The sequence below is a fragment of the Chionomys nivalis genome, chromosome 11 (genome assembly GCF_950005125.1).
Source record: "Chionomys nivalis chromosome 11, mChiNiv1.1, whole genome shotgun sequence".
Classification (NCBI taxonomy): Eukaryota; Metazoa; Chordata; class Mammalia; order Rodentia; family Cricetidae; genus Chionomys; species Chionomys nivalis.
Window position 1 is genome coordinate 31,879,049 of NC_080096.1, and position 54,107 is coordinate 31,933,155.

General features: G+C 49.4%; 2 protein-coding genes across 5 annotated transcripts; both read left to right on the plus strand.

Annotated features, from left to right (window-relative positions):
- The first annotated feature begins 4,942 nt into the window (after nt 1-4,942).
- On the plus strand, nt 4,943-25,881 carry Tie1 (tyrosine kinase with immunoglobulin like and EGF like domains 1). Of its 2 annotated transcripts, XM_057785034.1 has the most exons (23): nt 4,943-5,077; nt 8,048-8,365; nt 8,447-8,557; nt 9,830-9,985; nt 10,130-10,261; nt 10,402-10,542; nt 10,735-10,863; nt 11,761-11,906; nt 12,157-12,301; nt 14,106-14,264; nt 14,433-14,570; nt 14,774-15,064; nt 15,472-15,762; nt 16,011-16,201; nt 18,627-18,837; nt 18,977-19,087; nt 19,301-19,491; nt 20,533-20,646; nt 20,747-20,817; nt 21,706-21,746; nt 21,826-21,922; nt 22,028-22,127; nt 23,673-25,881. In XM_057785034.1, exons 1-23 carry the CDS (start codon nt 5,020-5,022, stop codon nt 23,742-23,744), a joined length of 3,414 nt encoding a protein of 1,137 aa, XP_057641017.1. In that variant the 5' UTR covers nt 4,943-5,019; the 3' UTR covers nt 23,745-25,881. The 2 variants fall into 2 exon arrangements, 1 of the variants encoding a protein (XP_057641017.1); XR_009058007.1 differs by lacking the exons at nt 22,028-22,127; nt 23,673-25,881 and having other exon boundaries at nt 20,544-20,646; nt 21,826-21,900.
- Nucleotides 25,882-37,344: 11,463 nt separating this feature from the next.
- On the plus strand, nt 37,345-51,286 carry Mpl (MPL proto-oncogene, thrombopoietin receptor). Of its 3 annotated transcripts, none has more exons than XM_057784993.1 (12): nt 37,345-37,423; nt 37,594-37,726; nt 38,010-38,188; nt 38,724-39,022; nt 39,390-39,552; nt 39,776-39,902; nt 45,561-45,748; nt 45,946-46,088; nt 48,077-48,236; nt 48,442-48,538; nt 50,489-50,576; nt 51,035-51,286. In XM_057784993.1, the coding sequence occupies exons 1-12, from the start codon at nt 37,345-37,347 to the stop codon at nt 51,284-51,286; spliced, it is 1,908 nt and encodes a 635-aa protein (XP_057640976.1). The 3 variants fall into 3 exon arrangements, with proteins under 3 accessions (XP_057640976.1, XP_057640978.1, XP_057640979.1); XM_057784995.1 differs by having other exon boundaries at nt 38,904-39,022; XM_057784996.1 differs by lacking the exons at nt 48,077-48,236; nt 48,442-48,538; nt 51,035-51,286 and having other exon boundaries at nt 50,489-50,554.
- Nucleotides 51,287-54,107: the final 2,821 nt, after the last annotated feature.

A 54,107-nucleotide genomic window follows, 5' to 3' on the forward strand; every position in this document is an offset into this window, starting at 1 on the left:
GGGTCCAGGACAGAAGCTACACATCCAAAACCACAACCTTAGCATTTCTGGGAATGTCTGTCCTTCCTACCAGTATCTGCATTTTGAAATCAATCCGTAGGAATAGCATAACTCCATCCCGGGGGTTGAAAGTCTCGCTGTGTTGCTACAGACACTGGTACACGTCAGCAGGGCCCGTTGGACTTGCCCATACAGTCTCCTCACGCTATGCTGTAAGCATCTATGTAAAGATAGAGATGCTGTCTCCACGATTCCACTGCCCTACTACGTCACAGACACTTCACAACACAATAGAGACCCTCCAGGAGCAAGGTCACTGTGACTTCAGCCAGTTACCCCACAACCCTCTGACTATAACCCTGCTAGACAAACGCCACTCAAAATGCCATCTGTGGTCCTGCCCCAGTCGAGAACTTACAAAGATGGACTGAGAATAAGCTCCAAGAAGCTGGTGTAAAGATTTGACTTTGCTGCAAATTCAAATGCATGATCAGCAGAATCATACACAGCAAATGTGTAGGCCAGCCCAGGTATTTATGAATTCAAATCTGGCTGGATGTGGTAACACACATCTTTACCCCCAGCACTTAGAAGGCAGAGGCAGGTGGATCTCTGGGAGTTCAAGGCCAGTCTGATCTACAAGGTGATTTCTAGGACAGCTAGAGTTACACAGAGAAACCCTGTTTCCAAAGCTCAGGAGAACAGGACTGGGGCTCAAGTGAGTAGGTATTGGTCCCCTGAAGCCCCTCCCACTCTCAGGAGTTCTTTCTGGATTTTTCTTAATAACTATGTTTGTTCTATTTATAAATCAGTCAGTCAATCAATCAACCACAGGGCTAGAGACAGTTTTGTCACAACCCAGAATCAAAATCACTCACAGTGTGACTGGAAAGATGGTTCCGAAGTTGAGAGCACTGGCTGCATTTCCCAAGGACCCACGTTCAATTTCCAGCACATACGTGGCAGCTCACGTCTGTCTGTAACTACTATTCCAGGGGATCTGGGGCCCTCTTCTGGTACCTTCGATCTACCCACAGCACCCACACGAACCCAGTGTGTGTAACTCAAGCACAGTGAGAGTGGAGGTGACCAGAGTATGACTAGGGATTGCTGGCCACCAGCCTAGATTCTGTCTCCATAAGGGGGAGAGTGATAGAATATAGCAGGGCACCTCATACCAACTGACCTCTGGCTCAAGTGTATACCAGCACACAGACGCATGTGTATGCATGCACAGGCACACACACGCGCACACACACACACACGCATGCACGCACACACACGCACATACACGTGTACATAACACACACAAATAGATAACAAAGGAATTCACATAAGAAGTGATATGTAGCAGAATCTGCCTGTTCAGGATGCATGGTAGAACCACGGCTTGGTCAACGTAAACTGAGAACCTGTGTTAAACTGGTCAACCTTAAGAGGGTGTTTCTTACTTCCCCATTACCCAGTCATGGAGAAAAACAGTCCTCTCCAAGACAAACTTCAAAGTCCTGGCTTCCAGCACCCCCGCTCTGGTCTCATGCCTTCCTGGCTCTCCAGCTAGAACCGCCACGTACAGCCACACCATTAGTCTCTCCCTGGAAAAAGTCCACTTCTATTTCAGGCTGCCAAGCAGTGCTGGGTCCTGGAAGAGGGGGGACATCTCTTCCTGAAACTGTGGAAACAAATCCATCTTCAAGGAAGACCTCATCCCTGCAAGGAGAGTGAACCAAAAGACCCACGTCACTGTTCGGTCAGGAAGTCTGGCTGCTCGGGGTCCCTGCAACCCAGAAAAGCCCATACATCTCCACAATGACCTCAAAACTTCCCCAAAGTGTCTTTGTGCCCACAGCTTTTGGAATTTCCACAATTTGGGGAAGAACAGCTTTATTAGAAGTAAATTATCTGCCTGATGTGGAGTTGACCATCCATGCCTTATTTGGGGGAAATAATGTCTAGTTTCACTCTCTTGTTAACTTACATTCCTCCGGTGGCGGAGTTAACCTGGCAATATATAGAATGTCTGTTTATGTTCACATTATTTTGAGCTTCTAATTTTCCAGCGGCTGAAAATTTGAGCTATGCCTTGCGGTTTCAATGCTCCTATTGTAACAGCAGATGTATTCACAACCCACTCACCATTTGTTTGTGGGATGGTATTTCATTTGGCACTTGCTGTGGGTAAACTGATGGTGTTTAAGTCACTTTCGACATATGTAAAAATGTGTTTACACTTACAGGGCACTATTTTATAAAGCAAATGTTTGTATACAAACTCTGCAACATTTGCCTTTTGTTGATCTACAGACAATTGCGGCCGTGTTCTGTTTCCCAGCTGAAAATGGGGAGAACTAAAGGTCTGGAGCTTTGTGTGTGCTTAGGTCACAATTTCTTAAACCTGCCCATTCACAAAAGACACCTGTAATTATATATGTCATTTCCAAGAAGTGATTTCGGAGCTGGAGAGATGGCTCAGTGGTTAAGAGCACTGGTTCCCCTTCCAGAGGACCTGAGTTTGATTTTCCCAGTACCCACATAATGGCCTCAGCTGTCTGTCACTCCAGTCCCAGGGGCTTCTGACCACCTCTTCTGGTCTCTGCAGGCATTGTATACACATGGTGCGCAGACATGCATGCAGGCAAAACACCCATACACATAAAAATGAAAATTTAAAACACCAAAGTGTTCTTCGTACTTCTCCACAATAACATCAGGACCCCCAAAAGTTTCTCCAAAAGTAGGAGCAGGTTCCCCAAAAGCATACTGAGCCCACATTCTGCTGGGCAAGTGTATACTCCAACTTCTAGCTCATCCCAGATTCAAAGGTACCAAGATGGACTGGAGTTTAAGGCATCAACCATTCCTCCACTCTCACAGTCTGTCCAGAAAATCTGCTCAGCCTCAGGCTAGCAAAGGCTATGGATGCCTTCCTCCGTGCTTCCTCATGCTATTCTAGGAGTCAAGCCAATGTGGGGCTCTTCCCTACACCTTCAAAAAAGGTGTAAGCAGAGAAACAAACCTTCCCAGGGATCCAGCTTCCCCAGAAAAGTGTTTTTGTGCCTGCTGTATCAGAAAAGAAGATAGCCTTTAGCAGAACTGACGTAGGAACAAAGTCCCAGCCCCAGAGGGGGATGGGAGTGTGTGGGGGTGGAATATGTAGCATGTTTAAAACCTTCAAGTCTCCTGAGCTGGTATGAGCTCTCAACCCCATTCGTTCATTGTTAGAGGTGAGGAGGACCCAGAGCCCATGCTACCCCATAGCTTCTCCTGATCCACGGAAGCATCTCCCTGTGGGTGTTCTTTGGGGGTATATTCTATCTGAAAACTGGCGGTGGGGACATGGGCATTAAAATGCTGAGTCGGGTCTAAGAAATGCAGCAGTGGGGTCCTGGAAGACAGACCAAGGGGACTTCTCCCAGGTGTGGTCAGCCTCGAAGAGTAGATACGAGCTTATGGGATGTCTCGGCAGAAAAAGGCACCTGGCACCACGCCTGATGACCTAAATTCAGTCTCTGAGACCAAATGATAGAAGGAGAGAGGTGACTCCCACAAACTGTCCCCTGACTGGAGTATATGCACTACGGTATCCACACATACCTGTAATGCCAGGACTCAGGGAGAATCCTGAGTCTGAGGCCAACCTGGGCTACATAAAGAGTTCATGCCACTCTGGACTGTATAGTGAGTTCCACGCTAACCTGAACTACATAAGAAGACTATGTCTTCATTTTGGAACAAGAACAGGTAACTGTGTATTCCTGGGTAGATTTCTTCTCCCTCAGCATCCATGAACAGGCATGGTTAACTGTACAATGAATAAATAACAGCAGCAGGGGGCTGGAGAGATGGCTCAGTGGTTAAGAGCATTGACTGCTCTTCCAGAGGCTCCAGGTTCAATTCCCAGCACCCAATGGTAGCTTACAACTGTCTGTAACTCTTGTTCCAGGGATCCCATACTCTCACACTGATAGATGCAGGCAAACCACCAATGTACATAAAATGCAAATAAATTAAAAATAAATTTAAAAAACTGAATTTGCCATGTGGTAGTGGTGCACACCTTTAATCCCAGCACTCGGGAGGCAGAGGCTGTGAGTTCAAGGCCAGCCTGGTCTACAAGAGCTAGTTCCAGGACAGGCTCCAAAGTTACAGAGAAACCCTGTCTCGAAGAACCAAAAACAAACAAACAAAACAAAACAAATAACAGCAAGCAGACATTGAGCTGAATCCTACAGGCAACTGTGGATGAGGATCAGCCTCGCCATAGACATTACCTGTGTGTTGCCCTGTAAGCTTCAATGTGTCTCTCCTGAAGCAGCCAGCACTGAGACACCAATGACCAGACCAGGAGTTTCAGCCCTCGGGGCTCCCTAAGCTCCACAGGCCTCCATTTCCCCACCTGTAGGATGAGAAAGGCCATAAAATAGACTATGAGGGTCTTCATGCTCCTAATCCCTTCTGTGACCCTGTGACCTGCTCTCTGGGATCGGGGTAACTGTCTGTGTCCTAGAGCACATGCGTGAAGAGTCACGTGAACCTCAGTGTGTGTGTGTGTGTGTGTGTGTGCTGGGAGGAGGGGAGGCCCCAGAACAATGTCCTGCCTCCAAACCTCCTCAATAGGCGGAAACCACTGGCTTCCTCCCTTTCCTGTCTCCGGTGCTCCAGCAAAACAGATGGAAGGGACAGAGGGGATGGGAGAAACCAGTTCAATCATCCCCAGGTCTGTCCTTGTCATAACACACACACACACACATACCTCAAGTGGCCCCCTTCCAGGAACTTCCAAGACACACCCATCCCCAGACTTGTGGGGGCTGGGCTTGGGAGGACAATAGGGTGGGAAGCAGAATGAGACTTTCACCCCTCACCCCTGCCACCCTGCCACCCCTCCCACCCCAGCCATCATTTCCTCTTCCTCCCCAGCACCGAGGCACACTAAGCCTAACAGGCTGGGCACTCAGACCAACAGCAACTGACCCCAGGCCCAGCTGGCCTTGGCTGGCCCGGATCAGCCTCCAGAGTATGGTCTGGTGGGGGTCCCCTTTCCTACTCCCCGTTCTCTTTTTGGCCTCTCATGTTGGTAAGTCTGCCCTGGGTGCCTCCCCAACCCCTGATTTCCAGGTCTTAATCCCAGCCCTCCCCTAGAAACCCTAACATAGCATTGCGATGGACCTCATAATAGGGTGGCTGCCATGGGTTGGCGGAGGGGAAGCAGAGTTGTTGTCTAATGGTTGTAGCATTTCAGTTTGACGAGATGAAAGAAGTTCTGGAGTTGGGTGTGGTGGTGTGCTCCTTTAATCCCAGGCCTTGAGAGGCCAGGCTGGATTACATAGTGAAGTCCGTGTTAGTCACATAGTGAGACCCCTATCAAAAAGGAAAACAAAAGGAGCTGTGGAAATGGGTGGTGATATTTACACAATAATATGTGTGTATTTAGTAACACTGAATTCAATGTTTACAAATTGTTCTGAGGGTAAATGTATTTTAACAGTTTAAAAATAGGAGGGAAAAATAGACACTCCGTCACCCTCACCATCACTGTCATTATCATCATCATTTTGATCCATCAAAAAATGAGATCAGGGTGGGGAAAACTCAGGCAGGTGCTAGAAACTACTGCCTGTGCATGGGGGAGTGCAAAAGACCGCCACTGTTTGGGACCTTGGAAGTAACCCTTAGTCCATAATTCATTGACAGCTGGGCATGGTGGCTTCAGTCACAACACTCGGGAGGCGGAGGCAGGTGGGTCTCTGTGGGTCTGAGGACAGCCTGGTCTACATAGTGAGACCCTGTCTCAAAATAAATAATGATGGTAATAATAATAGTAATAAATCAAATGTGGCATTCTATTAGCAGAGTCTCTGGAGACTCCTAAACCTACTCAGTGGAAAGTAAATGATGCTGGCCTCCTGGTGGATGTTTGCTGTTTAAATGGAGTTGTGTGCAGAAGGCTTGGAGGAGGTTTCTGAAAATGGGTGACAGACTCTTTCGGTCTGCTGATTAGAGGAATAGAAGCAAGAATCTGCCTTTGAGTGATTCAGTCTAGTGGAGAGCACAGGCCAGGGACAAGGGCATAACAGAGACAGACACAGAGAACTTGAGGAGCACTGACAAGAGAGAGCCTGCTTGCTCTGCCTCCTGTAGCAGGCCAAGAAAACAGGAAGGATTTCTTTAAGAGGGGTAGCTGACAGAAGAGTAAGTGCAAGCTTGGGAGGCATGGAAGTCCATGGGAAAGAGGGCTCTGGAGGGAAAGCAACTGGGGGGGCTAGTGTGTGCCACAGAGATGCTCAGATTGTATGCATTACCCTGAAGGTACCTGAGAATCATGGGGGCATTGTAGGCAAATAAGTCACGGGGTGTTTTTGAGTCTTGGTGGCATCACTTTGGAGGAGCTGGAAAGGAAATTGTGGCTTCTGAAATGGTCCAAGTCAGTAAAGACAAGGGCTGACAACGATGGTACGGAAGATAGGGATGGCCAACAAGGTTTAGGAGGAAAGCTATAAGAGTATGTGCCAGATTAGGGGTTAAGCAACGAGGAGTTGAGACTTGGATAACCTGACTCTGCTGGTTTCTAACTGTATGACCTTGGGCAAGTCCTAAGCTTTTGTTTCCTGGTCATAAAATGGGAATAATAACACCCACCTCCCAGAACAGCCAGACCAGAAAGGAAGAGGATATCACTAAAGAGCCCGATGCATAATTGACATCCAATAAACATTAATTATTATGACACTGGGAATGAGATGACTCTGAAGTCAGTGTCTCAGGTAATGGGCGTTGCCTCTGAGTCAGGGAACTTGGGAAAGATGAGGTCTTAGGAAACACGACTGGAAATGCATTTGGAGCTGAAAGGCCACACCAGAGCTCCTGACTCAGAGGTGACAGTTAAAGCCATGGGTGTAGACGAACATGCTCATGGAAGCCTGAGAATAACTATCACAGCAAGGAAATCAACCTCGCTAGAGGCCGTGAGGATGCCACGGAGAAAGGGCATTTGGTACCTGCGAGGCCACCAGTAAATGCCGACTTCTTTTGCTAACAATAGACCGCCAAAGATATGCTGAGTGGCATTTAAATTAATTGCTGACTTGACAATTAACAGACAGGAAAGGGACAGGGAATGAGGGGCCTTGAGAGGGCTGGGGTCCCAGATCTGAGGCAGGCTAATTAGTTAGGCTCTTCTCCTTGGTCTTGATCACTGTGAGATGCAAATTCTACCATCCAATTCCACGGGCCCTGGGCAGCCGGCTCCCCACACGACTCCTTTCTCATTTCATGCTTTACTCGGGCTGTTTGCACGCAGGGTGGGCCTCTCCCCACCCCTGACCTTTCTCCTCCTGTTCCTCCTCACCATGTACCCTGCCTTAGTTTTTCAAAAGCCCTTCTGATGAAGACGGGCTCTCCATCCCCTCCTGTCATCCCCCTCCCCTCCCCCACGTGGGTTAGGTGTTCCTCCCGCTGCCCCAACACCTGCAACTGAGAGGGATATCTATGTCTAGCTTTCCAAGGTGGGACCTAGTCCCACCTGCATCCGTGTCCCTCTGGGCCAGGTGGGGCTAGCAACTTCATTTCTACCCCTAGCCTATACCTTCCATCCCAGTCAATCAGATAGCTCTCAATTGTTTAAGCGACAAGGAGGGTGTCTGCATGACTCTCCAGTTTGAGTGAGTCTTCTAACCTGCACCTCCGTGGTAGGTCAGGGACAAGTGGCTTAGGGATAGCCATGGTGGAGACGGTTCAGAAAGGAGCCAGGGCAGGGACTTGACAGGGACAAAGGAAAGGAGACTGTGAAAGCTCTGCTGTCGAGGGCCCCATCTGTCTGGGGTCAGAGAAGGATGTGCACCTTTGTTTATGTTTTAGGATGAAGAGCCGTGAGGGCAAAGGGTGAGCATGTGTGGAAGGGAAGGGAACAGGGTGGAAATCCTTAATGAAGTGAGGTTTTCAGAGGGCACAGTGAAACATTAGCACCAGGGTTATGGGTGGAGCTGCGGGCTTCCGGGACTGTTGAGTTGGCAGGGTCTATCATCGAGTCGCTGCTGTCCCGTCCCAGGTACAGCTGTGGACTTGACGCTGCTGGCCAACCTGCGCATCACGGACCCCCAGCATTTCTTCCTGACTTGCGTGTCCGGTGAGGGCGGGGCAGGGAGGGGCTCAGACGCCTGGGGCCCACCCCTGCTGCTGGAGAAGGATGACCGCATCGTGCGCACCTTCCCACCTGGGCAGCCCCTGTACTTGGCACGCAATGGCTCACACAAGGTCACGCTGCGTGGCTTCTCCAAGCCCTCGGATTTGGTAGGCGTCTTCTCCTGCGTGGGTGGCACTAGCACGCGGCGTACTCGAGTCCTCTATGTGCACAACAGCCCGGGGGGTGAGTCTGGCTTGCCAGGAGGTGGAGTGGCAGAGGGAGGGGCCGCTGTCCTGGATTGCTGACCTTACCTTTCATCCACAGCCCACCTGTTTCCAGACAAGGTCACACACACAGTGAACAAAGGTGACACAGCTGTGCTTTCTGCACGTGTGCACAAGGCAAAGCAGACGGATGTGATATGGAAAAACAATGGTGAGGGGGCATTTGGTTGTACAGGTAGAGCCATGGTTGTGACGCCCCAGGACCTCCATTGCCCTCCATATACCCAGCTCATCACTGTGATAGACCTGTCGTCCTCCAGGCCAGCCTCCAGAGTCCTCCCATTCACTCACCTCCTATACTAAAAGGGCCAGGAACCTGTGGCCAGCTACCTCTTAAACCCTATGTTAAGCCCTCATCTTTGACTCTCCCCTGGGAGTTAGCAGGTGCTGTCACACGGCCCGCCTAAGAAGAGCAGCGGTCCCCATGGGAAAGAAGACAGCTGATAACAAGTGCCCAGCACAGGCCAACGGAAGTCTAACCTCTCTCAAAGAAGTGCCAAGTTCAGATCCTTGATGCCCAAGGCAGGCATATGCTGGAGTCCACACAGATATATGGGTCTCAGCTCTGTTCCTGCCCACTATGCTGTCCCTATCCACTCCATGGAAGGACTCCCCTCCACTCCCTGAGTAGCTTCCAAAATGCCTGCCTCAGCCTCCTGATCTGCTGACTGACTCTTGGGTACTTGGCTCCTCAGGGAGAAGATCCTCTTCCTTGGAGGGAAGGCTTGACACCAGCAGGGAATGTAGAAGTGGACAGGAGACCCGAGTCTTGGCAGTCTGATTAGAGTTCTGAGCAGCAAGAGGGAGCCAGGCAGGGCTCGAACTCTTGCCTAACAGTATGGGTCCCAGAAGAAGAGGCTGGGAGAGAGCCCTGAAAGGCAGGAGAGACATTCTTGGAGGCAGGGCTGACAAGAGCAAAGGCAAGGAGGTCTGAAATACCAGATGATTCTAGAAGGCAAACAAGCATTTAGGAATTCAAGAAGATAAGGGGTCAGGCAGGGCATGATGAGGTATGGAGCTGGAAGGCTGAGCAAACTGGTGGAAGGAACTGCAAAGGGTTGGGGTCCAGCCTGGTGTGATGGACAGCTCCGAGAGCCTACAAGAGGAGTAGGGGATGGAAGAGTCTCTTATAAACGCATCTCACTGGCTGTCCAGGGGGAGGGTGGGTGGGCACATAGGGCTAGCACGGAAGCAGAGAGAGCCTAGAAAAGGCATGAGAAAATGGCCGAATTGTAAAATAAAGAGGTGGAAGAGGGAGGATGTTCTCCTGCTTCCTGGCTTGGATACCATATCTGGTATGCGCCTTTCCCCAAGTCAGATCAATGTGCACAAACCGCATTGGTGTGACCATGGCAGAGAGAGGTGACACCAGCCCCTCATGTGATGCTGAGGGCCCTGACCTGATTGTATGTCGTCCCGCCAGGATCCTACTTCCATACCCTAGATTGGCACGAGGCCCATGATGGGCGGTTTCAACTGCAGCTCCAAAATGTGCAGCCACCATCCAGTGGCATCTACAGTGCCACCTACCTAGAAGCCAGCCCCCTGGGCAGTGCCTTCTTTCGGCTCATCGTGCGGGGTGAGGAGCAGAAGACAGAGGCCCGGTGGTGGTGGGGGGGTTGTGAGTCTCAGAATCCATGAGGACCGCAGAGCTACCCTTAGTCCTCAGCAGCTGTGGACAGATAGGTGAAGGTCACCTACTGAAGAAAACATTTTCCTCCAGGCTGTGGGGCTGGACGCTGGGGGCCAGGGTGTGGCAAGGATTGCCCAGGCTGCCTGCACGGAGGTGTCTGTCATGACCATGATGGCGAATGTGTGTGCCCCCCAGGATTCACTGGTACCCGCTGTGAGCAGGGTAAGTAGGAGATCTGGGAGCTAGGCAGAAGAGGTTGCTTGACGGAGGAACGATTCTGAAACCATGGGGATGAAACTCGAGTATGAGGCCCTTCGGAGTCTGTATACTCTGCATGCAGACAGCACACACCTTATTTTCAGCCTGCAGAGAGGGTCGTTTTGGGCAGAGCTGCCAGGAACAGTGCCCAGGCACAGCAGGCTGCCGGGGTCTCACTTTCTGCCTCCCAGATCCCTACGGCTGTTCTTGTGGATCCGGCTGGAGGGGAAACCAGTGCCAGGAAGGTATGGACTAAGCTGCCTCCTATGGGCTTAAGTGTGCCAAATCCTTCACTATGGCCCTAACCTAAACATAAGTCCTCTAATGCCCTACCAGTGCTCCACCACCACCACACCAGCCTACTGGAGAGCTTGTGCCTCATCTGTACCCTGCTGGCCCTGACCTACCCATTTTAACTATACCTCCTCTATTCCTAGCTTGTGCCCCTGGTCGTTTTGGGGCTGATTGTCGCCTCCAGTGCCAGTGTCAAAATGGTGGCACTTGTGACCGGTTCAGCGGCTGTGTCTGCCCCTCTGGATGGCATGGAGTACATTGTGAAAAGTCAGGTATGTGCCACTGAACCCCTCAAGACAGGTGATCCTTCATCAAATGCATCTCTCTGCTCTTTCGTTGGTGGTGCCCAAGTCCTCCCCTCAGGGAGTTCAGGTGTGGTAGGTAGTTCACCATTCAGACACCCACATTGTGAAGGCTGGCAGCCTTGGGGGTGGGGGTGGGCACAGGATCTAGAAGAGACCCTGGTCCATGTGAGAGTCTTTGGGGGAGGAGTCAAGGTCTGCAATTGAATGTGAAAGACACAGGGAGATGTTTGGGGAAGAATGTGGAGAAAAGTCCAGGGAGTTGAGACCCCGCTGTGGACTGGGCCAACGAAGCCAGGGGCTAGGAAGAGTGTTCAGGTCAAGTGATGGGGCCTTTGAATAGAAGTCAAGGGTTGCTACTTAACGTGAGGACCTGAATAGCAACTGTTGAAGGGTAATAGTCAGACTTGTGTTTGAGGAAGAACCGCTCATTGTGGGTGGAGTCCAGAAGTCAAGGACCAGAAATGGAGGCATTGGCAGGTCTAATGGCTCATGCCTATAATCTTAGCACTCAGGAGGCTGAGACAAGAGAATTGCCTGGAGTTCAAGACCAGCCTATGCTACAAAGTGAGGTTATAGCATTTCAGCCTGAACCATTTGAGCTGGGCTGGTGATAAGGGGCCTACCTCTGGGTCTTAGAAGATCCTAGGAAATGTGATGGGAAAAATGGGGGAGGTGAACCCTACACCTGGCTGGATGTGGGGCACCAGGGCCTGAAGGAACCAAGCAGGACCTTACTGGTTTTAGTTTTAAGTGGCAGGGCAGACAGTGGGATCCTCTCTGAGATGCAGGGTATAGGACTTTGGTGGTCACATGGCTGCCTCGGGATTGGCATTCCTCCCTCTCTCTCCCTCTCTCTCCCTCTAGACCGGATCCCCCAGATCCTCAATGTGGCCACTGAACTGGAGTTCAACTTAGGGACAATGCCTCGGATCAACTGTGCGGCTGCAGGAAATCCCTTCCCAGTACGGGGCAGCATGGAGCTCCGCAAGCCAGATGGCACCATGCTCCTGGTCAGCCCCAGTCACCCCACCTACCATCAGCTCCCCCGTCTCACCAGCTTGATAGTTCATCCTTTGGGCCCCTAACCCCCTCAGAACTTGTAGGCTCGGCCCACAGGCCAGGCCATGGCTTAAATGGGGCAGGCTAACCGGTGAGGGGAAGTTACTGGGTCTATGTTCCAGCAATGGTCAATGCTGACTCCTATCTGTCTCGTGGAGCATACATTCTCTGCTCATAGGCTCCCTCTCTCGTCTCTCTTAGTCTACCAAGGCCATCGTGGAGCCAGACAGGACCACAGCTGAGTTTGAGGTGCCCCGTTTGACTCTTGGGGACAGCGGGTTCTGGGAATGCCGTGTATCCACGTCCGGAGGCCAAGATAGCCAGCGCTTCAAGGTCAATGTGAAAGGTTAGTGGTGTTCTAAGGCTCCAGAGGATGAATGGTACTCAGTATCAAGGCTTGAACCCAGCCTGGTCCCACCAGGTCCTACCTGGAAAAGCCTTCAGGAACTGGGGGTATCCTCCAGCCTCGCCCTGTCTCCTGCATATACATGTGCCATCTGCCACTGCACCCAGGGTCCCTTTAACTCCACCTCTGAAGTGCTGTTCCTTTCTTTACCGGACTCACCTCACATGGACACATGAGGACAGCAGACAGGCAAACCTGCTTGCCTCCTCAAAAGGGGTTCATGCACAGGAGTCTGTTGGGTGAATAAGGAGAGAATGACCAAGCGCTCACAGCAAAGCACAGTGCACCCTCTCCATAGTCCAGGCATTTCTTCACTTCATCACTATAAGCCTTACAGCCCAGTACCCCAGGCCCTGCTCTCCTTCTGCCCCCCCCACTGTCTGTTTTCATCTCTTGTCTCTCTCCTCTCGCTCCCTCTCCTCCTTTTCTTCTTCCCAATCCCTCACCATCTCCATCATACTACCCCATCTACCAGACCCCACTTTTCTCTTCTCATTCTTTTACCAGATCCAGGCTCCAGGCCTCCACTCGACTTGGATTCCAAGCCACTCTCTAGCACCTTAAGCAAGTTACAGCCCCTCTGCTCGTTTCTCGCTGTGTAACGGGGGCTAGGCTGCTTGGGAAGACTAAACCAGAAAATGCATTTAAGTAGCACAATGGTGGGCAGAAAGTATACTTGATATAAAGGACAAACGCCGTTATCTAAAATGGCATCTGCTGCCAAGGTGCCAATCCTTCTCTGGTAGTACCACTGTGTTCTGCAGACAGGACCCCTCTCCTGATGCCAGCCCTGCATGGTGGAGATCCATGAGGTGGGGCATCTTCTGCAAGGTTCTGATCCCAGAGCCAATGTGGAAGTTCATGTGTGTGTGATTCAAGGGTCCACTATATACCAGTCACTTAGCCTGAACTCTGATCTCCTGCCACAGGCACCAGGGATGCCTTAGGATCCAAACTGGACACTCATCTATCCCAGACCTGTACCTGCCCCTGACAAACTGTTGCCCCCTGACACTCCTTCACCTCACCATCCTGCATCTTCTACATTCCTCAGTCTCCCTCATTTACTCCTTCCTTCCTCTCCCTCTCCTTTCTTTGCTTTATGTTTTCTGGGAAAGCCAGTCTGAAAGAAGTCAAGGAACCTATTTGGGCATTAATGCAATAATCTAGAGAGAAAAACTGAAGCCAGAATCGGGGCAGCAGCTGGGGAGGAAACCAGGCAGAAACACAAATACTATTTTAGGGTAGATCTGATTGACTTAAGGCAGCCTTATCAGACAGAGCGAGCTCCAGGTCTCCTAGCTGTGTGTCCTTAGGCAAGTTGTATAATATTTCTGAGTCTCCGTTTCTTCACTCATGACCCGAGGGCTGCAGGAATGATCAGTTATACACAACAAGCGCCAAGTGTGGAGCAGGTGCTGCATCGCTGGCATGTTTTGTCATTAAAATAAATCAACAGACTGGTGGATGATGAAGGGAGGGAAGAGAGCACGTGACACCTAGGTGGTCCCCACCTTGCCTCCCAGCCTCTCTCTGCCCACTGTTGCAAGGATTCTTCTGAGACTCCTATGGTCTATGGTCAAGTCCCTATGGTCCAAGCGACCCAAAGACCAGGACTGTTTTCTCTGACCTTGGCCATCCCAGGCATAAGGTGAACTTGGTCTCCTCCACCAAACTAGATAATCTCCTGATCCCAGAGTGCTCCCTTCTTCCTGGACTCTGACTCCTCCCAGTTTTTTGGCAGTACCCCCAGTGCCTCTGACTGCTCCTCGGCTCCTGGCCAAGCAGAGCCGTCAGCTTGTGGTCTCTCCGTTGGTCTCCTTTGATGGGGATGGACCCATCTCCTCTGTCCGCCTGCACTATCGGCCTCAGGACAGCATGATTGACTGGTCCGCTATCGTGGGTGAGTGGGGGCTGAGTTAGGGGGTGGAGTGGTGTAATAGTGAGGGGATGGGGAGGAAAGAGAAAAGGAGGGAGGGGATGATACATAAAGAAGAGGAGGCTGAAGGGGAATGGCGGCTTCAAGACATGGTTGCGACCGAGCGATGTGTGTGGCACACCTCACCTGCAGTGGATCCCAGTGAGAATGTGACGTTAATGAACCTGAAGCCAAAGACAGGATACAGTGTTCGTGTGCAGCTGAGTCGGCCCGGGGAAGGAGGAGAGGGAGCCTGGGGGCCCCCTACCCTTATGACTACTGACTGTCCGGGTAAGAAGCCAAGAGGCTTCCCTTCCTATTCCCCCAGGGTTTACTGCCATGCCCACCAGAATATGTCTGTCTTGGTCCACCCCCAAAGAACCCTGCCTTTTCCAGTAGAGGTTGTCCCAGCCCTACCCACTGGGGATTATTATCCCGTTTAGTCCCCAAGGACCCATTGGATGATTCTGACCTCTCCTGACCTCTGGCCGTAGAGCCTTTGCTGCAGCCGTGGCTAGAAGGCTGGCATGTGGAGGGTCCTGACAGGCTACGAGTGAGCTGGTCCCTACCCTCGGTGCCACTGTTGGGTGATGGTTTCCTGCTACGCCTGTGGGACGGGGCCCGGGGACAGGAGAGGCGGGAGAACATCTCATCCCCCCAGGCCCGCACTGCCCTCCTGACTGGACTCACGCCTGGCAGCCACTACCAGCTGGATGTGCGGCTTTATCACTGCACCCTCCTGGGCCCTGCCTCACCCCCTGCGCATGTGCTTCTGCCCCCGAGCGGTAGGCCCACTGTGGGAATGATGGGCTAGGGCTAAGGGAGGTTACAACCCAGGATGCATGGGGAAGATAGAAGATACCAGGAAGACACGGTCACCAGGAGCATGTGGGGTGAGAATGTGTGAGGAAATTATGACTCATGTGAAGAAGAGGACTATGTGGCGGGAGGGGGGGGGGGCGGGGAGGGCGCTAAGCGACTGAGGACATGGGATGCAGGGTGACCAAGGGAAGAAGCAGCTTGGAGGTAGAGGGGACCTGGGGAAAGAGATGAGCACAGCCAGGGGAAGGTAGCTTGTGGCTCCTGTGCTGGGATCCACAGAGAAGAAAATGTGCTAGAGCAATCGCGTCTGGCCCTACAGCTAGACAGCCTCGTCCAATCTATCCCTTCCTTCCCACTCTTACCTCCCCAGGGCCTCCAGCTCCCCGGAACCTCCGTGCCCAGGCCCTCTCAGACTCTGAGATCCAGCTGACCTGGCAGCATCCTGAGGCTCCATCTGGCCCTATATCTAAGTACATTGTAGAGATTCAGGTGGCCGGGGGCTCAGGAGACCCCAAGTGGATGGATGTAGACAGGCCTGAGGAGACAAGCACCATCGTCCGTGGCCTCAATGCCAGCACGCGCTACCTCTTCCGGGTGCGGGCCAGTGTGCAGGGTCTCGGCGACTGGAGCAACACAGTAGAAGAGGCCACCCTGGGCAATGGTGAGAGAACGGGCCTGCAGGATCCCTAGGCATCAAGACTACTCTGCATGCGCCCCTCCACCTTCCCTCCAACTTGGAGCTAAGGATCACAAGCCCTGACTTTCCGACCTCAGAAACTGTTCTCGTTAACTCTAGTCGTCCATGACGACTCCTCACAGCGTGGTACCAGGCTCTCCGACCTCTCCCTCTGTGGGATCCCACGGTGGCCTCTGGATCCCCTGACCCAGTCTGTCCTTCATTATTTCTAGGGCTGCAGAGTGAGGGCCCAGTCCAAGAGAGCCGGGCGGCTGAAGAGGGCCTGGATAAGCAGCTGGTCCTGGCTGTGGTGGGCTCCATCTCTGCCACCTGCCTCACCATCCTGGCTGCGCTTTTAGCCCTGGTGTGCATCCGTCGAAGCTGTCTCCATCGGAGACGCACCTTCACCTACCAGTCAGGATCGGTCAGTGTCCCGTGCCCACATGATACCGCCTGTTGTGTGTGCTTGTACCCACATACATGTAAGCGCATATGGGCCTGCACATGCCTGCTCATGCCACAAGTTTAAAGCTACATTCAGTGACCCTCTAGGGTACAAAATAGAACGTTCTTTCATTTTGTTTTTCAAGACAGGATTTCTCTGTGTAACAGTCCTGGCTGTCCTGGAACTCACTCTGTAGTCCAGGCTGGCCTCAAACTCACTGAGACCACCTACCTCTGCCTCCCAAGTGCTGGAATTAAAAGTGTGGGGCACCAGCACCCAGCGCCCCCCCCCCGCTTTTTTAAGAACTGAATTCAGCTCATGAGCACGTTCATATTAGTGGTTGAATAATTAGCAGTCTCGGTTAAAAAGAAGACAGTTTGTCCATATTTCACCAGGTCTCATTCCAGGATTGGAAGCCACCATCTGGACTTGTCTTCTTTACTTATCTACTCCCTGTGGGTACTGTCAGCCTGGCTCACACAGCAATATCCTGGCCCACGCTGGCCTCCGTCCTTACTTGGGAGCCAGCTTGTATCTATATGCATATGTGGTTAGTGTCCTAAACCCTACTGACTGTGAGCTCTCATCCCAGCCTCCAGTCTTTTATCTTTCTTTTTATTTTTTTGAGACAGGGTCTCTCTATGGAGACTCGGCTGACCTCGAACTCACAGAGACAACCTGCCTCTGCCTCCTGAGTGCTGGGGTGAAAGGCGTGCACCACTATGCAAGGCCCAGGCTATATTCCTGGGAGCTCCAGGACCTCCTTTGAGAAACCGTTCACCCATGTTTACCCATACCCCTTGAAGGGCATCCGTGTGTGGCCATGCCCTCCACATAGCCAGCCTTTGACCCTCTAGAAGTGTGCATGGCCTGCAGCCTCACCTGCCCTCCTGGAGGAGAGAGGCTCACTCTTCAAACTCGTGCGGGATTTTAGTCCTCTTACAGGCCTTCAGGCCTACACAGACTGACACCTCTACCCTGTCTTGTTATGTCCACCCCCGGCGGTCCCAGCTCCTCTGAGAATGCCCCACTCATGTCACTCAGAATCAGAACTCTAGCCTTGACCTGTTCTGCACGGGTCCTTGCTATTTAGAGTCATTTAAAAGAAATTCAGAGTTAGCAAAAATGGCAGAAAGAAAAGAGAGGAAGAAACACCTCTCTCTCTCTCTCTCTCTCTCTCTCTCTCTCTCTCTGGCCAACTCTCATATAGAAAGTCCATTGTTCAACTCTGCTGTCTGCTGTGCCTTTAAAAATCCCACTGAGCGTCCAGAGAGTCAACTGGATTCCTTGTCTGAGCTGTGTTGACTTTGCCTCTGAGGCCAGTGCACACGGGAAGTCATCACTGCCATGGGAGGCGGGGAGAGGGGAGCAGGGCCAGGGGCTGAGGCAGGGCAGTAAGAAGGCAACCTTTAGCAGCCATACAATCATTACACATCTCAATATAGTTGTCTGTTCTGTGTGCCTGCACACAGATGCTCATGTTCATGCGTGTGCCGTATAGTGGTGCAGACGTGCATCCCATGTATGTGTGCCTGCGTCCCTGTGCTGGCACACCTTCAGGCCCTCGGGTGCATGTGTATCTCTGAATGGACGGATGCACCTGCATGTGACGCAGCCGCAGAATGTACATGTTTATTCTGATGTATGCCTCTGCTGCACACGCTCCATATGAATCCATGTGACCTGTGTCCCCAGTGCTTACCCGTCAAACTGGGCACCCGCTCACTTAGGAAGGCCACTGCATGGTCCATCTGGACCTTGCTTCAGGTTCTCATGCGACTCTTTACTCCTGTTCAGCTGCTGCCTTTTCCTGCCGTCACCCCTGCCCAGCATAGCCCTGCTTCATAGAGGAAGCTGGGTAGTCCTCTCTGTTACAGTCCTTGAGTAAGCCTGGGCTTAGAGCTGTGTCTAGACACCAAGTCGAGGGACAAAGATCATCTTTGCTTCTTCCGCTGTGAAGAAGAAAACCTGTCCACCTGCTCCCCAATGCTCAGGGCTTAGCACATAATAAAGACTCAAGAAATGCACCCATGGAGGCATAAGTAAATGAATAACTAAGACCTTGTAGGGTTTGCACAATAATGGGAAGCTTACTTTTCCCCATCACATCTCATTACAATTTTCCACTTAAATATTAGAATGTTTTTGGTCCATTGATCTATCCAGGATTTGGCAACTTACCCAAGCAAACCCCACACACTAGACCCCTAGGCTGATGCCACTGGATTTGTCTTTTTACACACCTGTGCACCCAAAACTCATCTGTGGCTCTGTCTCCTGTAATTCTGTGCGCTGTCTGTCTCTGTAGGTGTGACTCTGTCCATCTGTCTAATCACTAGACCCTCTCTCTGTGTGCCTCTCTGGTCCTCCTTTTAACCCCACATCTCCTGTGTGGACTGTGAAGGGCGAGGAGACAATCCTGCAGTTCAGCTCAGGAACCTTGACATTGACCCGGCGGCCAAAGCCACAGCCTGAGCCCCTGAGCTACCCTGTGCTGGAGTGGGAGGACATCACCTTCGAGGACCTCATTGGGGAGGGGAACTTCGGCCAAGTCATCCGGGCCATGATCAAGAAGGACGGGCTCAAGATGAATGCAGCCATCAAGATGCTAAAAGGTCCTTGGATGTGACTCCAGACCCCAGCCTCTTTCTCTTCCTATATCCCACAAATACCAGGCCTACCTAGCTCCCACCAGCATCTGACCCCCTCTCCGAGTTATCCATGGCAAAAGCTGACACTGATTTCTTTGTGCAGAGTATGCTTCTGAAAATGATCATCGCGACTTTGCAGGCGAATTGGAAGTCCTGTGCAAACTGGGACACCACCCCAATATCATCAACCTCTTGGGAGCCTGTGAGAACCGAGGTGAGCCCCTAATTCATGACCTGTTCCTTCCAGACCTCTTCTAGGCCATCACCTGTACCACATTAGTGGCTTGTGGGGATTCTTAGGTTCCCCATTCACCACAGAATTATCCTGCATCCTGCATCCTGCAGGCTGTCTCTTAAAATCGGGCACTGCTCATAACAACACATGGCCTGTATCTAAACTATCACCATGTGTCTCCTCACCTCCCAGGTTACTTGTATATTGCTATCGAATATGCCCCTTATGGAAACCTACTCGATTTCCTGAGAAAGAGCAGGGTCCTGGAGACTGATCCAGCATTTGCTCGAGAGCATGGAACAGCCTCCACCCTCAGCTCCCGGCAGCTGCTGCGCTTTGCCAGTGATGCAGCCAATGGCATGCAGTACCTGAGTGAGAAGCAGGTGTGTGCGAGAGCGGCGGGCAACAGTGGGAGGGCGGGGAGGCCTCTGCACAAACCTAGCCAGGTGGTCAAACAGCAGGCTCGAACAGTGAGGAGAAAGGACCCAGCGCCAGGCTCAGTGCCTGGTGCCAACTGACTGTCAATGATACGCAGAGGGAGACGAGGACAGGAGGTAGATGGGGAGAAGGTGTTAGATTTGGAGTCCCTGAGAGACATCCTGGGTGGAGGTGTTGAAGGGGCAAAGTGTAGATCCCAAACTCGTACTCAAGAGACGGGCCTGGGCTGGAGACTGTGGCGCTGCCATTTCAGCACGGCGACTCCAGCAGGGAGGGCATGGAAATTCACTGAAGAGGGTAAGGGTGGGCTCCCAAATGAGATGAGCCAGGGACAGCTGCCAGAGGGGCACTCCAGCCTGGGCAAAGGCATTTTACAGGCAGCAAAAATTGGAGTCTTTGAAAAAAGAGGGGCATCAGGGAGAGACTGAGGGACAAACATGTCTAAGGAGGATGGAGGACTAAGGGGAGGACCTGGCACATGAAGGCCACTATGGATTTTCATCAATAAGGGTGAAGGGACAAGACAATAGGGGAACTGGGACAGAAGGCGTTGAAAGAGGAAGGGTAGGATGGATAGTTCCTCGGATCCCAGCTCTTGGAAGACAGACGTGGGAGAATCAAGAGTTCAAGGCCAGCCTGGGCTACATAATAAGTACCAGACTAGCCAAGACTACATAGCAAGACTCTGTTGAAGTGAAGGGAGAGGGAGGAAGAAGAGAAAAAAAAAAGAACAGGAGAGGGAGGGGATGGAGGAGAGGGCAGTAAATCAATTACACCTGTCCCAGAAAGAGAGCTGTTATCTGGGCTTGATTGTGGCTGAAGTCAGGGGAAGGAATGAGTGAGAACCAGCACTGACTTTGCTCAGGCCCTTGTCAGCTGATCTGTGACTGAGGCATACGTGGGTGGGAAGCTGCCTGAGGCTCCTGCTGGCCCCATGCTCCGGGCCCCTCAGCTCTCTAGTCCCTGACTTCTGACATTGCCTGCAGTTCATCCACAGGGACCTGGCTGCCCGCAATGTGCTGGTTGGAGAGAACCTGGCCTCCAAGATTGCAGACTTTGGCCTCTCTCGGGGGGAGGAAGTCTATGTGAAGAAGACAATGGCAAGTCTCATTCCCACTTAGGGCCCAGGCCTGGGCCTGCCCTTCGAGTCCCTCAAATAGCCCTCCCTTCCATCCTGGCCTCTGATCCTTTCCCTCACAGGGCCGTCTCCCTGTGCGTTGGATGGCCATTGAATCTCTCAACTACAGCGTCTACACCACCAAGAGTGACGTGTGAGTATGGCAGGTGGGGAGAGGCAGAGGGCGTAAACCCCGAGGACACTCGGGCAGCACCTAGATGCACCTCAGCAATGTCTTGGGTTATCAAAGGCCTGACTCAGGTGTCAACAGTAGAACCCAGGCGTGCGACAATGAGTTCTGAGAATGCTTTGGGAGTTTCTGCCATCTTGGAGGGAAGCTCCGAGGCTTCCTAATACCTGGAGGGATTTTCATCTTGGAAGTGACTTCAGTGGCAGGACTGGGGTAGGAAGTATTTAGGATTTTCTTTGTGTAAGAGACCAAGGAATTCTTCAATAAGACCCAGAAAAACTGGGTAGTCACTAGGGGAACGAGGAAGAACACTCAAAGAGCAAGCCCATCTTCCTGTCTGAAGGGTAAAGTCATGGCCACCTGAGGCTTTTACCTGTGCGTGACCCTTCAGACCCCTCCGTGCCTCTCACACACAGGCATACGCTTCTGCACACATGCGCTCTCTCTCTCTCACACACACAAACACACATGCACACAGACAAGCATGTGCTCTCACACACCGGCACGCACTACACAGAGGTACGCAATATACACATGTGCGCTCTCTCACACACACACAGACAGGCATGTGCTCACACACACAGGCATACACGCACACACAGAGGTATGCACACACACACACTCTCTCTTCACACACACACACAGAAATACACCAAATGTTACTACAATTAGTTGAGTCTGAGGACCACGAGTTATGAATGGGCTTCAGTGGAATAGAGACAGCAACTGGCCAAGACCAGATACTAGCAGAGAAGCCACGTGCAGGACCTGGTATGGTTACATAGCTTGGTTACGGGGAGTTAGGCCATGTGTCTCCCACACGAGTCACTAAGTGCCCCCTTCTCATTTCAGCTGGTCCTTCGGGGTCCTCCTGTGGGAGATAGTGAGCCTTGGTAAGCCTACACCCAGTTCTCCAGAGCATCCCACCTTACCGTGGGGCCCCGGACTGAGGGAGTCTTGTACCCTCTGCAGGTGGCACGCCCTACTGTGGCATGACCTGTGCTGAACTCTACGAGAAGTTGCCTCAGGGCTACCGTATGGAGCAGCCTCGAAACTGTGACGATGAAGTGTGAGTTCTGGGACCTCAACTCTGAGCTGAGTGGCCTAGGCTTTGAATCTGTGAGCTGCCCCCAGTCAGTCCCTCACCTTACAGCACCCCCACTCCCATTCACAGGTACGAGCTGATGAGGCAGTGCTGGCGGGATCGTCCCTATGAGCGCCCCCCCTTTGCCCAGATCGCACTACAGTTGGGCCGCATGCTAGAAGCCAGGAAGGTAAGGGAATGGGCAAGGTGGGGATGGGCACTCTCCAAACTCACGTATGAGGCCACTATGTCCCCCACCCTCACACATTACCCAAACTCCCTCAGCTAGGGCTGTCACCACAGCTGATTGGATTTAGAATGCAGCCCATACCGGGTTTAGATACTAGGCCCACATGTATACTCTTTCCAGAACTGTTATTGCTTAGTCTCAACAGCAAATCCCTCCTCTAAATTCCAGATGGCTAGTCTGTCTCCCTCCAAGCCATCAGCCCATTCTCTCCCGGGACCCCTCTCCTCACCTGGTCCAGGGCCAGAGAAAATGCATGAATGGTCACCCAAAATGGAGGAGGGGCTGAATGATACAGGAAGGGCTAAATAAATAAGTGGAATTAGTGGGTGATACAATATTCATATGAATAAACATAACAATAACTGAGTCAAAGAGCCATGTGAATAGATGAATTATCAAACTAAAATGAAAGAAGAAATACTGCAAAATATGTAAATATGAAAACAGGGATTTTGTAGTTTTTTTTAGTTTTTTTTTTTTTTGGTGTTTTGTTTTGTTTAAAGACAGGGTTTCTCTGTTAATAATTCTACAGACCAGTCTGGTCTTGAACTCATAGAAATCCTCCTGCCTCTGCCTCCTGATTAAAAGTGGGATTAAAAGTGTGTGCCACCACCCAAGAAAATAATGAATTGATTAAATAACTACCTTAAGAAGGAAGGAAGCTGGGTATCTGTGATATGTGTCTATGTCCCCCAGCTCTTGAGAGATTTAGTCAGGAGGACTGAATTCAAAGTCAGCCTGGGCTACATAAGAAGACTCTTGTCTCTCAAGCCGGGCAGTGGTGGCACACGCCTTTAATCCCAGCACTGGGGGTAGAGTGAGGGGGACGCAGAGGCAGGCGGATCTCTGTGAGTTCAAGGCCTACAAGAGCTAGTTCCAGGACAGGCTCCAAAGCTACAGCAGCAAAACCCTGTCTCGAAAAACAAAAAGCAAAGAAGGAGGAGGAGGAGGACGAGGAGGAGGAGGACGAGGAGGCTGGGTGCGGTGGCACAAGCCTTCAATCTCAGAAGCAGAGGCAGGAGGTCGTATGGCCTGGGGTGTAGTTCAGTTGACTGCTTGTTATCGTGCACCAGGCCCTGGGTTTGAGCCCCAGAACCCCATAGCCAGGACATAGTGGTACATACCTGTAATCTCAGCACGGAAACAGGATAAGAAGTTCAAATTCAAGGTCATCCTCCTTTCCTACAAGGAAAGGCTGTTCAAGGACAGCCTGGCTTAGACCATCTCAAAAGTAGGGAAGGGGAGGGAAAGAAGAGGAAAGGGAAGGGAGGGGAAGGAAAGGGGAAGGAAGGATCAAATAATCACATATACAAATGATCAAACCAGTAACAACAGCCTTATGAGAGATGAATCAGCCAGCATTTTTTTGACAGTGTCTCACTGTGTAGCTTTGGTTGGCCTGGAGCTTGTTGTGTTGGCCAGGCTGACCTTGAACTCACAGAGGTCTGCCTGCTTCTGCTCCACTAAGACTTGTTCTTCCCACAGGCCTATGTGAACATGTCGTTATTTGAGAACTTCACCTATGCGGGCATTGACGCCACAGCTGAAGAGGCCTGAGTTGCCCACACACTGGAACCTGGCTCTGCTGGCCAGAGCAAACCCTCCCACCTGTCTGTGACTTTGGGCCCTTCTAACCACAAGACCCAAGCTGTCTCAAGAAAGTCTTTTAACTCAGAGGAAAAAAAGAAAAGATCCAAGAAACATGGGCTGAGGGAAACAGGGGTCCCCATTCTTGGCAGCTGCTCTCAGAGCCACCCTTTTTATCCTTCCTTTCCGCTCATTCTGTTCCTCCACATGTGTCCTCCCCATTCTTCTGCTCCCTACACCCAAACCCCATTTCTGATCCTCCACCAAAAGCAGAATGCATGCCACTAACACCCTGCTTAGCCACCCCCACTCTCTGCTTGACCTCAGAAAAATAAACATGCTGAGTAGCCATGTGTCTCCATTTTACAGATGATTGAGGAAAGAAGCGCTGTCCCGTAGCGCTGTCCTTCGGGAGGGGTGCCGGGTGTTCTGGAGCTCCCACTGGCCACATGTGCCACCAGTCCCCACCTCTATCCCAATGGCATTACCATCTCTCCTTGTTCCCCTTCCTGCTTCCCAGCCTCCTTACCAGCTTGTCTCCCTGCATCTCTGGGAAGTCACCACAGCCTCAGAATCTTTGCTCTGCCCAAAGCAGTGCATGCCAGGACTGGCTGAACCCTGGCTCAGCTTGAAGCGACATCCTACCCCAGACAGATGGTGGCTGGACTTGGGGTCATTGTTCCCCTCTCGCACTTGGCTTCCAGGCAGCCTTCCCTGGCAGGTCACCAGCTTAGAGCCAGCTAATTGGAGGGAGGCAGGGCCCTTCCCAACTTCAGCCAGATGAGGTGGATTCCTCCGTACTGGTGCTGGGGGAGGTGTTTCTCTCCTAGCTGAAAGGGCATCCCATCCCCCACCCCCATCCATGATGTGTGGCCTCTGACTGGCTTTTCCTTTGGCTGCTCAGGACTGTCCTCAGATGTCTCTCCCACTGAGTCTTAGGAAACGGAATTTTTGTTTTCAGTGAATCAGATGAACACCCTCCTTCCCCCTAAAAGACATAAGCCTGGTATGACAGTGTGGTTAACAACACAGATGCTAGAATTGCAGGCCTGGGCTCAAGAGTTGCAAGGCACACATTATCTGTGTGGCCTTCATCACATCTTTTAACCTCTCTGAGCTTGTTTTTCTCCCCTGAGAAAGGAGTGGACTTTAGATGCCTCGTTGTCGCTGGTACCTAATGAGCTCTTCCGCAGTCCTGGAACTGGATCTCGTCCGTCCTTAAGTGCTGTCCGCTGATGGTGTAATATACAAAGACAGCAAGATCTGTGGTGAACAGGGCTGAATGGTCGGAGCCTGAGATGAAGGAGGAAGAAATCCATTGTGGTAGATGGGAAGCTAATGCAGGGTAGATGAAATGCAGAGCTACTCAATGGTTAAGAACATGCACTACTTTTCCAGAGGTTGGGAGTTTGGATCCCACCACGTACATCAGACCCTTCACCTGTAACTCCAGCTCCAGCAGATACAACCCCCTCTTCTGACCTCCACAGGCACCAGCACTCACATGACACACCCCACCACCACCCAAGACACACACACACACACACATACATACATACATAATTTTAAAAATAGAATATATCTTTTTTTAAAAAGTTTGTTTAAGTCTGGGGATGTAGCTCAGTTAACAGTTCCAGCCAAGCACACACAAAGCCCTGGGTGTAGTTCCCAACGCTATAGAACTGGACATGGTATTATAACCAGCAATTCGAACACCGCTGAGGTGGAAACAGGCAAGTCAGAAGTTCAAGGTTGTCCTGGTCTAGTTTCCCAGAGGTGAAACAAAGAGAGCCTTCTTCCATCAAAGTCGTGACAAAGGCCAGGCCATCCTGGGCTTTAGAGGCAGCTTCAAGGACATGGTCGTTAGCAAGAGCAGATAGTGCAAAGGCAAAAATAAATTAGTGCTGGGAGATGGCTCGGAGGACCTAAGTCAGACTCCCGACACCCACAGGCAGCTCAGAGCTACTGGAATGTCAGTTCCAGGGAATCCGATGCCCTCTTACAGCCTCTGTAAGCACCCAACATACACAGTTTACACACACATACACGGAAGAAGAAGAAGAAGAAGAAGAAGAAGAAGAAGAAGAAGAAGAAGAAGAAGAAGAAGAAGAAGAAGAAGAAGAAGAAGAAGAAGAAGAAGAAGAAGAAGAAGAAGAAGAAGAGAGAGAGAGAGAGAGAGAGAGAGAGAGAAAGAAAGAAAGAAAGAAAGAAAGAAAGAAAGAAAGAAAGAAAGAAAGAAAGAAAGAAAAGAAAAAGTTTAGCCAGGATCCCAGCACTCGGGAGGCAGAGGCAGGTGGATCACTGTGAGTTTGAAGCCAGCCTGATTTACAGAGCAAATTCCAGGACAGACTCCATAGCTACTGGGAAACACTGTCTCAAAAAACTTAAATAGACAAATAAATAAAATCTTTAAGAGCTGTCAGTAAAGGTGTATCTGGATCAGATTTGCATTTTATTTATTTTTATTGTGTGTGCATGATATGTGTGTGAACAAGTGTGCCACAGCGAGTATAAGAAGGTCAGAGGGCAAGTTTATGTAGCCATTTCTCTCCTTCCACCTAGCATGGGTTCTGGGGGTGACATGTGGGTTGCTAGGGTGGTGTAGCAAGTATTTCTACCCGCTGATCCATCCAGCTGGTCCAAGATTGGCATTTTTAATTTTTTTGAAGCATCAGTCTGGCTGCCCTGTAGCACATGGTTATATAGGGTAAGGGGTGAAGGTGAAGCACACACCTGTTAGATTTAACGGGAGATTTTCTAGGAAGCCACAAACCACAGGCTTACAACAAGTCATGGATTTAATTAGTGATGAATTTCCAGCATCCCGTGCACCATTTTTTAAAAACCTAAAAAAAGAACAAGGTGCCGCAGATTCAAAGATGGGAGGACATTGGTGTCTGATGATACTTCCCAGGTGATCTATAGACTCAACATTCTTCTATCTGAATCTTGGTTACTCTCTTCATAGAAATAAAAAGACGTGTCCTAGAATTTATATGGAATTGCAACAAATCCAGGATAGTCGAAAAAAAAGAAAAATCAAAATTGGAAGGTTCACAATTTCAGATTCAAAACTTACCGTAAAGCAACAAAAACCAAGCCAGTGTGGTACAAATACAAGGTCAGGCAGGGTACAAAGCTCAGAGAGCCCAAGGGGGCTTGCAGCACAAGCCTGAGACCTGAGTTCAATACTCAGCACCCACATAAAAGTCCAGGTATAGCAGTATACGCCACAACCTCACTGCTGGAGAGGCAGAGACAGGATGGTCCCTGGGGCCTGATGACCAGCCAGGCTAGTCTTGTGGGTGAGTGCTAGGGCCAGTTAGAGAATCTGTCTCCAAAAATGAAGGTATAAAGGACCAGTTAGATGGCTCCATGGGTAAAGGCACTTGCCACCAAAGCCTGGCCACTTGAGATCAATTCCTGGGTCTCACACGGCGAAGAGAAAGGATTCCTAAAAGTCATCCTCTGACCTCTGGACCTGCACCGTGCACATGTGCATGCCTGTGTCTGCAAATAAACATAGATAATCGGCTGTAATTACGAAAAGAATTAGAGAGTGACGGCAATGAGATCAGTGAAAGCAGGTGTGAAGCCAAGTGTGCAGAGGACACGAGGCTATGTGATCCGAAGGAGCCAGAAGAAGCACTGGTGGAGGAGGGTGGGCAGGGAATGGCCACGAGAGTAGGAGCAGAGGGAGGAGTCTAGGACTGGATCCACACCTACCACTAAAGGAATGAAAACAGATAATGGTTACGTGTTTCCGTGTCAGGCACCATGCCGAGCACTCTGCGCACATTAAGTCTTCCGGTCTTCAACATGCTCGTCCGGGGGTATTTCCATCACCCTTACTGTGTAGAAGAAAAGGGTCTGAGAGGGTAAGCAACTTGACTTAAAACCTGATGGCAAGTGGCAAGGCTGCCATCCTGAAGTAGAGGCCCTGGCTCTGGGGGATCTCTCAGCTTCTTCTCTGGCGTAGCGGGAGAGAGTTGCTCTGGGCCCGGTACAAATTCACCACTAAGCCTGCAGCACATCTTAGGGTGTTAAGAAGGCACCTTTCTCCCATAGGAGAGTTCTACATTCCCCTATGGACTCTAAGGACCACAGCCCCCACTGAAAAAGACTAGCACAGTACACAGCCATAAATTCTGTCTCAACTGCCCCACCCACTCTCACTTCGTGTCCCTCTACTTCATTCCTGGCCCTGATCTCACAGGATGTGGCCTGGGCAGGAGTTGGGACAAGAGATGGAGCCAGTCGTGCTACCTTGATTCCAGAGAAGCAATGGAAAAAGCCAGAAAAAAAAGCCTTATCAGACAGACCAAGACCCCTGGGAAAGGCGAGGCTGATGGGCACCTGGTCGAAGGGTCTCACCACAGTCCTGGCTGTAAAATACGGAAGTCAAACCAATTTGCTCTGAGTCATTCACTCCCTCTAGCCCTCAAGGAAGGGGACAATTTCCTGCAAGGCCTTCTGTGCAGTGCAGGCTCCTTCCGCAGGCCTGTGTATCTCTTATCTCACCCAGGCCTTCTTCCATTGGCAACCCGAAGCTGCTGTAGTGGGCCAGTCTCCCCTTTGGATTCGGGCCTTCGATTCAGGGGTGACAGAGCAGCCGCCTAAGTAGGGCAGCTCAGGAGCCAGAATGTCTCGCAGAAGACAGGAGACAGCACAGACGTCCAGCACCCCTCCAGCCGTCTCCCTTGGAGATGCTCCTGGGTACTTCTCCACGTGCTAGCATCACAGCCCTTCTGAGGGGGTTTTAGACTCAGCCTCCAACTTCAAGAAGCCTCCGTGCCCAGTACATGATTCTAGATAAAAAAGGAGAGCACAGGAAAGTGCTACAAGGTGATCTTTGGCCAAGGAATCTGTGTAAGATTTTTTTTTTTTAATGGCCTTTTGGAACTGAAAAGATGGCTCAGCAGTTAGGAGCACTTGCTGTACTTCCAGAGGACCAGAATTCTGTTCTCAGCATCCCCGCCAGGCAGCTCGCAATTCCAGTTTGAAGGGATTCCATGCCTCTGGCCTGCTTGGGCGCCTGCATTCACATGCACACATCTATGTGCAGACACACATGTCTACACATAATTAAAAATAACATTTGTTTTAAAAAAAAATAGCCATTAGGCCGGGCAGTGGTGGTACACGCCTTTAATCCCAGCACTTGGGAGGCAAAGGCCGGGGGATCTCTGTGAGTCTGAGCCTAGCCTGGTCTACAAGAGCTAGTTCCAGGACAGGCACAAAAGCTACACAGAGAAACCCTGTCTCCAAAAACCAAAAAAAAAAAAAAAAAAAGCCATCAGAGACAAACAGATCTCAATTCAAGTCTCAGTTGTCCCCTTTCACAATGACTCTGGGCGACTCCTTTACTCCTTCTGAACCCGGCTTCTCTTCTGGAAAGAGGAGGACAGGGTGTCACAATAGAGCCGTGGGGCGATACGTACATTGCCATAGTGCTGTCAGGGAGAAGTGTTTGTTTCTGCAAACTAGAGGATAAGAGAGGGAGTGACCAGGAAGAGCACACTCCACCGTTCTAACCCCGGGAGAGTCCCTTCTTGGGGATGTCCTCTAGCTATGGTGGTGAGATAGTCCGGTTACTCACATATCAAAACACCCCAGCAGGCAAGGAACACCAAATCGTGGGACAAATGACTGAAACCAGAAGCGACAGGCAGAGAGCACACGCCTCCCTCCCCCACGGAGGCACAGTTCTACCAGGACAGAAAAGGGAAAGATGTGTTCTCAAGGTTTTCAGGGCTAGCAGCTCTTTTGGGTCATTTTAAAAATTATATCCAGGGCTGGAGAGATGGCTCAGAGGTTAAGAGCACTGACTGCTCTTCCAAAGGTCCTGAGTTCAATTCCCAGCAACCACATGGCGGCTCACAACCATCTGTAAGGAGGTCTGGTGCCCTCTTCGGGCCTGCAGGCATACACACAGAATATTGTATACATAATAAATAAATAAATATTTAAAAAAAAAAATTATATCCAGGGCTGTCGCGATGGCTCAGTGGCTAAGAGCACTTGCTACTCTTATAGAGGACCCAAGTTTGGTTTCCAGCACCTATATCAGGTGGCTTCCAACTGCCTATAGCTCTAGTTTCATGGCATCTGACAGGCTCATCTGGACTTCATGAGCACACATACTCACACACATATTCATAAATAAAAATTATTTTAAATTTATATCTCATTATATAGACAGGCAATGTACCTCAAACATGCAATGTAATCCGGACCGGCCTCCGAACTCAAGATTTTCCACTTGGATCTCCCCAGCACCTGGGATGATCTATGTGAGGTACCACTCTCTGGCCCTCTGCTTTTACCAGAGCCCTCCCTGGGTTCACATCCTCACCATTCTCAACCTGAACTCATGCTCTCCCTAAAGTTTCCATGGCTGCCATCCTCTCAGCTCCACAGATGCTGTGATGCCTTTTTTATTATTCCCAAGCTGCTGAGGATGCAAGATTTTGGGCAAGGGATACCCTCACTGGACATGCTGTAGGGAAGCTAACAGTCACAGAATAGAGAATGAGCTTAATCTGAGAAGTGGGCACCATTGTTTAAAGGGTGGGGCTTCGACGAATGTCTCATTGCTGCCCGTCCTCCTCAGCCTGGCTCTCCCTCTCTTCTGTCCCCCAGTTTGGTATATTTATTTCTTTTATGGCCTCCTATCAAAACTATGGCCTCCTCATTTTAGAACGAGACCCACCACATGGTTCCTGGCCGCACAGGAAAGGCAATCGTGAAAAGGGTATGAACTTGAATCTCTCTTTTCAAAAGATTTTCTTTTTTATTCATTTGTACATGCCAGAAGAGAATACCAGATTCCTTGGAACACCCCCACAGTTTTTACCTACCACGTGGGTGGTGGAATCCAAACCCTGGTCCTCTGCAAGAGCAACAAGTGCTCTTAACTGCTGAGCTAACCACACACACACACACACACACACACACACCCTTTAAAAAAAACATTTATTTGTGGGTGCCCAATTTTGTGAGTCATAGTGGGCATGTGAAAGTCAGAGAGCAATTTGTGGGAGTCTGTTCTCTTTTTTCCTAAGCACAATTAATAAAAACTCAGAGAGAGAAATTAGGTTCAACCTAAAGGTCAGAACAGCAAAAGAGCTGGCCACTGGCTCTTACCTCAATCTCAGTCTGAAATGGCGATCCTGTCTCCAGAAATCTCCGAATGGGACTGAGACTAAGATCTGTCTCCTCCCATCCTAAAATCCTTTTTAGGGCTGGGATTAAAGGTGTGCACCACTGGGATTAAAGGCATGCACCACCTGGTTTCTATGGCAACTAGTTGCTACTGGGATTAAAGGTGTGTGTTATACTGCCTGGTCTGTAAGGCTGGCCAGTGGGGCTGTTTTACTCTCTGGTCTTCAGGTAAGCTTTATTTATTAAAATACAAATGAAATGCCACCACATCTTCCACCACTTGAGCCCTAGGGATCTAATTCAGGCCTTCAAGTTTGTGACAAGTGCCTTCAATCGAGCCATCTTGCTTTCCCTCTTTTTTAGTTAGTCTGTCCCCTCATTACAAGCTGTTGGAAGATAAGAAAGGACTCCCAAGAGGCTGAACTTAAGAACGGGTCTGAAAACACAAAGAAAGTCCCTAGGAGCTGTTAAGTTGGGGAGGTTCTGTGCCTGGGGAAGCCGTGACAATGGGGGGAGTCCTCAGTTTGGAATGGATTCAGGGACTAGAAAATAGCACATTAGGAGGGAGAGATCCCAACTATGGGAGATGCGAAGGCTAGAAGCCCCGGGTTCCTACATGGAAAGACAAGCCTAAAGATCACGGGAGCTCTGAAAAGATTTTTTTAAATTGATTTTTATTGAGCTCTACATTCTTTTCTGTTCCCCTCTCTACTTCTCCCCTCCCCTTCAACCCTCTCCCAAGGTCCCCATGCTTTTTTTTTTTTTTTTTTTTGGTTTTTCGAGACAGGGTTTCTCTGTAGCTTTGGAGCCTGTCCTGGAACTCCCTTTGTAGACCAGGCTGGCCTCGAACTCACAGAGATCCGCCTGCCTCTGCCTCCCAAGTGCTGGGATTAAAGGCGTGCGCCACCACCGCCCGGCTTCCATGCTTCTAATTTGCTCAGGAGATCTTGTTTTTTTCTACTTCCCATGTAGTTTTGATCCTCATTGTTGTCTAGATTCTCTGGGATTGTGATTTATAGGCTGGTTTTCTTTGCTTTATGTTTAAAAACCACTTATGAGTGAGTACATATGCCTTTCTGGGTCTGGGTTATCTCACTCAAAATGATGTTTTCTAGTTCCATCAAATTTTCTAGTTCCTGCAAATTTCAAAATGTCGTTACTTTTTTCTGCTGTGTAGTACTCCACTGTGTAAATGTACCACATTTTCCTTATCCATTCTTCTGTCGAAGGGTATTTAGGTTGTTTCCAGGTTCTGGCTATGACAAACAATGCTGCTATGAACATAGCTGAGCACATGTCCTTGTGGCACGGTTAAGCATCCTTTGGATATATACCCAAAAGTGATATTACTGGGTCTTGAGGAAAGTTGTTTTCTAATTTTATGAGAAATTGCTACACTGATATCCACAGGGGTTGTACCAGCTTGCACTCCCCCGAAAAGATTTTAAGCAAGGAAAGAATATAAGGATATTTGAGCCTCAGAAAAGACACAAGATACTATTTGTAGATTATCAGAATGGCAAACTTAAAATGATGTTGCCTGGGCTAGGGAGATGGCTTGGTGGATAAAACCCTTGCTAAGGACCAGAGTGTCATTTCTTATATGCTGTCACCTATTTTTTTACTGAGACATGGTCTGTTGTTGTCCTGGAACTTGACAAGTAAGTCAGGCTAGTAGCCCAGGGATCTATTATCAATACATCTTTGGTACTGGGTTTACAAGCGTGCACATATACCATCTCACTCGACTTTTTCTGAATCTCTCTATGCAGTCCTGGATATCCTGGAACTTGTTCTTCAGACCAGGCTAGCCTTGAACTCACAGAGATTTTGCTGCCTCTGCCTTCCAAGTGCTGGGATTAAAGGCATGAACCACCACACCTGGCTCACCCACCTCTTCTCACAGGGAGTCTAAGGATCAAACTCAGGCGATCAGGCTGGCATGGCAAGCTCTTTACTGCCCGAACTACCTCCCCAGCCCAAATACCAGCTAATGTAAGCCAAGCCTGCTGCTTTGTCCTGGACCTTGGAGTCTTCAGGACTTTTTAACCAAAGGAAGCAGAACTACATGACTTCCTGTGTCCTAGGCATGTGCCAGCTCCTGCTTGATTTTCTACAGGAATGAAGTGTAGGCCCATATTTCTATATGATGTGGCATCCAGGCTCTAAAGCCATAGGCCCCACCTGAGGATGGTTACTCAGCCTACCAGACAGGACCTCGCAACCTAACAAAAGGTCAGGATGTTGTTGCTCCTTCTTTATAATTTGGAGGATGCCTGATAGAGATGCTAATTCAAACCTATGTGACAACTAGCATACACAGCAGACAGGTGGTTGTGGATGTGACTGAAAGCCAGTCACCTGGTTACTTAGGAGACAGAATGCTAATGTATTTCCCCTCAGTTAAGTTTTGGTATAAAGAAAAATTCTTCAGGATGTGAACTCAGGACTTCATGAGGGACCTCTGAGAATCTCCATCCCGATAAAGCCATGAGAGTTGTGTCTTTATTTCTGCACCGCCACACCGGTTCAGGGAGAGATAGTTTATGTTGGGGTCTGGTCAAGAGAAATAATTGTGGATCTGGGCTAGCACTGGACCCTGACAATGAAGGACTGGGGACAGTAGCTCTTTCTAGTTGCACAAATGCAGAGGAAAAAGGACAATGACATCGACAGGTAGTTGAACATCCTCCTATACAGGAACCAGAGGCCCCCATCTCAACTCTCTGACAGATATAGAGTCCCCAGTGGACTCTATGCTTAGTGTACCACCTCCCTTAGAAGTCACAGAACTTGGTAGGGACTTGGATGCAGGAGTAGAGCGAAAAGGAAGATGTAAGAATCACTAATGTGGGATGCCCTTCTGTATATGTATTGCTTTTATTGGTTGATGAATAAAGCTGTTTCAGCCAATGGCTTAGCAGAGTACAGCCAAGCAGGAAATCTGAATGGAGATATATAGAGAGAAAAAGTAGGCAGAGTCAAGGAGATGCCATATAGCTGCTGAAGGAGAAAGATGTTCGCCCAGAACCTTTACTGGAAGGCCACAGCCTCGTGGTGATACACAGACTAATAGAAATGGGTTAATTCAAAATGAGATAGCCAGGAATATGCCTAAGCTATTGGCCACATAGTATTATAATTAATATAGTTTCTGTGTGATTATTCGTGTCTGGGTGGCCAGGAACGAAGGAGCAGTCTCCGCCTACAAATCACTCTTGGGTTTCAGGCTCAGACACCCAGTTAGCCCATGGGAGGTGCAAGAATAAGAAGAGAGGCTCACAGGGCAGATTAGAGTAACATTTCTGCTTGGGACCTGACGGGTTTGAAGTTCCAAGAAAGAACCAACAGAGATAGATGTTCAATAGCAGCTAAGATTGATGAGGTCTTAGGAGTTACTGGTTTGTAGAAAGGGTTGAAGCAGTGTGATCACTCAGACAACACAAAGAGCCAAGCAAGGATACATGGGAACAGCAAGATTTAAGAGAAAAAGAAGGTTCAGGAGAACACGAAGAGAATGCTACAGGATGGGAAACCAAGAGAAGCCGACATTGTAGACCAGAAGGAGGAATACCACGTGCTGCAAACAGCTTGAGATGGACTGGGGTTAAGGCAAGAGCCACAATCAGGCTGTGACAGCCGGTGGGGAAGAAGAAGGAAGCGAAGGGAGGTGAAGTTCAAGTCTGCACGTGCCCATTCAGCCGGGACCTGGTGTGCCATCAGGAGGCATTTGCGCTGTATTCCAAATGCTATTGGGAACTTGTCCGGAGATTTTAATGAGGAGCGAAGACACAGGATAGGCATGTGAAACATACCAATCTGGGGCCAGTGAGATGGTTCTGCCGGCAAGAATGACTGGGGTACTTAATGACCTGACTTCAAATGCCAGATCCCGTGCTAGAAGGAGAGAACCAACTCTCAAAAGTTGTTCTCTGACCTGACATACATGCTATGACACATACATTTTATACTCACTAGCTAATAATAAATAAAACAACATAAAAATTCCTTTCTTTTAATTGCCCAAGGGTGATTCTCACGACACCATCTGCCTGTCATGCTGACGTCTAGAGAAGGTTGAAGAGCAAAGCCAAGGACGTCAGTGCTGTGAGCCAAACATAGGATAAGGGGGTTGGAAGGGTTAAAAGTGTGCAGACTCAGATCACAGCACTTACTAATTAATTGGGTGTAGGAAAGAATCAAGTACTAATGTTTAAGGTTTAAACACTGAGTAGGTGGAGATGCCATTTACAAAGATGGCGAGATAGGGAAACACAAGGCACAGGGTTAGGGATAAGAACCAGAATTCAGACCTGGCTTGCTCCTTCCTTCTTTCCTTCCTTCCTTCCTTCCTTCCTTCCTTCCTTCCTTCCTTCCTTCCTTCCTTCCTTCCTTCTTCCCTCCCTCCCTCTCTCCCTCCCTGTCTCCTACTCTCTCTCCTTTCCTTATGAGACAAGGTCTCTCCATGTAGCCCTGTCTGGCCTGAAACTTACTTGTAGAACAGGCTGGTCTTGAACTCACAGAGATCCATCTACCTCTATCTCCCAAGTTCTGGGATTAAAGATGCACTCTTCTACACCAGACTTTGCCCCCTCCTGCCCCCGTAAAGGTTCTTCCACTATGCTGCCAAGGCTAGTCTCAAACTCATGGGCTCAAGTCATCCTCCCTCTTCAGTCTCCCAAGTAGCTGAGATTATTGGCAAGCAACTAGTCGGAGTCTGGCCATTTGTTTCCGTGTTTCGCTTTTAAAGATAGGGTCTCCCCGTGCAGTCAAGACTGATCTGAAATTCCTTATGCAGTCTACACTGGCCTCAAACTCACAATCCTCCTGCTTCCACCTTCTGTGCACTGGGCTTATAAGCATGCAGCACAGCTTGGGCATATTAAATATTATAGACACACAAGCAGAAAAGAAGCCAAATAAGCAGTTGGTTATCCAAATCTGGAGCCTAGGAGTGAAATCATAGCTGACTTTGAAGTCATAAGCATCCACCTCCTACCAAAAGTCTGGGACAGAAATTATGTGTGTCCCCTCTTACATGACTTGATTGAGCTTGGGTAGCTCTATATTTGGGAAGAGGATGGGGGGTGGCATTTAAAGAGTGACTTCTGACCTTTGTAACCTGGGAGCTAGTAGGACTAAGCCAGACTAACTGAATTGTTACAGCTGACAAGGAAATGGTGCCAGAAAAAAAAGAGAGAGAGAGAGAGAAGACTGTAGAGGAAGCCTAAAAGATTTCCTTCTTCCCATACCCAGCTCCGAAAATTCTGTTTGATAAAATTAATGCACAGGGAAGAAGAAAGGAAGGTGACACTGAGAACACTTAGTCTGCAGAGCCACCCCTGGGAGCCCAGATGAAGTCGAAGGGACAAATGTGGGTGTTAGCATGGTCACTTGCTGCTCCCCTCCAATTCATCTCTCCCCTAAGCAGGAGCTTTCACACCAGTACAGGGACCACCATTGGTCCAGCATAGCCAAAAGGCCTGGCTCCCATGAAGAGAGCATATACCCTCCCCCGCTATGGCCTGAAGCAGGCACAGCCCAAGAGCTGAGACCCAAGTCTTCCTCATTCTGAGCAAACCAGACAGAAATACTGAAGGCCCTACTTTCCAAACTTTACTGTGTACTGAACCATCTGGGGATTTTGGTAAATGCAATGTTTGTGTGAGTCGAGGAAAGGGTCTGGGATTCTGCATTCCTGACACATTGCCAGGGCTTCTGTCACTGCTGTCTATAGAGCACACACTAAGTTTGCCAAGAAGACCACCTTTGATGGACAGGCCATTCCTATCCAGGAGCATGTGTTTGTTTATACACAGGGCCCCAGAATCTGTTAAGATGGAAATAGCCACCACCGGCCCGTCTCTGAGGGAGACAGGCACCTCATGGCAGATCATCTAGGAGCATGGCATGACTATTGAGCACTCGGGTCCTGAAGTGTAATCTTCTGCACCTTCCATCTTCCTGGATATGTGACCCTGAGTAACCTTTTAACCTTGCTGTACCCCATCTTTCTCATCTTCCTGTTGGAAATAAGGCTACTGTGTGGATGCTGAGTCACCCCGTGTAGCATGGTGAACACTGTCCTGATGACCATATGCTCTTCCACAGTAGTGCACGTACCCACATGGTGCCTCCTTTTGAGTCACAGGCAAATACATACCACCATGTCCCTACCAAGAAAAGACTCATGTCTTCTCTTTTGAATTCCTCTTTCCCTCCTGCCCACTCCCCCTCCCCTGGCCCCTGGCCCCAGTGTGGTCTGGAAGGGCCCCAGAGGGGCAGAGACAGGGACAGGACGTGGGGCTGTATCTGACAGGAACCTGAGGGGCTGGCCCGGGAGGGGATTGGGGCCCAGCTTCCTGAAGGGAGGATGGGCTAAGGCAGGCACACAGTGCGGGAGAAGATGCCCTCTTGGGCCCTCTTCATGGTCACCTCCTGCCTCCTCTTGGTCCCTCCAAACCAGGCACAAGTCACCAACCAAGGTGAGGTGTATAGAGGGTGGAGATTATCTATGCTCAGGCAAAGGGAGCCCTGGGAAGGGATGAAGAGCCCTGGGAGGGGATACAGGGTAAGAGACTCCCACTGGTCCCCTACTCTTACCCACAAACATGACTGGAAGAATCTAGAGCCCGACTCACCAACTGTTTCTCAGATGTCTTCTTGCTGGCTTTGGGCACAGAGCCCCTGAACTGCTTCTCCCAAACATTTGAGGACCTCACTTGCTTCTGGGATGAGGAAGAGACAGCACCCAGTGGGACGTACCAGCTGCTGTATGCCTACCAAGGGTAGGTTCTGGACTGAGCCCCAATCCCCATTTATCTGTCCCTATGTTTCGCTGAGTCACACTCTTAGCTTCCTTGTCTTTGGCCCTATCAGAGGATTACTCCTAGTGCATGCCCAAGACATCACCACTCTATAAATGAGCCAGCTCAAGTCCCTATGGAATTCCTACCGCAAGCAGAGAGAAGAAAATGGCAAAATGGAGACAGAAATTGGGCACGGGTTCAACCTGGGTTGTCGGGGATGAGCATGGTGACTGTGTAGGAAGAACCTCTCCTGTGCCAACAGAGAGAAGCCCCGTGCATGCCCCCTGCATTCCCAGAGGGTGCCCACCTTTGGAACCCGATACGTGTGCCGGTTTCCAGCCCAGGATGAAGTACGCCTCTTCTTTCCGCTGAACCTCTGGCTGAATAATGTGGTCCTCAACCAAACTTTGGCCCAGCGGGTGCTCTCTGTGGATAGTGTAGGTAAGGGTATCTCTATCACACTGTCCCTCCATTCGCTGCCTGAGAAAGCACCCAGAATCAGGCTCACCTGTAGTCTTTCAGGACAATGTGGGCACCTTCTTTGTCAGATTCCCAGAGGCAACTCAGAACCACCGCCCTTATTAATCCTTCCAGCCTTGGCACCCAGAACTAGATTTCTCCCATAAATCATTTCACATCAAGGATATCTTGCTCCTCTTATTAACAGATACATATATTCGCCTGTTCAACAGTCAGATCACCGATGTGTGCCAGGCAACAAGGAGACAGGGATGGAAAGAGGTCCTTGCTTTAAGAGGCACAAATCTAGCAAACCATTACACCATAGTGAGCTCATTATTCTCAAGAGGCTAGAAGAGGACAAGCAGCCCCCTCTTTCCCCCTCCACGGGAATGAGAACCCGTGTCTCTTTTAGTTCAGAGTTGCTCTGTTCGGTCTTGCACAGCCCTCTCTAAAGTCCATGGGTTGAACCACAGACTGGCACTCAGCGATTTGATGCACCTTGTCTTGCCCTCAGGCCTGCCAGCTCCCCCCAGTATCATCAAGGCCAGGGGTGGGAGCCAACCAGGGGAACTTCAGATCCACTGGAAGGCCTCTGCTCCTGAAATCAGTGATTTCCTGAGGCATGAACTCCGCTATGGCCCCGCGGACCCCAGCAACTCCACTGGCCCCTCGGTCATGCAGCTGCTCTCCACAGAAACCTGCTGTCCCACTTTGTGGATGCTGAACCCAGTTCCTGCTCATGACCGACCTCCGTGTGTTCGGCCTACACTGCCCCAACAGTACGGACCCATGAGGACCTCCCCAACTGGAGAAGTATTCTAGCTTTCCACTCCTCTTCCTATTTCCTACCCCAACATGTCCCCTGAAAAAGAAGGGTCATCCTTAGGGGACCCTGGATAGGATTGGCCTTTGAGGGGCCAGTGTAGACTCTGACTAGCCTTCAGGAGCCCTGTCTAGGGGTCTCCCACTTTGGATCATTCACGCTAACATAATGGAAGCCTTTCAGCCCTCCAAACCGAGACTTTGTAAAAATCCCTAAACACCACCCAAAATTTGCCAGCACAGCCCCTGCTCTGTGTGGTATCTATCCAGCAAGGAGCCGAGGTTTGCACAATGGTTCAAATACAAGGTATGTGAGCCTTCTTAGGTGAGCAGCAAGCCTGGGATTTTTTCCCCCCAGGCTCCATCTCTGACAGTGAAGGGTGGAAGCTGCCTCATCTCAGGGCTCCAGCCTGGCAAATCCTACTGGCTCCAGCTTCGCAGCCAACCAGATGGGGTCTCCCTTCGTGGCTCCTGGGGTCCCTGGTCCCTTCCTGTGACTGTGGACCTTCCAGGAGATGCAGGTGGGTCAGTAAAGGAATGAGGAGATGGGGAAGGGATTAAGACAGACCTCCAGGGAGACTTAGGCTGGGAATCATAGTCATTCCTGATGACCTCACACCTGGCATTGCACAGGGCAGGCCCTGTGCTCAGGCAGAGAAGAAGGGAGAAGGCTCTGCTGTGTGTGTGGAGACAGTTTAGGGACGCTCCTGAGTAAAAAGCCTTGGCCCTCTTCTTTGACCACAGTGGCAATTGGACTTCAGTGTTTTACCTTGGATCTAAAGAAGGTTATCTGCCAGTGGCAGCATCAGGACCACACTAGCTCCCAAGGCTTCTTCCACCACAGCAGGACACGGTGCTGCCCCACGGCCAGGTAAGACTGCAACTGTTGGGTGAGCCTGAACCTGTGGAAAGTCAACGTGGCTGTGGGTCCCCTCCAGGCCCTGCTCTGTTCTCTCATATTCCAATGAGTGCTTTCATTGTCTTTCTTCATTTCTGCTGGGAATGGCTTGCTTTTGTCAGACTAAATCATCTCATCTGGACTCTTGAGACAGCCTAGCAGGCATGTCCAACATAAGACCCAAAGGCCACATGTGACCAAGGACAGCTATGACCTTGACCCAACTCAAAAACTTACTTAAGACACGAAGTTTTTGTGTAACCCAATTATGTGGCATTTAAGTTAGAATTTTTTATATAATCAGGTCATTTCACAATATCAAAAGGTCGGACACCCTTGGCAATTCTATTTACCTTCAGTTTGCTCCCCGTGATGCTAACCTCCCACATTGCAGAGCTTTGTGAAACTTACTGGTCACAACCTTCTGCTACTTAAGTATGTACTGCAATATCCTGTGATCTGTGATCTAGTAAATCTATCCAAAACCCAACCTGGCCTTCAAGGACATCTACCAAATGCCTCCCTGATTCTTCATCCTTTCTGAAGTCAATCTACTAACATGTTGTTGGTTTTGCATGCTAAGTGTGCCCAAAGTTGTGTCGCTGCCATTGCCCAATTACAATCCATCAGGTTGGGGAGACAGAGTATTTGGTAAAGGGCTTGCCTGACATGCATAAGACCCTGGGTTCAATCCCCAGTCCTAGGGGTGGGGGAGGGGGGTTATCGTCTCCCACTTGTTCGCTGGAAAGAGTTCTTCACACAGGAACTGGAGAGATCCAGAAGTTCAGAAATAAACAGAACACCCCCTGCTTTAAAACCCTTGATAAGTTCCCACTGATCTTAATGAAGTCTGTCTGCTGTAGTGCTGTACCTGTGACTTCAGCTTCATCTTACGCTACACTCCGCTGATCTCTCTCTTCCAGCACAGGCTCCTTTCCTGCTCTGCTGACCTCTGATGAGCTGCTTATCTGGCCCTCTCTCCTCTTTACTGTTCCTCCAGATCTCCGGAAACCACCCCTTCTTTATTAGGTCCAATAGCAGAATTACACATTTTTAAAAACTTACTTACTTTGCCGCAGGGGTCAAGGGCACATGTGTGCCAGCATGAACGTGGAGGTCAGAAGACAATGTAAGGGTGTCGGGTCTATTCCTCCACCACGTGGGTTCTAGGGATGGAACTTGGGTTGTCAGGCTTGGCAGCAAGTGCCCTTACCAATGGAGCCATCTTGCTAGCATGTTTATACATGCTTGTTGTACTATGTAACTTTCCTTGTTTTGTTGTTTCTGTTTTTGTGAGACAGGGTTTCTCTGTGCAATGTCCTGAAACTCGCTTTGTAGATCAGGCGGGTCTTGAACTCACAGAGGTTCACCTACCTTGTCTCCCAAGGGTTGGACCTAAAGGTGTGCACCACCACCCAGTCTCTCCTTTTTAAACACTAATCTCAGATGCAATTTAACATTTATCCTTAATGTGATTATTTAATTAAAAACCTTAGTATGGGGCTGGAGAGATGGCTCAGTGGTTAAGAGCACCGCCTGCTTGTCTAAAGGTCAGAGCACCGCCTGCTTATCTAAAGGTCAGGAGTTCGGTTCCCAACAACCACATGGTGGCTCAACCATTTGTAATGAGATCTGGTGCCCTCTTCTGGCCTGCAGGCATGCATGTAGGCAGAATACCATATACACAATAAATAAACAAATCTTCAAAAAAAAAAAACACCTTATTATGGTGGTACATACCTATAACCTCAGGACTAGGGAAGTAGAGGCAGGAGGAACTGAGGTCAACCTTTGAATTTAAGGACAGCCTTAAACACTGACATTGACTATGTGTGACTCATGATGACAAAATCAGCATCCATCTTTCCTCACCAATACATTCTCACCTACCACAGTGGGCAATGAGCAAGGAGGGGATGGCTGGATAAAGCCCTTGCCATTCAACCAGATCCTTGGGGCCCATGCAAAGCTAGGCCCAGTCGAACACATCTGGGATCCCAGTGATACCACAGCAAAACAGAGAGACAGAAGGATCCTTGGACATTCAAGGGCTAGCCTGCTGTTCATAGCAGAGAAAAAGCCAAGAGATCTGTCTCAAACAAGGCGGACCTTGAAGACCAACACCCGAGGATGTTCTCCAACTCCACATGTGCACTCACACTCATAAGAATGTGCACACATATGTGTACACACATACATTAGAACACATATGCAAGAAAAAACCCTCAACAAATGAATGAGAGTCACTCTGAAGAGTTTTGCTGTAGGCTGGGCAGTAGTGGCGCATGCCTTTAATCCCAGAACTCGGGAGGCAGAGGCAGGTGGATCTCTGTGAGTTCGAGGCCAGCCTGGTCTACATAGAGCTAGTTGCAGGACAGGCTCCAAAGCTACAGAGAAACCCTGTCTCAAAAAAAAAAAAAAAAAAAAAAAAAAAAAAAAAAGAGCTTTGCTGTATTCTCCAGATTTTTTATTGCATTTATATAGGTTTGTAAACAGTATTTAAGCTGGGCAGTGGTTGCAAACGACTTTTAATCCTAGCTCTCAGGAGGCAGAGGCAGGAGAATCTCTGTGAGTCTGAGATCAGCCTGGTCTATAGAGCCAGTTTCAGGGCAGCCAAGGCTATAATAGAGAAACCCTGTTCTTTATAACAAATCAAATAAAAAACAATGTTTAATTTTTAAATATAAATTATATCACACTATATATTCACGTTCATGGAATTTTTATTTATTTATTATCTATACTATTAATTGATTTTGATACAGGATCTCACTATGTAGCTCAAGCTGGTCTGGAACTTGCTATGCAGCATGGGCTGACTTTGAACTTACCTGCTTCTGCCTCCTGAGTGCTGGGATTAACTCTGCCCAGCTCTGTTCTCATTTTTGTTTCTATGATGCTAAGGACAGGATCACAGGCTAAGCAAATGCTGTACCACCAAGCTATTCCCCCCACAACCCTAAATGGTTCATTAGCTTACTTTTTTGCTTAAATGTTTTTTGGAACTCAGTCCAAAAGAAGTAGCTCGGCTAGGCGGTGGTGGAGAATGACTTTAATCCCAGTACTCGGGAGGCAGAGGCAGGGGGATCTCTGTGAGTTTCAGGCCAGCCTGGTCTACAGAGCTAGTCACAGAACAGACTCCAAAGCCACAGTGAAACCCTCGCTTAAAAAACAAACAAACAAAAAAGTAGCTATTAGCCAGGCGGTGGTGGTGCACGCCTTTAATCCCAGCACTCGGGAGGCAGAGGCAGGCGGATCTCTGTGAGTTCGAGGCCAGCCTGGTCTAGTTCCAGCTAGTTCCAGGACAGGAACGAAAAGCTACGGAGAAACCCTGTCTCGAAAAAATCAAAAAAAAAAAAAAAAAAAAAAAAGTATCTATTCTTTTAAATGGTCTCACAGATGTTCAAAGGGTGCAGCTCTAATCCATGGGTGAATTTAAGGTGACAAAACCAAATCAAGTCAGGCATAGAAACGCACGCCTTTAACCCCAGCACTGGGGAGGCAGAGGCAGGCGAATCTCTGTGAGTTCTAGGCCATCCTGGTCTACAAAGCAAGTTCCAGGACAGCCAGGGCAAAACAGAGACTCTGTCTCGAAAAACAAAACAAATAAAATCGATCAGTTTTTTTCTTTTTACCCAAATTTTCTCTTGCTCTGTTCTACCACAAGCTCAATTTCCACACCTCAATCACCCTGGACTTTTGTCCTTCCTCTGCCCCCAGGTCTAATCAGAAATAGCAGTGTTAAACAGAAATAGCCGTGTTAAACAGAAATAGCCGTGTTAAACAGAAGTTCTTTGCGTCCTTTCTGTCATTCCGTCTCCACCGTCTTCTCGCCTTCGCTACTTTGCACAGAAAAATCCCAACAATGTCCTACTGGAGTTCTCTGCTCCTCTCTCCTCCCAAGTCCTCTCCACAAACAGCAATTAGAGGAGTCTTCTGAGGTACAACGTGTACGACCCTTCCCTGGTTACGATATTTGAGAGTTTTCCTATGAGATTAAGGTCAGGCTCCTGCTCTAATCCCCATACTTAGGAAGCTGAGGCAGGAGGCTCACCTCTAGCTCCAGGCATGCCAGAACTAGGTAGTGTGAGACCCTCTTACCACCCTCCCCCCAAAAGTTCATGCTCCTTAAAGAGGCTGTCCATGACGGGGTCTACAGTCCCGTTTACCATTTCCTAGTAGGCTCTCAGTCCTAAAACCATCCCTCATTCTAAACCATTTAGAATCTCCTACACAATTACCCCACCCCGATCACAAGTCGGGATGCAGAGGTGGATAGATCTCTGTGAGTTTGAGCCAGCCTGGTCTATGGAACAAGTTCCAAGACAGCCAAGGCTGTTACACAGTGATACCCTGCCTCAGGGAAAAGAAAAGAAAAATCACCCCACAGCACAATACTCCCTTTATGTCTGCAAAGCATGTGCCTGGAATAGCCAGTTGTCCCCCTCCCTAACCCATTCATAGTCTGAGCCTCAGTGTAAACACTGTCTCAGCCAGGAAGCAATCCTTGACCCTCCCTCCCAGTTAGATGCTCTGCTGTGATCTCTCCTGTCAACCTGTGCTCCACACAGAAGAACATGGCTGTTCGTGTTTGTGACTTGCCCTTTGACATGGAGGCACCTTTAAGATTATCTTTATAGTGTTCAGGCCTGGCACAATGTTTGGCACATGAGTATCAAGTATTTGTTGATTAAGTGGGTGGATGTGTGAATGCAAGAATGACCATTAGGGATGATAAGATCACCAAGGGATTAGAATCAAGAGGAGGCATTTGAGACCAGCCTTGCTATGAGTGAGACCCTGCCTCCAAAAGCACACACCTTTAATCCCAGTAAACAGAGGCGAGTGCATCTCACAATTCAAGGCCAGCATGGCCTACTTAGCAAGTTCCAAGTCAATCAGGACTACATATAATGAGACCCAGTGTTTTGTTTTTATTTTTTGTTTGTTTGTTTGTTTTTGAACCAGTCTTTTAAGAAAAAGAAAGAGGGAGAAAAAAAGCAGCCACATGCCCACCCATTAGAATTTACTTTAACCCACGCAAGCAATAATGGTGGCTTCACTTTACGTGGCAACAGCAAAGGTCAAACTGTGATATGTTCTGGGTGTTATTAGCAAGTAATCAGTTTTGGAAAACAAATTCTGGAAGCAATGTCAGAAGGCTGCTGAATAAGAGCAAATTTAAAAATTATAAATATGTTTGCTTCTAAAATGATCGTCTCTTTCATCTTGGAAACAGCCTGCAAGGTAGGTATCAAAACAGTTCCTCAAAGGAAGGGAGCTAGAGCAGAGAGAAATCACACCATTGGCCAAGGACTGAACTAGCAGGCTGAGTGCTGACTCTATGTTCATGTCTTATTATTCTTGTTATCATTGATGCTGTTATTAAGCTAGTACACAGTCGCGGGTTTAATCATATAACCACATTATTTTCACACAGCATGCCTGCCCTTTCCTCAAGGAAAGAGGCTAGACCTCATGGCACAAAGGCAGAGAGAGCCCTGGAAGCCTAAGGCACAGAGGGAGGACTTCAGTCGTGATCCATGCAGGACACAGTGCCCGTGTGTTGGGGAGGATGGAGAGGTGTCTGGGGCAAGCCTGACTCGGTGACTCTGTCGGATTGATTCTCAGAGATCCCACCTGGGAGAAATGTGAAGCAGAAGAAGAGGAAGCAGAGCCAGGAGCACAGCCCGCGCTATTCTCCCGCTGCCACTTCAAGCCACAAAACGACAGTGTTATTCACATCCTTGTAGAGGTGACCACAGCCCAAGGTGACATTCACAGCTACCTGGGCTCACCTTTCTGGATCCACCAGGCTGGTAAGTATCCCCACATTATTCCCACCTTCAGCAAGTCTAACTGGAAGGCTGAAACTTGAACTCTATAGAATACGTTCTTTCATCTTTGCTCATATCTTTATATCTATTATTATTTAACATTTCTGACCCATGGCCCTGGTGGCATGAGGCATAATACACAAAAGGGCTTAGCACAGTCCCTGTTGAAACCCCTGCAGTGCTCCTCCCCACCCCGAGCCTGCACTGGAGAGAGGTTTCCAGCGGGAGGCTGGAATTGGAGTGGCAGCACCAGACATCCTGGGCAGCTCAAGAGACCTGCTACCAGCTCCGCTACGCGGGAGAAGGCCACAAGGACTGGAAGGTACCATAAAGCAACGCATGCCTGTGGACCACCACACATGGCATTCCCCATGCCAACACTGTCTCTGTATCAGTCTCTGGACTTGTCCATCTATGTTGAACTGATTCAGCCGCTGTCTAACTCCCCGTGAGCATGTGGCACTGTGGGCTACTCCATTTGAACCATTCTCTCCCCACGCTGGAGGTGGATCCCAGTGGCATAGCACTCACCTAGCATGCAAGAGGCCCCGGTTCCATCCCAGAACCATTAATAAAAAGTTCTTTCCCTTTGTCTGTGAGATGGTGGCCTTCCTCATCCTCTCTCTATCTCTCTGATTGAGTTTTATCTCTTCTTCCCCTGACTCCCCCTTGTCTACTCTTTCATGAGACGAGTTGTTCTTACTAGTACCGCATCCAAAACGCTCTCTCCTAGATAAATGTCTGCTCTGCCTAGGTGAGTGGTTCAAACCCTATGGTTTCAATGGCTATGCGTCAACTAAACATTAACAACATCACATTCTAGACCCCACACAGAAAGGGACTTAAGTACCACGAGCAAATTACCTAGACTTTTGAAGTCTCCTCATTAGTGAAATGAGGGGAAAGCTACCTGTCTTGGAGTTGAATAGAAATTAACTATAAGGACTAGAGAGATATCTCAGCTATTAGCCGTATTTGTTTCTGCAGGGAACCCAGTGTCAGTTCCCAGCACCCACATAACTCCATAACCCCAGTTTCTCCTCATGGAATCGGAGGGCACCAGACACACACCTGATGTACATATGTATATGCAGACAAACACTCATACAATTAAAATAAATCTAATTTTAATATATAAATTCCTGGCATATAGAAAAGTACTCAATACACAAACATTGTTTTTATTCTCAGTTAGCATTTATATATATATAGATAGATAGATGTATGTGTACATCTATTTATATATACACACATGCATATGTGTATATTACACACACACACATATATATATATATATATCTTCCTACCAGACAACTCTAGTAAACAACTTCATCTCCAATAGATCAGATGCACTGTATTGAAGCTAAATTCATTTTCCTCCCCAGTTGTATTTTTACTAGATATAGCTCATAAACAATAATGTATACAAACCTTAAATATAGCATAAATTTTTCATGTGTATCCCATACATGTAGCCAATTTGTCAGTTACCAGATCTACATATAACATACACAAAACTCCATTAGATCCTTTTGCCTCCTACAGTGGCCCTGCATAGTAACCAAAGCTGGCCACTATCTTGGCAATACTCATCTGACCGTAACTAAGCTTTCTATAAAGTAGACCCATATGCAGTTTTTATTTTCAAGATTACTGCTCTCACCTCTTTGACCGTGGAGCCACCTCTTACCCAAGACCGGAGCCTAGAATCATCCTTGATTCCTCCCTCCACTTCCCCTCTCCTACTTAGCAACAAGTAATTTGAATAATGTATTAAACACGCTTCACTCCTGGTTTTCCCTTTGACCATCGGTGTTCTTGGCATACTAAACTAGGCAGTATTGTTTCATCGTGCTCCCATGGTGCCTTGCACTAATTAATTGCGATTATCTGCCCACTTACTTCTTCAGATAAAGCTGTATTTCACTTACTTACCTTTGTCTCTAGCGCCTAGTTCAATGTTTGGCATTTCCTAAGCAACTCAAATGTTTGCTAAGTGTATCCTTGCTTGTGCAAAATAGTGTTTGCAGCTAGCGCAAATCTGGCGTCCTCTGCGCTATCGCACTTGTGGCACTGTCTGTGTGGCTCTGAGGGTCCGAGCATGTCTCTAATCCAAGGCATGACCAGTGTAGGTGGTGAGCGCCCGTAGCCGGGTCCCCACATCTTGTGGCTGGATGCACAGCTTTGTGAGTGCCGGGGTGTGTTCCCAGGCGTGAACTCAGGCAGGGCTTTTGATCCTGCACGCCTCGTGCGGAACTTGTGACACGGTCTGTATGGCTCTGAGGGTCCGCTCCACGCTTGTCCTCTCAGGTGCTGGAGCCGTCCCTCGGAGCTCGGGGAGGGACCCTGGAACTGCGTCCCCGAACTCGCTACAGCTTACAGCTGCGCGCCAGGCTCAACGGCCCCACCTACCAAGGCCCCTGGAGCGCCTGGTCTCCCCCAGCTAGGGTGGACACTGGCTCCGAGACCGGTGAGGATGGGCGGGGCCGAAGCTGGCCAACGCCGCGTAGAGGGCGTGATTCGGGACGATGGGCGGGCCTCGGAGCTCCCTGTGTCTCACTGTCTCGGGGTGGTGTTGGGCGCTTGGGAAGCTGAGGGTGGAGCCAGGGCTGGAGCCCGCAAGCCCCTAGGCAGGACCAAGGGTCGACCGAGGTCACACGCTTTTTGTCCCCTAGCTTGGATCTCCTTGGTGACTGCTCTGCTCCTGGTGCTGTGCCTCAGTGTCCTCCTGGGCCTGGGGCTGCTGAAGTGGCAGTTTCCTGCGCACTACAGGTACCGCCCTGCCAAGAGGGTGATGGGGGTGTGGTCTCTGCAAGGCCAGTGGCCTCTGAACAAGAATTCTAGAGTCACTTGATGACACTGCTCTCAGACCACAGAATATCCACACCCACCCTTTCAGCTGCTTCCACACTCCTCTGGGAGTGGCACCTTCTCTTTACACTCTAGCCTGGCCACTCTGTGGACACTTTCAACAGTCCCACCACCTAGATGCTCAGTTGACCAGGGCTACTGTCCAACCTTGGCCCAAATCAGCCTTCTTGCCAGCGTCTTCCCAACCCCATCTCACCCAGTTGGCCTTGAGGCCTGGTCAGTCCACCTCAGGAAATGGATCCAACAATGCTTTCTTTCTCTGGCCCAGCACACTGCCTGGCTCATTGAAATAGTGCCTCTTCTCTCCTCATAAGCTTCTCTAAATACACATTAGCCTACGGTGACCTGCCTAACTCCTTCAGTAGCTACCCAGGATAGAACCCAAGAAAGCTCTACAAAATCTTTTACCCTGTATAATCAGCCTTGCCAAAATCCTGACTTACCCCCAGTTAGGCTGTTTTACTGCTCAACGCCTTTGCACACAATGTCCCTGCTGCCTGGAATATCCTCTTAGGCTGACTACCCAGTCATCTTTAAATAACTTTCTTCACTAACTCTTAACCCCTCCTGGCCTTCCCTCCCTGGCTGGTCCTTTGTGCTCCCGTAGTGTTTCCCTGCTTTCGTCTATGTATTTGGTGCGAGGAGTGTTGAACCCAGGGCTCACGCACGCTAAGCCCGGCTTTGCCACTGCCCTACGCACACAGCCCAGCATCTGTTCCTTTACACATCTTTCCCATCATACCTTTCTTGGTCATTTTTAAATCCTCAGCATAGTGCCTGCCAAGTAGAAGGCCCTTAAATAAATGTCATAATGAATGACTCATTTATGTGAGGGCTGGGGAGAAACTGTAAACCTAAAGATAAAATCCGCACCACCTCAGTCATTCAATTGGTTCGAGAATCTGCTGATTCTTGAACACCTAGCTCAGGAGTCAAAGTGTAGAGTGTGTGTTTTGGTTATAGGCTAGGCCAGGCGCCCTTCTCTGGAACTCAGAAGAGCTTTGCTTTTTTTTTTTTTTTTTTGGCAGGTTCTTACTTGTATCCCAGGCTGGCCTGGAACTCACTGTATGGTCCAGTGTGACCTCAAGCTCCTGGCAATGGCAATCCCTTCTACTTTGCCCCCCACCCTGCCCCACCCCGAGTCCTAGGATTACAGGCATGAGCCATCATGCCTGACTTTCTTTGAACTTTTAATCTGCCTTTGTGTAAGAGCAAACTAGAATGGAGCCTCTATTCAAGGTAGCCATATCTGACAAGAAAAAAGCAATGTGGACAGAGAAGAGGAAGTGGTATTGCTAACAGGCACACAGGCTTTTTTTTTCCCCTGAGATCAGAAAGCTACTTTTCCCAGGAGATGGGGGTGAAGGTCATGGAATAAACCGGACACCTTTGGCTGAAACCCTTGAACATGAAAATCTGGGGCCATCGAGTTGGAAGTTTCCTCAGTACACCCTAATTGGTGCTCTTCCCCAGACAGCCTTCTGCCGTCACATCGCAAGAAGCTCCACTGTTTTTCCTCCTTCACGGTAGCAATTTCTCAGGCACCTACTGTGGGCTCAAGGCCAGGGATGGAGAAGTGGAAAGCAGGGGGTCTTCAAGCTCTCACAGAGCTTGTGTTCTGCTGGAAACATAAAAATACAGTGAATATGCAGTAAGTTAAGAAGAGCAGCAGATCCCGAGAGAGAGGGTGATGGGGAAGGAGTGGTACCGATTCGGCAGAGCTCAGGGACGGCCGACATGCTCTGGCTATGCCCCGTCTCTTCAGGTTTACTTCTCTGCCTCACTTTGGTGCCCTCTTCATCACTCCCAGCTCAACCCCGAGTCAGACTCCTCTCTCTTCCTTCTCTACAGAAGACTGAGGCATGCGGTGTGGCCCTCCCTTCCAGACCTACATCGGGTCCTAGGCCAGTACCTTAGAGACACTGCAGCCCTAAGTCCTGTGAGTACACCCCAGCCCTCCCTTCCTCCAGTCACTACCCCACCACCAATGACTCTTGTTCCCACAATGCAACTTGTTCACGGTCTTTGCTGACATGTACTATCCCTAGGAGTTACCCCTGAGCCTAAATATTATTTAATCCAACCCACCCCATGCCCACAATCTGCTCCAATTCAGGCTGGCCTCACACTCACAGAGATCTTTTTTTTTTTTTTTTTTTTTTTTTTTTTTAAGTTTTTTGAGACAGGGTTTCTCTGTAGCTTTGGAGCCTGTCCTGGAACTAGCTCTTGTAGACCAGGCTGGCCTCGAAACTCACAGAGATCCGCCTGCCTCTGCCTCCCAAGTGCTGGGTTTAAAGCCATGCGCCACCACCGCCCAGCTCACTCACAGAGATCTTCCTGCCTCTGCCTCCCAAGTGCTGGGATTCATCTATCTCCTTTGGCTCATCTCTCTCTCAGCCTAAGACCACGGTTCCCGACACCTGTGAAGAAGTGGAGCCCAGCCTCCTGGAAATCCTCCCTAAGTCCTCAGAGAGGACTCCTTTGCCCTTGTGCTCCTCCCAGCCCCAGATGGACTACCGAGGGCTGCAACCTTGCCTGAGGACCATACCCTTGTCTGTGTGTCCACCCGCGGCCGAGCCGGGATCCTGCTGCACTACCCACATTGCCAACCACTCCTACCTGCCACTCAGCTATTGGCAGCAACCCTGAAAGCAGTCCTCTTGCTACCACAGACCTAGGGCTCCCACATACTACCTTATCCATCCTTAACACCACCACCATCCACTCTGTTTACCCATCTCCTTGGGCTTTGTAACACTCATCTCTCCACACTACTGCTGACAAATTCAGAGCCCTTTTTCCATAGCCACGATAGGCTCATCTGCACTAGGCTCCTCTGACTTTTCTTCTCTTGAGACAGGGTTTTATTATATACCCTGATGGCCTAGAACTAGCTATACAGAAGAGGCTGGCCCCAAACTCACAGAGATTTGCCTGCTGGAGCTAAAGTTCCCATGGCCTGTAACTCCTCTTGTATGGGAAAGTCTCTACTCCCCCACCTCCCATTGACCCTTTAGAGTGAGGTCCCCTACTGCCAAGCTGCTAATGAAACTGTGCAGGCCGAGTTCACGTCAAGCCTTTTAATTATGCCATCCAAGAGGGTCTTGTTAATCATTTATTTATTTGCTCTCTCGGCATTTTTCTCCACCCTGGCTCTGCACCTGCCTCTCTGAACACACCAGCACTGGAACCAACTCTGGAGCCAGAGCCAGGTTCCATGCCTGTCTTTCACACCGCTAGCTGTGCAAATTTAGGCAAAGAGCGGAAGCCTTTCCCTGTCATCTACAGAGCACAGACAGTAACAGAACCCCACAGAGCTGCAAAAACAATTGAGAACACATTGGCAAAGATATGTTAAATACTCAACATACTTCAACTAGAGTCCTAATGATTTCTTTTCTATCTCCTGTTCTGGCCTTTATTGTATGATGACCATTAGAAGTTCCTGTCTCCAGCCCAGACTTCTACTATAGTACCCATGATGCTTTATGTGACTTTTGACGTGTGTTTCTTGCTACGGGATAGTGAGCCATGAGGCCAAGGATTTGTCCTTTCCCCCAGCACCTTGAATACTGTTGGGGGCATGATAGGTAATAGACCTTCAATAAATATTGCCTAAATTAAAGAAATCTTTCTGAATGATGTTGCCTTAATTCCATGCCAACTTCTTGTGCAATGGTAAATAAACTTGAACCACTCAAGCTACGGATTCCTCTAAGCCATCCAGTTTCTCAGTCAGATGATACCACGTTTGGGTCTTTGCTAGCTCCAACTATACCCAATTTGTTCCTCGGGGTCTTGTCAGAGACAGATGGACATACTGGGTAATTGGACAAGTTTATCTAATTTTTTTTTTTTTTGCGGGGGTTGGTTTTTCAAGACAGGGTTTCTCTGTGGCTTTGGAGCCTGTCCTGGACCTCACTCTGTAAACCAGGCTGGCCTCAAGCTCAGAGATCCACCTGCCTCTGTCTCCCAAGTGCTGGGATTAAAGACATGAGCTACCACGCCCAGCTGGTTTTGTTTTTTTTTTCAAGACAGAGTTTCTCTGTGTAACAATACTGGATGTCCTGGAACTCATTTTGTAGACTAAGCTGGACTTGAACTCACAGAGATCCACCTGTTTCTGCCTCCCAAGTATTGGGATTAAAGACATGCACCATCACTCCCAGACAATTTGACAAGCTTAATACAAGGCTCTTTACTAAAGGGGAGGGTGAGTTTTTGGAAAACCACCAAGGAATAGCCCCTTGTGGGGCTAATAACAAAGCTGGTACCAACCCTAGACACCAAGCAGTACGGGAGACATCAAACCTAGGGGGAACTATGCGTCCTGCCTTCAGTAAGTGGGAGCAGAGGAATAATTCAAATGCTTAGTTTTGAGTCTCTTGGAAAAGAAAGTCTTTGTAAATGGCGGGGGGGGGGGTGAATCACGAATGTATTGTGTTCCATCTATTGCCACAAGTTCATCTTTTTCCACCTCGATTCAAAGACTTGATTCACAGGGTCTGCATCAGATGATTTCCCAGAGTTTTGGCTTCTGCTTGGGTTCTAAGGGAAGATATTGGTAAATTTGTATCCCCTGCCGGGCGGTGATAACACACACTTTTAATCCCAGCACTCGGGAGGCAGAGGCAGGCGGATCTTTGTGAGTTCGAGGCCAGCCTGATCTACAAGAGCTAGTTCCAGGACAGGCTCCAAAGCTACAGAGAAACCCTGTCTCAGAAAAAAAAAAAAAAAATTGTATCCCCTTTCTCCAAAATTCAGATGTTGAGGTCTCAAACCCAAGTACCTCAAATGTAATTAAAAAAAAAAAACCATGGTTATTACACATGAAATGAGTCAGTATGGTTAGTACTGGGGGAGGGCAGAGTTTAGACATAGATAGTGGAAGGAGAAAGCCAAGAGAAGATAGCAAAGGACACCAGGAAACACCACCAAACCACTGGAAGCCAGGAGAAGCACGGAACAGGTTCTTCCTCAGATTCCTCCAAAGGAGCCATCCCTGTCAATATCTTGGTCTGGCACTTCTAGCCTCAACTGTGGGCAGTAAACCACCTAGGACACCCAGTTTGTGGTCCTCGGTTAGAGGAGTTCTAGCACACTCAGAGGCTGGGCTCACGGTTGCCCTTGCAGACTCCACAGTCTGACTTGCTTTCTGCAAGCTCTTTTGAAGGGACTGCTAGCACTCAGTTCTCTCATCCTCCCCACAGAATCACCAGTGACTTGCTTCTCAAGTGGCCAGATCTTCCCCTTGCCTAGTTTATATCATAAATGGTAAGGTTCTGTTTTTGTTGTTGCTTTGGTTTGGTTTGGTTTTTGGAGACACGGTCTGTGTAGACCTGTCCTGGAACTCACACTCTAGTCCAAGCTGGCCTCGAACTCATAGAGATCCCCGCCACTGTCTCCAGAGTGCTGGGATTAAAGACGTGTCAGCACCGCTAGGCTAGCCACTGTAAGCCTCTGCCTCAGG

Coding starts and splice junctions, on each gene's coding strand:
- Tie1 (XM_057785034.1), top strand. CDS start 5,020: ATGGTCTGGTGGGGGTCCCCTTTCCTACTCCCCGTTCTCTTTTTGGCC. Junction 10,262..10,401: donor TGGTACCCGCTGTGAGCAGG/GTAAGTAGGAGA, acceptor CCTTATTTTCAG/CCTGCAGAGAGGGTCGTTTT. Junction 15,763..16,010: donor AGAGGCCACCCTGGGCAATG/GTGAGAGAACGG, acceptor CATTATTTCTAG/GGCTGCAGAGTGAGGGCCCA.
- Mpl (XM_057784993.1), top strand. CDS start 37,345: ATGCCCTCTTGGGCCCTCTTCATGGTCACCTCCTGCCTCCTCTTGGTC. Junction 37,727..38,009: donor CTGCTGTATGCCTACCAAGG/GTAGGTTCTGGA, acceptor CTGTGCCAACAG/AGAGAAGCCCCGTGCATGCC. Junction 50,577..51,034: donor ACACTGCAGCCCTAAGTCCT/GTGAGTACACCC, acceptor TCTCTCTCTCAG/CCTAAGACCACGGTTCCCGA.